General features: G+C 41.1%; 1 protein-coding gene across 1 annotated transcript; it reads left to right on the top strand.

The window, feature by feature from the left end:
• The first annotated feature begins 21,450 nt into the window (after window positions 1–21,450).
• Window positions 21,451–52,071, top strand: BCHE (butyrylcholinesterase). Its single transcript, XM_009877580.1, has 4 exons — window positions 21,451–21,579; window positions 24,443–25,967; window positions 44,910–45,076; window positions 51,930–52,071. The coding sequence occupies exons 2-4, from the start codon at window positions 24,448–24,450 to the stop codon at window positions 52,055–52,057; spliced, it is 1,815 nt and encodes a 604-aa protein (XP_009875882.1). The 5' UTR covers window positions 21,451–21,579; window positions 24,443–24,447; the 3' UTR covers window positions 52,058–52,071.
• The last annotated feature ends 19,553 nt before the right edge of the window (window positions 52,072–71,624 follow it).

Raw genomic sequence — 71,624 nt, 5'->3', positions numbered from 1 at the left:
GGAATGTGTTGTTTTGCCTTCCCTTGTTTGTTAAGTGTAGTTATTTCAGTACCTTATTTACAAATAAAAAGTGAGGTACCTTTTGAGTCATGTGATGTTCCTGGCTCCTTAACCTGAGGCTTATCTGACAGCAGGTAAACCAGCAATTGCAGCTATAAGTAGTTCGGCTACTTGGTAATCGGCTCTTGGCTCTTTTATTCCAGGAGAGAAGCAGGAAGACGAGAAGAAATCAGATTTCAAGGTTGGTCTTTTCCCCTTCCTTTTCAGGTATGAGGACGTTAAAAGTGGGAGAGCTGGAAGTGCTGATTTGATCAGATGGGGAGGCTCAAGTAAATATACAAACACCTCCTGTGTCTTCCTGTATATCTGAGTTAATTTTTTGCCAATGTCACAGGTCTGACTTTACAGTGGGCAAAGGACACGAGCAGCAGCCCCAGCTGGACCCACCAGCTCCAAGGCAAAGGATGCTTTGGTGTCCTTTTTATCCCAGACTTGGGACTGTCTCCTCGGTGGCTGCTGATCCTGCAGGGATTGCCACTGGCACCAGCTTGAAACAGCTGCAGAGTGTTCCAAAGTGTGGTCAGCCCTGCAAATCCCCAAAACGAACTGAACTGCACCCAAAGCCTGGGACAGGCTGCCAGACCTGTCTCGCTTTGAGCCACGCACAGAGCGTGGACAAAACCTGTCAAGCAGGAAAACTGGGAATCTGCCTCTGGGGGATCACCAAAAGGGAATTAACTGATTAACTAATTGCTAAAACCGGCATGGTGATGGCCCTTTCTATAGTTTATTGTTGAAAATGAGAAATGTGCTCTAGGAGAATGAATAGGCAGATAAATGTATTGCAATACTATGTTTTGTTACCAAATAATCTCATCTTAGACAACCACAAAAAGGTGGTATAGACACCTCCACATCACGCTCCGAGTGACTCTAAAATATGTACAGACACATGGAAGGGCCAACACAAGGAAGTTTGTATCGAGCTTATGTGGGATCACCTCTGCACAAAGGGGCCTGGTGTAGGAGTTGGTGTTGCAGAGGAGGAAAAAGCATCATCTAAATCTATCATGGTCAAAGAAATCAATGTCAGCCTTAAATAACATGGGAGAGGGAATTAGCATTAGGTTGAGTAAACTGAACGAGATGAAATTATGCATCAGCGCGGAATAAAACTGCATGCACTCTTTTTTTCCTTTAGAGTGTTAGTGGGACATCAAGGTGGAATTAAAATGTTTTAAATGTCAGTGCCTTGCATCTCCTAGATCCCACTGGGAGTTTTCCAATCATCAAATACCCAGCCATAATGAATGCACTTAAATTTCCACTGCAGTTTGCAGCTATTTCTCTCTGGTTGATAACGCTGTCGGATATCTTTTCCGCAAAGTGTGTCATAAACACAAGAAACGGAGCAAACGCTTCTGAGACGATTTCCTGCCACTCCACCGGCACATAGCTGTTGGCAATAAGGTTGATGTTTCTAATGCATTTTGCTTTGCGCTGCAGTTGTGCCATAAGATTAGCAAAACTCTTGATGCTGAGTTTTGCTTGACGGTGCCTTTCGGCAGCGCCGCTCGCTTCTGTCGGGGAGGCCGTGTGCTTTCCAGGTGGAGGAAGCCCCTCCTGGGCGATGGAGCCTGTTGGCAGTTAACCCTTGGTCACAGCTCATCAAGGCAAGCGCTTTTGCACTTAGAGTTATTAATCTAACGTGCCTGACATATCGCTGCTTGAAGCCGAGCACTGAGGAGTGGCTATTCCTTCTTCTTCTTCGGCTTCCTCAAAACACACAAGTTGTGCTCAGCTTCCTCCCTTCTTCCCACACTTTTCTCTCTCCCAAGTGCCAACTGAATCCCCAAGAGATGGGCTTTGGAACCAATGAAGTTAATCATTAGCTGCTGTACCAGTGGGGCTGATGCTGTAGGTGACTAAGCTTGTTGATGTGTGTGAACCCACAGTAGTGGTTGGTTAAATCTTTGCATTCTTCTCATTTCAGAGATTTGTTTCTGGTCAGCATTTGTGCTCAGGTCTTTGGCTCCCAGAGAAGTCAGACTGCTCGTCTTAGACTGCTCCAGGCTCCTTGACCTCCTCAACTTTTCAATCTTTGCATAAGCATCTCTGCACTTCCACTATCACTAGCATACCTGGTTTAGTGGGAAATGGCAGGAAAACATTGCATTTCTAAGAATTCTGAAATACAAAGTTCCCAGACTTTCCCATTTGTAAAACACTTAAAAGGCTTTTCTTCCCTTTCCACACCTGTTTTTCTCTGGCAGAAACATGCTTGTTAGGCAGCAATTTTCCTTCCATGCTTTTAAAGTGACTAATGTTATTTTGGATGTATTTTCCTCTGAAAATCCTTTCGGTCACTATGGAATTACACAAAGCAGCTTTCTGAAGAAAAAAAATTACCTGAAGAATTTTCCATGGAGAGGTGTGTGTGTATTCGCAGGCAAGGGTGCGTGCTGTGGGCAGGGAATGCGGGGGCCTCCCTCCTTGAACCAAAGCAATTTTACTTTGTACCTAGCAGAGGGGAACACTGGTGCAAAGCTGCAGCGAGAAGGAAATCAGGCAGAAGTGTGGAAAAAAAAAGAGCCTGGGTACCCAATTCCTCCTTTCACGGTGCCATGCAGAGAAGCTGCATCAATTGATCGTCTAGTGATGGCGCTGAATTACCACCTCACTGACAAATAATGGACAAATCAGGTCTTGATACTCCCTCCAGGTCATCTTAGACCTACTTTGCACCACTTGCCCTGCTCTTGTTTCCTCTGCTTTTTTAGCCCTGTTCCCAGAGTTTCTCTGATACAAGAAATGGTTTTCCCTCACTTCTCTCACCCAAGGTAGATGAGGTCAAGGAGCCCAGAGGGAGGGAGGGATGGGTCTTGTAGACCAAGAGAGAAAGGCAGAAGGAATGACTCTGGATAGTCCAGTGGCCCTTCATTTCTGTGTAGAATAAATATTAACGTCAATAATTAACAATTTATTTATTTACTTACTTTTATATCTCGACCCTATGGCTTTTCATTGCCTGCTCTCTACTAGCCTTGATGAACTTTTAGAACTTGGGCTGGGGAAGAAAAAGTCTAGATTCTGTTTTCAAATAAGTACATCGTTCTGCAATGCTGAAAATACCGTGGATTCAGTTTCTTTTTCAAATTAGACTACAATGACAGAGTTTCCAGCACACAGCTTCCCGCTGTTGTTGATGACTTCTAGACTCATGATAGCGACCTGTGCCAGTCCGCAGCGGAATTTACATCTCGGATGTATTCCTGCATTTGTGTTCATCTCGAACCATCGTTGGGTTTTGTACTGTCAAATCAAACCAGGGCATGCACTCAGGGACAAACAGTGGAATTTGACTAATCTAGGATCGTTTCATTGGAACAGCTGTATAGAAATGAGACATGAAGTGTAAGGGATTGATGTGCTTGCCAATACTGATGCATGTATTTCTGATTCCTCCCTGTCAAGAGCGATTCTTTCAAACGGGGCAGGGTGGACAAGGATGATGAGGGGAAAGTAAATTCTTTCCTACCTCCCAAAAGCCTGATAGACCAAACCAAGTTGGCTTAGCTTAGAAAGAATGATGCAGCAAATGCAGGTGTTTCCTTCTTACAAATTTAACCATAAAGAAATTTCCAAGAGAATAAAAAACATAGGAGGAAATTATAATATTTGTAATAAAAATAATTTTGTATATGCTTATTCAGGAAAGGGGAGTATGGTTTCTAATCACAGGTGGTGGAAATTGTCAAATGCTCTTCCATTAGGAGTAGTGTGGAAGAAACTACAAGATTATGCTTAATCAAGCCATGAGTGAAACATTATATAATGATTTCCTATAAAAGTAGAGGTCTGGATATGATGAGCAAGAAGTCTTAAGAAATTTTGCTCTGAAAAAAAATCTAGTTCTGTTAAACAACATGTTCAGAAGGAAAAAAGTGGGCAGAATCCATCAGCCTGCTCCACCAACAGATGCCTTTGGAATTAGTACAGTTAGTAGGTCTTCTAGGTTAATTAAACTGTGTTTTTGTCAGCTAAGCAATACTGAAGAATCTCAGGAAACTGAGATGCTACATTTCTAATAAAATAAACCAATATCCTCAGCTTTATGTTAATCCATATATTTGAGAACAAACAGAAAGGGAGACACTAAAAAATACATAATTTAAAAGTACCATGAAAATGATATTTTAAAGTTTTGTAGGTATCCTTACCAATAAAGATTGAGGATACTTTCTGAATTCCTTTCCAGTGTGATATCAACTTCCCCTACTGGGACCATCAAAAGCTTCACGACTGTTAATCTCACAGTGTGAATAGAGGGTGAAGGCTTTGCATGCACTACACACAACCTGAAATAAAACAGTTATTGCCTTCACTTATACACTATTCTTAAAAAGGCAAATGTACTGCGTAAGCTGGGAAGGCTTCCAACCACATTTTTAGAAAAATGAGATATTTTAGGTGGTCTCCACTAGGTAGCATTATTCATAATGCAAATGACAGTATTCCATAGTCCCATATATCAATATGCATTGGCATAAGGCAACTGTTTCTGAGATCACTGCTTCATCAAACGACAATGGAAATTAAATGTTGAACTTAGTTTTCTGCCAGTTCCTCCTGCCATGATGCCTAACTGTGAAATATACCCTGCACACAACTTTTTGGCTGAACCAACTGCTAATCAATTTATGTTCTCGATCACGAGTATTCCTTGTACTTGGCATCTTTACCTTGATATATGTGCATGGGATAATTGAGTCAGATTTCTCTCATCAGGGTGAACCAGGGCAGCTTTTTATCTTTTGAGACGCTGCACAGCTGAAAAGCTTTTACTGGTTTTGCTGGTCAAAAAAAGAGCAGAACCACGTGTAAAACTGCTTTTATAGTTTTTGAAAGCTCTTGTTGCCTAGAAGACAAGTTCTGTTTGATTACTCTGAATGTTTTCCATGTTTCTGCGATGTGATTGAAGAGGAATTCAAAATCAAGAGGATGTGAAATAACAACAAACTTTTTAATTGGACTTATCTTTCTGCAGCCACTTGCAACACATTAACCATTTTTGGCTGCTTTTGAAGAAAAACGGACATTTTTACTGAGTTGTTTAAGTTTTTGTTTTGTTTTTGAGAGTTAAACAACCACCTCTGAATCCATTAGTGTCTGTATTGCTAGATTCAGGAATCTTCATCTGTGTGAAACTTGCTTGACAATTTTTTTGAGTTGGCTACGTTTACTGGAAAATGAGTCGTGTACCATTTATTTGAACATCTGCATGCATGCATGGTATGACTTAAATCTTTAAGACAGAGTTCACCTGGGATTTAAAGAATCTTTCTGATGCTGCATGCCATTCATTCAGACATAAGAACAGTTTTCAATTTACAAGGGAAAACCATGCTCTACCTGCCTTGCAGAGTTTCAGACTCACTGAATGGTTTAAAAGAAAAATTGTCTTTGATTTACGAGCAATCATAAGTAGCACAGATTCTTTCCTTGAGACTTTTCTACGGGGTGTAGCCACACCGAGATTAAGCTTCCCTGAGAGTCTCGTGGGTGCTACTGCAAGTTAAGGCACATGGGTTCAGGAGCCTGACTTAAAGCGAGCAAGAGCAAATATTTATTGCAATAGAGAACTGTAGAATTTTTACTGAGTAAGCTAGTGCTTTTTACATTATGCCGGCGATTTTAAGTGACAAAAATCAGTCCCAGCAGCAAGTCTTGGGACACTCTGTATTGACCTCACTGTATGTTGAGAATTAGACCATTTTTATTCCCCTTTGCTTTGTCTGCTGGAAAGAGTCCAGCGCAGCCATAGAGATGATGCAGGGAGTGGAACATCTCCCTGGTGAGGAAAGGCTGAAGGAGCTGGGGCTCTTCAGTTTGGAGAAGAGGAGCCTGAGGGGTGACCTCGTTAATGTTCATAAATACGTCAAGGGGGAGCATCAGGAGGACGGAGCCAGGCTCTTCTCAGAGATGTCCAATGACAGGACAAGGGGCAATGGGTAGAAGCTGGAACATAGGAGGTTCCACAAAAATATTAGGAAAAACATTTTCCCTGTGAGGCTGACAGAGCCCTGGCACAGGCTGCCCAGAGAGGTCGTGGGGTCTCCTTCTCTGGAGACATTCAAAACCCATCTGGATGTTTTCCTGTGTGACCTACTGTAGGTGATCCTGCTCTGGCAGGGGGGATGGACTGGATGATCTTTTGAGGTCCCTTCCAACCCCTGACATTCTGTGATTCTATCTAACAAAGTTTTAATCCAGGGTAGAAGTTTACCTTTTATCCTGCAGTTTTCAAATTTCCATAATAGGCTTTGGTGATGGATTGTGCCATAAGATTTCTAAACTCACATCTGAACCACCTCCTTAGGTTTGCTTTTGTCCTCTGTTAACATTTTGCTATCACTGAACAGATCTACGGGGCAGGATTTTTAGAGTTTCCAAACAAGGGAGGATTTTTCTCTATTTCACGACTTTGTAAATGTTCTGCAGTTTTATATTCACATTTATCACCTCAATGGACATCCTGGACCTGGCATAGTAGTAGTTGCTCCTCAGCTGGTTTAGTTTTGTGTTGTCTTGTCTCTTAAGTCACAAAACTCTAAAACTGTTATTATATCATTACCTAGTTTAAGTTTCAGGATCCAGCTTTGAATCTTAGCCCAGTTTTCTTTACGTTATCTCATGTACATCTAGCAGGTGGTGGGTTCAAAAGCAAACTGAAAGGAGCAGTTTTTCACAGCTCATGTGCTTATGGAATGGATCTTGTCGCCAGATGCTCTGGATGCCAAATCTTTACAAGGTCGCAAGAAGTGACTGGACAAATTCAAGAAAGAACAACCTCTGTGTGGCAATAAGACACAAACTCATCACCTATTATTGAGACTCGTTTTTTTGCTGGTTGGGAAGCTTTACCTGTATCAGTATCTGTTGAGCCTGCTCTTCTACTTTGCTTTTGCAAACTTCGCTGAAATATACTGATTTAGCTTTAGTAAGACTCTGCGTGGCCATTCTTACACATTCTTATGTAAAATTTCTGTTATTTAATGGAAGATGTTATTATTTCTCTGCAATTAACATACCTCTTTTGTCATGCATAGTGAGAAACTAATTTCAGTCATACCACTGTGTGCGGTGATCAGTAGAAAAAAAATAAGGCTGCTTAGTTTAGCGTTGATTTACTTAGAAAATGTGCAATGGGGAACCTAGAAAAAAAAAAGTCTATTTAGAAATTAGCATGAAAAACAAATAGCTCAGGTATAAACTATCAAGAAGAGTTACTGCAAGATTTTGGGTTAGTCCAGCAGGCCAGAGGCACTTGTAAGACTCACAGGGTTAGTCTAGAGCAAGTAGTATTGAGGTTCCAACTGCAGATGGACACGGTGTCCAATATCTTCACCAATCTCTACTCACTCAAGGCATCCTTCGAGCTCTCTCCTTCGTACACTCCTGATTTTTGAAGTATTATCTAGTTTTGAAAAACTGAAATGTTCTATGCCAGGGTAGGAGCGAGATGAAGTAGTGCAAGTGAGCTGCAGTGATGAACATGTCCGGATGGTTTGCTGGGAATTGCACCAAGCACACCACCAGTTGTCGGGTCAGTTTTGCAGCGTTCGCGTCCTGAGCCTGTGCAGATAGATTATTTATTTTCGTGCCTGAATTTCACAGCTGGCAAATGCTGCCAGTGGTTTACAAAGTGAGACAAAGTCCTGGGAGCTGTGCAATCAAAAGGAAAATGAGTCTGAGGGACTTGATTTCTTTCTGGTTTTCGAGGATTTTAGGGTCTTCCCAGACGAATAACAGCCGTCAGAGGAGCGCAGTAGCGTAGCTCTGTGGTGATGCACATTGCTTAAGGGCAACAGCACAACCTGGTGGTTTATGGTTATTCTAATGCATCACATCAGGTATCTGCACAAGAAAACTCAGGACTTTCCCTTCCCCAGAAATTAGCTGCACGGAAGTGAAACTGTTTTTCATTAATTCATCTGTAAAATACCATTTTACCTGAGGTTTTCAGAATAAAGCAAGTTGACTGCAAGGGCATATGCAAAATATAAATTAATAGGTCCTTTCCAACATCTATGATTCCGAAACCTCAAGGTGTCGTTGTGATGAGCCATTTCATGTGGTTTGGTGCTGGATGTGTCTGAATTTTTGTGCCAAGATAATAGGTAGCAGCATATACTAAAAAGAAAAGCCTGTAATATGCACTATGCAAAATTTGGAAAAGAAAACAAAAGTGTGTGAAGAGGAAAACACAAGTTTATCTTGCTTGCTTTTCCTATTACGTTGAAGCCAAGTAAAGTATATATATTTGCATAGACTGAATATTCAAACACCAATTATAATATTTATTCTCTTTTTTCTGTGTCTTCAGGGTATGTGACATTGGTCAGAGTGCATCTTCTGACGCAGCAGTGAAATGAATTGGGTGCCAAATTTGCTCAGACAGATTTTTCAAATAAAATTAACTACATTTTTCTATTTTCCTTGACTCTGAAGACAGGGCTATGTTATTACTAGTACTGCAGCTGGCACTGGTGCGGCTGCTGAACAAAACTCGTGCAAACTCTACGTTCAGTTCATTTATTGATTATAGAGAATGGGACAAAAAGCCACTGGCTGTAACGAGAAATGCAGTGCCAGCCCAGTGCTGGGGCTGGTCCTTTCTGCAGGCTGAGCCTTTTCCATCTTCAGGCTGTGTCTGAAACACAGATTCTTCAGTCCTGCTTAACTTGATAGAAAGAACTTTTGATTTCAGCCTGTGTGGGTTTGCACCTGAGGGAAAAGATATGTTAAGAGACACTGAGACACTGGAAGTCTGAAGTGCTTTGAGCCAAAGTGTAGCATTGTCTTCATGCAGTGTAGATTTCTGTAGGACTGTCACCACAAACAAATGCTACGGCGTCTCATTGCTTCATATTTACTTTAGCAGTGGCTTAAGTATGGTTTACAGTCTTGGTCCAAGAAAGCACTTTAGTCCACATGGAAGTATGATTAATGCATTTAAGCTTAGACTTAAGCTCACACTTAAGTTTCATTTATTTTATTGCTATCAAATATAAATGAAATGCCAAGTGTGCTGAAATCTATGAAAATGCTTATTATTATGCTTCAGTTTATCATAGAGGAAATATGTCATTACATAAATAGGACAAAATACTCAGAAGACCAGTGAAGACATTTTTGAGAAACTGTACAAAGAGCTTTTGGAAAGGGAAGAAAGAAAGAGAGAGAGGAAGAGAGGGAGGAAGAGAGGGAGGAAGAGAGGGAGGAAGAGAGAGAGGAAGAGAAGGAAGAGAAGGGAGAGAAGGAAGAGAAGGAAGAGAAGGAAGGAAGGAAGGAAGGAAGGAAGGAAGGAAGGAAAAAAAATATTTTGTTATTTCTTTCTCTGAATTGGAGGACAAAATGGTCAAAGACCAAATCCTGTTGCTCACAACCTTTCCCTAAAATCCACTGAAACACAGGGACGTTCCTGCATCCTTGCATCTCGCTGGAGAGCACCATAGATTCACAGAATCATAGAATGGTTTAAGGTTGGAAGGGACCTTGAAGATGATCTCGATCCTGCTGCGGGCAGGGACACCTCTCTCCCACTGGCCCAGGTTGCTCCAAGCCCCATCCAGCCTGGCCATGAACACTTCCAGGGATGGGGCATCTACAACCTCTTTGGGCAACCTGTTCCACTGCCTCACCACTCTCATGGTGAAGAATTTTTTCCTTTTATCTAACCTAAATCTACCCTCTTGCAGTTTCAGGCCGTTGCCCATTGTCCTATCACTACAGATACGAGAAGTCTATTCCGCTGGTAACTGAGAACATAAACATGTCCAAGATAAAATGCTTTTGTGCCAGCTTCCCACACTGCTCGTGGGATCCTCCACTCTGCTCTCCCTTAGTGTTTGCCAGCATTATTCTGTATTTTCATGGCAGCACAAAGAATTTGTCAGCAGTGCCTTAATACTCTATTTAGGGACATCTGCCAATCTTGACAGTCGAGCATCAAACACCTTCTCAGAGAATAAGCACGTACCCCTTTACCCACATTAAGTGAACGGAACATAGAGACGGTCTGTATTGTTTCACAGTGCGCTCTGTGCCGCCAAAGTGGACATTGTATCAGCATTTACAGTAAATTGAGAGGGTAAATCATCTCTCACTCAGAGGAGTAACAGTTCTGTAGTACAAACTCCATGTGTTCCCATACGTGTCCACCAAAATGTGTTCTCTTTGCTGCAAACTTTGAATTAAATTATTTAGGTCAGCTTAAATTTGGAAAGCAACAAAGTGAACACCACTTTTGGCTCGTTTACATGTCTGTGATTATTGCACAATGGTTTGCTTCCTAAATGAAAGTGATGTGAGCAGTCTGCCAGCAAAATGAGCAACAACATTTTTTGTTATGGTTTTGAAAAGCTGGTTGTAACACTCGGTCATTATCCCCAGAACAGGTGGACACCAGGAAAATGAAAATTCAGGTTACTTTTAGTGTACGCTGGATCTGTGGGTGCTCAAGCTTGGAATTTCACAGTTTTCCTTCAAACTAAATGGCATTTTGAGTCGTTGCCTAATGGTTTTCCTATAGACTGCCGCAGACGTGAGTGGCACACTTTGGCACCGCACAGCTTCAGAGCTGTGAGGGCTGCTCTATCAATATCCATGATCCGGTGATTAAGGACAGCCTAATAGTATGCCTTGTCAGGATATGGAGTATCGCATTCAGAGTCATTAATAGCTCTCTCCTGCGCACTGACACAATGTAATACAGCAGCTGTCCCATGGAGAAACTCTTATGGCGTCCTGTCAAAAGTGGATGTGCTGATAACTGTGGCAGGCACCCGCGTATCACATCGGGATGGCACCAGTGTCTTTCCTGCCACCGGCACTATGGTGATGCCAGACAGCTTGTACATTGTGCTAAACCCCCGTGCGTTAACAGCTCCATTTTTACTGGCATTCTCTCGCCTGCCATGCCAAAGATTTATAGTAAATGAGTTAATGCGAGCCAAGATCAGGCTTATTTCATGTGACTTTGAGGCACCATGGGGACAACGGGAGCTAGAGGCAGATGCTCGCACTCCGAGGCTGGACGGCTTGTTTTCGCTGCCTGCCCTCATCCCACCTCTTTTTTCCACTGCTGTTGAGATACCAGCTCCTGCCAAAAACTCCAGACTTCCATTTCTGGCTGAGCCCATCTCAGACAAACACCTCTCTGTTCTTCAGTGCATGGGAAGAAGCTTCCCATAAACATTTCTCCACAACTTTGTCACCTCCTATTGCCTTACGGTCATGTGGATATAGGCTGTATGTGCTGCCAAATGTTGCTTTGTGTTTTTCAGAGTGTGTGTCCCATCTTTCTGCTTCTACCAGATGCCACTTATCTTAAATTGAAAGCCCTTTTTTTCACTAAGACTGCTCATAGCTGATCTCCTTGCACAACCCATTACGTGGAAAATCCTGATCATAACTGAAATGTGAGGACCCAGCACAGCTTTTGGAGAGAAAGGTTTGCTTGATATAAATGTACAATAAAATTTCCCTATAATCAATTCAAAGATATCTTAGCAAAGATACTTAACCCAGTATTGGGGCAGAGGAAACACTTTCTAAGTGCCACAAGTTAGTAAATGAAAGTTGTTCTTTAGGTGTTTGCTACATCAAATGCTGGTTAGTATCACTAGACTGGACATCCCTGGAAACATCCAAGACCAGGAACACTTTCTAAGTGCCACAAGTTAGTAAATGAAAGTTGTTCTTTAGGTGTTTGCTACATCAAATGCTGGGACATCCCTGGAAACATTCAAGACCAGGTTGGATGGGGCTCTGAGCAACCTGATCTAGTTGAAGATGTGCCTGATCCCTGCAAGGGGGTGGACTAGATGACCTTAAAGGTCCCTTCCAACCCAAAACATTCTATGGTTCTATCACATTCCATGATTCTATCACATTCCCTGTGCTGGCACTACCGTTCCCGGTGGGTATTTGAGGTTTTATGATGCTTGGAGAATCTCACACCCATTGCTCAAGTGAGGTTGTTGGCCTTAGCTGACTGTGTTTTCCTCACTCAGAATCTTTGTGTAAGGAGGAGGAGGTAGTAAGTCTTTCAGCCACTTTATTTAATAAATATCATCTGATGCACAGGAAGCGCTTCTGTAGCCTCTGCTGTGGAATCTGTGTGTGTAATGGAAATGGCTGAGCTGGAAAATCTTTTAATACCGCTAAACTCTTGGGCTCCTGGCTGATATTTTGGCTCAGGTGTAGCATACCGGACAGCCCTTCGATAGCTCATCCCATAGTAATCCCATATCCTGAATGTCAGATGTACTGGAGGAAGAGCTTGAAAATCCCTCCGACCGCTTAAGGCAGGGGCAGTCTTCACCCCACATTGCTCAGGGGGGAAAAGCTCTTAGTCCACGGAACAGATGCCAAAGCCACGTAACCAGAGCTTGGAGCTCCTTACCTATATTGATCTTATTGGCTTTTTATTCAATCATACAAAATAGAAGCTTATTTATATTTACCCTGACACGGTTGTGAAGGCTGTTAGGTACTGGCCGTGCACGTTCCCATTTTCTGCTTGCTAACCGGATGGTCTCTGGGTTTATTTGCGGAGACATGTCTGAATGCACACATTGGGTCAGGGAGGCACCTGCAGACACCTCGTGGCTGCAATAGCAGCTTGAGTAGCTTGGTGAGAGCAATTAAAGACCCACTTGAGAGGATCGGATGGTGTGCACAATGCAGGACTTCTTCTTATTTTTATTCTATTTTTTTCTTTTCTTTTTTTCCCTGCCTAGTTTGGAGAAGCTCTAGACTGATCCCATAGACTGAATCGTACTTCCCATGCATCAGGTGCTTTGCACAAACCAAATTCCTACTGTCCAGCCACATATCACTGAAACTTCTGTCTCAGCATTAGCTTAAAAATCATTTGCATGGTGACACACTGGGATCACTTAAAGCCCAAAAGGACAATAATTTTCGAAGCATAGAAAAGAGCTGGATCTGCTCACTTACATTCCCTTTGGTCAAACATCTTGTTTTCGGTCTGTTCTGGTATAATTATCTCAGCAACATCTGATAAATTTTACTCCTTGCCCATCTTCTCTTGAAATAGCTTCCAGGTTTCTCTGAAAAGCCCGTTTTCCTATTTCACGCACCAATACTTAATTCTTGCACAGATTTTTATTGATTGTTTTTCTTCCTGTTATTTTATTTTAGTGTTTTATGGTTGTGGTTAACATTTATTAGAAAAACCAGTTTTCATGCTCTGCGTGTAAGAGCATAGCTGCACAATTTTTGGCAACACGGTGAATACCTGACCAAAACTTGGGGGGGGCTGGAGGAATAAAAGGAGGAGGAGAGAAAAGGCAGCATAAGAGAGTTAGTAAATTGCTTTTCACTTTTCACATTGTTAAGTCCTAAATGCCGTTTCAGTGGGGAGGACAGTTCATATTTGATATAAGTACGAGTGTGCTCAGGGAGGCAACACCACAAGCACTTGCATTTCTTTGTGCGACATTCAAAATCTTCACTGTTTGCATCAGCTGGAGACAAGATTTTTTTTTGCATGAACACGAAAATTAAAATCACTTGAGTGTTTTCACCGAGCAAGTCTTAAGCCAGTGCACTTTATTCCTCCAGCAGCACTGGGAAACAGACTGACATTTTATTAAAGCCGTGTTCCTGCAGGATAGGTGCTGAAGGGCAAACTACGTAAAACCCATTTACCAGTGCCTACCTACCCGTGGGTTTTCTTCAGTGCTGTGGCAAAAATGAAGGCAATTGGTTTTGTGCCATGATAGTCTATCTGAATCCACCTCCTTCTGAATCCCCCTCCAGGTCAAATCCTCACTCCATCCTTTATTATGATTACTCTGCACAGAAGATTTGCAGCTGGGGTGGTGGCTCCAGCAAGGGGCACTGGCAGCTCCTGGGCAAGCTGCTCTGAAGTGGTTTTTCCTCCCCGTGGTACGTTGTCCAACTCAGGAGTGTTCTGCAGTACCTTCTTCTGGTTAGTGCCTGTGGTGACTTTTAGAAAATGCAGCCTCTGAATCCCAAGGGGCTGACTTCTGTTTGCTCTGGAAGATGGATGGAAATGTTGCTCTTATTTAAGAGTACCATCAAAACCGTCTTCTGTTTTTGGTAATGTGTTGAGAGGAACGCTACCACACCGCAGCTATAAAACCAGTCGGCTTAAAACAAACCAAGAAGGATGGTGTTTGAAAGTTCTGGGTGTCTGAATGCAATTCAGTCTTATTTATGAACTTGGGCACATTTTTCAACTTCCCAGTATCCTTCGTCTGACAACTTAAACAGAAAGTCTTTCAGGTTATGGACTGCCTTTGTACATTTTGTACCGAACCTCCCTTCAGGCAAAAGTGAGAGAATGAGTAGAGAATCCTAACATTCCTGCAGCCGCTAAAAATGCCTCCTCTCCCCAGACGAGGTCCGCAAGGTCTGCCCGTGGTGTCATGTTCTCTATCAGTGCGCTCAAGTTTCAACCTGCTACAACTCCTGCTAAGGGAAAACACGCTTACGGACTGTTTTCGGTGTTAAAATGCTGCTGCTTGTTAGGAGGAAAGGGACTGGGAAAAGTCAAGCTTGCTGCAGGCTTGTGTGATTTCCTTCGTGCAAACAAAAGCGAGAGGAAGAAAAGTTAAGTTTATGGGATGGGTTAATCCATCAGGAATCTGCACAGGGCAGAACAGTTATGAGCAGAATGTACTGTTAATAAACTAATTAAGGTTACCAATGAAGAATTCTAATTCTTTCATAAAATAATGTTTCCTAAGAGTAATACATGATTAATGTTTTAAGGACACCGCTGGACATTAGCATTTTGACTTGTATCGTTGAACTTCACATCAAGCATCATATTTTGAACCTCCTATTACCTTCAAGTGAATGTTATGTACTTAACACATAGACACACAGCAAGACCTGTGGGAGTCTCCTGTGCTTTACCCCTTAGCCATCTGCTCTGACATCTGTTTTTCAAGCAGACAACATGGTGATGAACTACCCAATATTCACCAATCATGGCATCTTCCCGAAAAAGTTGCTTATAATAAGATTTCCATAATAACACTTGCACATCCACAGAAAGAAGGGGCCTTCTGTTAAAAAGTCCCTCAGCCTGACAAGTCTCCTTCTCCGATGGGACAACAGTGCTCGGAAGTGCCGGAGCTTCCCAAAGTGTCATGGTCCCCGGGGATGACCCTGCGGCAGAGGATGCCATGTGCCTACAGGCAGCCGTAACAAAACAAGCACAAACTCTTCCAGGGCCGTCTGCTTATCCCAAAGTTTATATTTTCTTTCATGAAACACAGAGGCAAAGAGATCAAAAAAGCTGTGAATTGTAGAAAACAAAGGCAAAATGGCTCCAGAATATTTTTATTTTTGTCCTGATGTATTCATAGCAAAGAAAATAAAAGATGTGACTTGATGTTGACCAACATCAATGCTGCCTTCCTCCTACTTGAGCAAAGCTGTTGGAAAGGTGCAGCCCAGGTGCCCTTGTTGCCCGTGGGCTGTAGTAACCTCTCAAATCTCCTCTCCCACAGGCTCCAGACTCACAAAGAGTAACTACAGGGCACCAGTGGGCCTGAAGCTTTATCTCATCACAAACACCTAATTATTTCCACCAAAATCCGTAGCTGCGACCCACGCAGGTGCTGTGACCCGTTTATTGGAGAGTGGACTGAGGAATAGTAAACTTTTTCCCTCTAGAATTTCCCAACTGCAGGTCCCAGCAGGTCCTGCTGTAAGGCTCCATTCTTTCACTCCTATTTTCAGCTCACTGGATGAAATTGAAACCTGAAAATTGCAGAGGCTTAAGCTAAACCTTTGAACGTCTCTATGGCATTTTTCCTGAGAGATGTGTATCACTTGTGGATGAAGACACTGAAATATGGAGAATTATATTAGTGCTAATGCCTAAAATAAAAGGGTGAGAACTGGGGATTGGGAAGAGTTCCCACCTTTCAGATACAAATTCTACTTAACAGATTCAGACAAGCTCATTTATCCATCAATCTTCTTATTCACAGAGTTTGTGTGTGAGGGGACATATCATCCCTGTGAACTTCACACTGCTGTCAACAGGTGGTCACCAGCAACTGAGCTGGGTTATTCTAATTTTAAACAATTAGAGCTTTACTATCTATAGGGAAGCAAAAAAAAACAGGAATGGAAAGCAGTTATATTGTCAAGTAATTATTCTTCTGCAGAAATCTGTAAAATTTAACTTATAATTTAATTAGCTTTCTTTCACATGCTCACACAATATTTCAGCTCTTTGCTGACGCTCCAGTTTTGCCTATTCTTACAAGCTAAACACCAGGTTATAATAACGTCATGCAAGGCATACCAGGTATACATCAATCATTTTTTATTTTCTTTATTGAATCAGATCCTTGTATGAGACAAAATACTGAGTTATGTAAGAGTACCATAGGGAATTAAGACTAAGTGAATATTCAAAAGGAATAATAATAATAATAATGCCTTTATCTTTTAACTGGCTATATTTTCTCTTTGGCTTTCATTTCTCCAAGAATTTTATAAAAGTACCGACCATAATTGCGCTAATAAAGAGCAAATTATACCAACCTATAATTAGAGTAATAAGGAAAAAGGTACAGGAGATCATAACTGAACCAATAAGAGGAAAATATAATCATGTTTAATGGCTTATATGACTGTTAGCATCTTCTGTATACTTAATGAATTGGTATCCATTTTCAAGGTACGTATCGAGGACGCCTTTCCTAATATCATCAGCTCTACTGTTGGGAACTGCTGCTAGTCTTGGAGCTCCTCCAGAGTGAGGCTTCTTTGAATAACCAGAATAACCACGGAATTTCAGACAGGTCTGACTACCAGCTAAAATCACCTCTAGCAACATTTAAGTTCTCTCCAGGTTGATTTAGGGTGTCCCTGGGTGACATTCTTGGGTATACACGGGTGTTGTGTGCAGTACCAGGTAGGAGATTTGCAAAAGAAACAGAGAAAGGTGTAAAAATTCAGGGTCACTGTGCTTGGGCATGGAAAGGTGCTCTGCGAGCAGGGTATACTCAACTTAAAAATAAAGGCAATGATTTATTTCCTAATAGGCACAGCAGAACAACATGAGCGCAACCCCCAAAGCTGAGCATCGGTAGTTCCTTGTGGCTGCTGAGCTCCCGTTTTCTGGGGTTTTTACCTGAAGATTTCACAGCTTGCAGCTTTGGTGTTTTTCCCTCTGAGTCCTTGAGCTGCTAATTGTCTCCATCGTGGCAATCTTAACCCTGTCTGCAGTTTCACCTTTTGTATCTTGTACAGCTTGAGTTTACTTGTTTTCCTCACAGCTTTTTCTCACAACGTAGCAGTTTTCTCAGAGGTTCAAGCCAAGGTCACGCAGATACTCAGCGTGACAATTCAGCTGGGTATCAGAGATAGCCAAGCCCCGCTGAGGGAGCTTTCCAAGGCTCAAGTTTAAACAAAACCTCTCCACATTCTCATACAAATGACCTTTCATGTAGTTTACCTATAATTTGCTTTTTGATTTTCCTCTTGGCACTTAAAAAACATAAGAATGTTTCTTATTTTTACACCCTCATGCAGGCACACACTTCCTGTGTGATATCCTTTACTTTGAAGTGACATTTGTAAAGCTTTTCAGCCCAGTTATCCTTACAGGGGCCCAGGTGCTCTTTCTGAGGCTTGGAAGGGCAGGATCAAATCCGGTGAATGGGACTCCTCATGTGCAAGTAGACCTTGAAAGCTCAGGGGACACCTTGGCAGAGAGCCGTGTGTTTTCCACTGGAAATTTCTGAGATATATATTCTCCCAAGCAGTTTTGTAGACTAAGTAAAATCATATATATGGATTAGTGCTAAAGTTATAGTGACACTGTTTCACCTAGTCTTAACTATGCCTCGCAGGTCTTCCAACAAGGACCATTGCTCAATAGTTTTATTACGTAAGTACATTATTTCGATAAGGTTTATTGTTTAAGTATGTTACTTCGTACTTTGTACTTTTTGTACTTTGTACTTACTGCCTTGTTGGCAACTATGCCCTGGAAGAAGAACCAAAATGAATTGATAAGAAGGAAATATCCTACCTCAGAAAGTGCTGAGAGAGCTGAGGAACTGCCAAAGGACTCAAAGTCGGCCAAAGGGAAAGACGACAGGAGGAGATCACAACCACCCACCCAATCCAAACCAAAGAAAACTTGATCCCTCCTCACCTGTAGGGAGCCTGTGTGCCAATTTACATGGAAAGCGAAGCTAATTTAAATATACCTAACCAATAACAGAAGGTAGAGTTGTCACTGACCAGTAAAATTAAATTTAGGCGGGTTTATACTAATCAAGTAACATAATAAATACGTTGCAATTCCTCGATGTGGTGTTCTGGCTTTGTGGCGTCATCACCTAGCGCCCATCTCTGCACAGAAATGAGAAAAATGGCAAAACCTCATCTCAGTGTGTGAGATTGGCTTGTTGAACTCAGGTTTGAGATAACATTTTTCTCTCTCCTAGATTTCTCAGCTCTATTAGGTAAATGCTGAAGATAACCCAGAATATGCATAGTTTAGGATATTCTAAGCGTACATCTCTGCACATGGTTAGGCAATATCCTGAAGGGCAACTTAATATTGAACTAAATCATTGTTTGATATTTCTATAATGCATATTGTTTAATTCTCTAAGCTTCTTAGCTTACTAAATGTCAATCTTTCCTAGAGCTGCCCTTTGCTTTCATTTCTTAAGAGACTTGGACATCTCTCATATCAAAATTCCTGCGTTGAGTGTGACATCTATTTCCTATGTACACATTAAATAATGAAAAGACACTTTTATCTGCGGTGGTGGTTTTTAAGAAATTTGCCTTAAACAAACAAAAAAAAAACAAACAAAAAGACCCCAACACCCTGTAGCATTATAGGCAGGTAGATAGATGGATAGACATATTTTAAAGTACCAGTATATGTATATATATATGTATGTATGTATGTATGTATGTATGTATGTATAACAGCTCTTATGTTATACACACACACATATATGGTGCTCTACCTGCTGTTTTGTATCTCCTTTCCTTTCAAACTCCCAAAGGAAAACTGAAAAAATGACCACCCTACGCAGAATTACTAAAAGCATTAAACGTATTTCATCTCTAATTTTCAAGCAGGTATTTTCACTAAGCTAAGTAATAACTAAAATAAGTGTTTCCTCTCACAGCACACAGTTGTGAAACTTCAATTTATATGTTAATTTTTTAATTAAAGGGAAAAAAAATTATAGAAGAGGGCTTAGCTTTCTTTAAAAGTACAGCATAATAGTCTAACATTAGACTAAAGTATAATAGTCAGGAAGTGTAATGGTTTAAACAGTCTGTCCTAATGCCACCCTCCCCTGAGGACACCAGGTAACCCCAAGGCTGAACTCAGTGTTTCCCACTGCCCGAGAGACAGCCCGAGACAGTCGGTTCACTTATCCCAGGGTCACCTTGTCAGAGACCATAGAAATGCTCCACATTTTGCATTTATTAACCGTGTCTGCCTGAGAGCACGAGGCTGTTTCGGGTGCCTTGGGCACTGCCAAGGGGGGTGGAAAGAGGTGAGGAGCGAGGGAGCGGTGGTGACAGCAGATGCAGGACAACATGGTCAATGCTGGAAAACAGATGAAGCCAGAAACAGCATTTTTTGTGTCTGAGCCTCCCGCTGTGTCTCTACCGCTCAAGGCAGTGATGATGAGGGTTGGGAATATAATAGTTTGTCAGAAGCATCAGAAATACCTTATTTAAAAGATTTGGGGCTTATGATTCATTCCTCTGGTGTCACAGCAAATGTGTGTCACCTGGCCATGTTTCCAAAGGGGTTGAAGAGGCACTAGAGAAAGTCAGTGAATGTGTACATCAGAGAACATTGAAAGCAGCCGTAATTTAAAGAGAACAACTCGGCGTTTCCTGCAGGAGAAAAAGTTCTGGTCAGTAAGGGATGGCACTGGAGTTGATCCCAAATTAGTCCTATTTCATGATAAATATTTCTATTTCCATTACTGAGACAATAATCTCAGCTAAGAATTCTGAATTCCCAATTAGAAACTATATTGGACCCTTCCATGCTGAAAGCTGAGGGGTTTATAACCTCATTTAGGTTTACACTGGGACATATTTTTTCCAACGGACACGTCCCTGCAATATACCTACTGCATGTCTGATCCTAAAAGTGGCCTATAAAATTCCTGGGAGAAACTAAATGACTGTGCTTTCTTGAGCTTTTCTCTATTAAAACACTATTTCACACGTTAGCTTTTAAAAATCACGTTTTTAAAGACGTTAAGGTCTATAAACTTCATACTTAACTTTTTATTTCCGCTTTATTCCTGCGCTATGCATTGCCAAATATTGCTTTTGTGTAATTGAAACAGAGCTCTAGTTTGATTATTAAACAGAGGGAAAGTAATTGTCTTCAGCTTTAACAGGGGAAGCAAAGGCTCTCGGTAGAAGAAAACCTAAAATTGTGAAAAAGTTGCTTTTTTCAGAGCAGAGCTAGAGAGTAGATGCTTCTGGGGGGTGACCTGGTTTCACGTAGTGGCTTCAGGGGTGTTGCTTTGACAAGACATTTTGTAAGCGGGGTTGTATGCAACTTATCTTCTCCACCCCTCTTTTCTATTCCACCTACATTTGTACCTCAAAACAGTTGCAATTTCAATATCCCCCCTGCCTTGTGGGCCGTGTTCCCAGCTGTGCTGCAACCCTGACAACTCTGACCTGCGGTCGAGACTGGCTTTGTACCTGCAGTGCTGAATTCTGAAGGAATCAACGCTTAAGAGGTTCAGACAAACAGAAGGTACCAGGTGTACCAAGCAGTACAGGTGATTTCCTATCTGAAGCCTAAGAAGAGAGAAAAAACAGCCTGTTACACCATATGGGTACCATTTTTAAGCCTAACATCAGAAGAGGACAAGACAGATTTCTGCCGTAGCCTACAGATGCTCAGGAGTCAAGTAATACAACTGGCACTTGCCAGTTGTTGACAGCTCTGTGCAGAGGACACTCCTTTTTTGTCTGCCACAGTTGCTGAAAACCAAACATAACTATTTACCTTACAGTGAAAAGAAACGTTCGAGGCACTCAGAAATTACGTTAATCTTGTGCTGTGAAATAGCGCAGAAAGTACAGGAGAGACTGGTGCTCTAAGCAAGACGAAGGAAAGAGAGGCAGGATTTAATTATATTTATAATGCTGTTTATCTTCCTAGATTCTAAAATCTAGAACAAAGGACTGCATCTCCTCTTTCCCATACAAGCTCATGCCTGAATCTCTCCAAAAGGAGTTTATTGCTGTAGCCTTTCTACAGCTCTGCCATGAGCCTCCGAGCAGATGTCAGAGCAAGGAAGGGCTGCCGGCAGATCGAGTTGCCGCTGCCAGCTCTCGCGAGCTTTGTGTCAGAAAAACAGTTGATTATAATGTCAGTACTGTCCAAAGTACGCGCTTAAAGCAGCAGCTGCATACTGCCTTTTCCCTGAAGTATCCAAAGATCCTGACTCTCAAAAACTTTGTAATAGAAGTGGGGTAAGTGATTCTCTGTTTACACCTCTCTGCCTGCCAGGATAATTCACAGTTCAGCTTGATTTGCACGGGGATTGTGATCTTTTAAAATGTTACGCTCTGCCCATTTGTTGCTCTCTTGGGAAAACTCACTCTGCTCTGCAAATGGAACGAGTAAGCAGGCGTGTGTATCCGAGCTTGGTATTATTCAAGGGATCCTGGGCTAAGTAAATTAAGCTGAGCTAGAAATCACTTATTAATTCAACCATCTTTTCTATTTAAATAGTGATTATATGGTCTTGTGTATAGAATTTTGGGCTGGGTAAAGATTTGCAGGGAGAGGAAATAGTCATTGAAATAAATTGTGTTCCCTTGCTGAATAAGAATACGAAAGTACAGTCTGTTTAACTTTTGCTGGAGGAAACTACTACAGAAGCAGCTTTTTAAAGTATGCAAATACATTATATGATATATCTCTGCTAGGTTAAGGTTGATGAGCTAAAGCAATCTTCTGACCTTTTTGCTCTCATAGTAATAATCAAGTAATGTTTGTTTCGCTCAACGTGCTTTACGTTGTTGAGTTTGTTTAAATGCAGCATAAAAAACCTCATTAAATGTATTTGCCATACATTCAAGGTGTAATAATAATCCTCCGTCACTTGCTACTTCTGTTAATATTAGCAGAGTCATGAGACTAGACAAGCCCTCTCATTGAGTAGTACAGAACTTCTGTGTTTTTCAGGCTTGATCTACTCAAAATTTTTCCCTCAAAACGCCACCTGCTCTTTCGCAGAGCTAATTAAAAAGGTACAGAACTGAATTTTTTGTTAGTCTGTTTCCTCCTAGAATTCTTGTCTAAAAATTTCTTAGGGTCAAAAGCAATGCTTCTGTGTTTTGCGAGGCTCCAGTGTTTTCCTCCCACCCCATTCCTTCTTCATTAACAGGAAAAAGCAAAGCGGAATTCATTTTAATTGCTATTTAGATATTAAAAGCTTTAGGAATTTTAATGTCTCTTGCTTTTTGTAGTGTCATTTTCTCCTTTTCATAATGAGGATGTTTGAAATCTCTTTATCATTTCCAGCTTTTTGTTGTGGCTGGATCCTGCGTGATATGTTAGAAGTGACTATGTGAAAAAACAGAGTGTCAGCAAAACAAAAGATTTACAGAAATTACTTCTCCCACCTGGCAGTGCCGCGTGTTGGGTGCGCACACGCCCAACGAGATCCCTGCTATTCACATCTCCCACAGCCACCCCTGTTGCCTTGGTTGACCCTGAGCTAGGGTGAAGGAATTGAGCCCCAAGCTAAGCTTTACAGACCTTTTCTCACCCGGCTATTAAAAGATCTTATTACAGGAGTGAATGGAACAAAAAACAAATGACGGGCACATATAAATGCCACTAAGTGATGTGAGCCTGCTGTGCGGGTCGTGAGGGCTGCTGGAGAGAGCCTCTGCTTACCCAAACTTCTTTGGACCACGCGAGTCATGCGTTTTGCCTGCTCACACCACTGGGCTCAGCAAACATGGGGCACCTGCAGGTTTCTACAAGTTAAGCTGAAGGTTAGGTGGGCTGTTAGACCTTCTCTGAAGTCTCTTGTTCCCATTCAGCACCTTAAATTTTCCTTTTCTTTTTTTAACAAAAAGACAAGAGCATAGATGTTTTCATTGCCTAGCGTTTAGATGAATGCTAAAATATTATCTCTGAAGATTCTTCCCTGCTCCTTCGATGTCATCTCAAAATTCAGAACCTCTTTGTGCAAAAAATTCCTTTCTTTTCCCCTGCGTTTCTGTAGCTGATTTTCAGGAATACTCGCAGGAGGAGCTCTGGTTAGGCCACAGCTGTCCTGTCCACAAAAATTAGCCTCATTCCTTTTAAGGCCACAAGTGCTTCTCATTAACAAAGAAGGGCCTGTTTAAAGGGGCAGCCCAGAGTACACTTGTGCTTTGTTGAGCATTTCCAAAAACGTAAGCCATAGAAACGGGTTTACGCAAATCGCCTTTTTCTGACCCACCACTTTCAAGGGGAAGATATGGGGGAGTTTTACAGCATTTGAAAGGTTGGAGTAAATAACATAACCAGTATGCTTAAACATAGTACTTAATCGGCACCTGTACCCTTAGCTTTAACCTAACATTAATTATCACTTTGAGAAGAGCTCAGGAAGCAAAGACCAGCCCATACGATAATTATTAGGTACTACCTACATAGAGTAAAAAATCCTGGGGTTTTTTTTAGCCTTTTAATGTTCATTCTAAGTAGTAGAACATGACTATGATGGTTACAAACTTGGTTAGGTTGCCTTAGAGAAAGAAGACCTTGAAAGAAACGTTTCATTTAAGTGTCAGTGTACCTCTGTACGCAGCCACACAGAGGAACTGATCTCATGAACTGACAGTCAGCTCAGAGGTCCTTCACCTCCTTTTCTTGTTAGAATATCTTCAGTTTTTAAGACATATGAGCAGGACAGTGAAATGCCCCAGTGCTTCGAGTTCCTTTATTCAACGGAATAAAGGCTGGTGGGGTGTGGCATTTTCACCACAGACCATAAAATGTCCTGTTCATCGTGCCAGTGGAAACACAAGTGGTTAAATCACCTGCTAACTAAAGTAATCAGAGTTTGCTTATACGAGTTCACCTTCACCTGTCTGGCTTCTTCAGTTCCATGTTGTTTTAGTGACAGAGTTTTTCTGAAGCACTGTACCAAATATTAAACACAGTCTTTGCAACACAGCAAACCAAAAAGAACCTATGGTTAAAGTCTTCCAAACTTTGTGCAGCAGCACCATCTTATTTTCTATGTCCTTGGGATGACCTCCACTTTTCTGGAATAAATAGTTCTGTCTCTGGTGCCAATACTAATCCGATTATCTTTTTCCTGTGTTTCAGGCATCATGATTTGGACAACTGGTACAAGTCCCTTTACCAGATTCCTTATGTGTCTTCTTCTCCTGTATATGTTCCCCAGGAAGGCAATGCCTGAAGATAATAACATCATTACAACCAAGAAAGGCAGAGTCAGAGGGACAAACCTGCAGGTGCTGGGGGGAACTGTGACAGCCTTCCTTGGAATACCTTATGCACAGCCACCCCTTGGTAGACTGAGATTTCAGAAACCAGAGCCCCGTGAGAAGTGGACAGATGTTTGGGATGCCACAAAACATGCAAACTCCTGTTACCAACTAATAGACACAACCTACCCAGATTTTCCTGGAGTAGAGATGTGGAATCCAAAAACTAACCTGAGTGAAGACTGCTTATATCTTAACGTATGGATTCCTTCTCCCAAACCCAAGAATGCAACTGTCATGGTGTGGATATATGGTGGTGGCTTTGAGTCTGGGTCGACTTCCCTACCGGTCTATGATGGCAAGTTTCTGGCCAGGGTAGAAAGAGTCATTGTAGTTTCCATGAACTACAGGACTGGGGCATTAGGATTTTTGGCTTTGCCAGGAAACCAGGAAGCTCCTGGAAACGCAGGTCTGTTTGACCAAAGATTGGCACTTCAGTGGGTCCAGGAGAACATAGCAGCGTTTGGAGGCAATCCAAAGAGTGTGACTATATTTGGAGAGAGTGCTGGCTCGGCTTCTGTCAGCTACCATATCCTTTCTCCTAAAAGCCATCCTTTATTCACAAGAGCCATCATGCAAAGTGGATCTGCAAATGCCCCTTGGGCTGCAATAACAGCATCTGAAGCCAGAAACAGAACAGTGGCTTTAGCTAAACAACTCCAGTGTCCCACCAGCAATGAGACCGGGCTAATTCACTGCCTCCAAGCCAAGGACCCAAAGGATATACTGGACAATGAAATTTTTGTTGTAAAGCACGAAAGTCCTTTACACATACATTTTTGTCCAACTGTGGATGGTGATTTTCTCTCAGACATGCCAGAAACGCTGATTGAGAAAGGACTTTTCAAACAAACACAGATCTTAGTGGGTGTTAATAAAGATGAAGGATCAGTAGTTCTAGTATACGGAATCCCTGGCTTCAGCAAGGATAACGATAGCTTGATCAATAAAAAAGAATTTGAAACAGCTTTAACTGTGTCCTTCCCAGAAGCAAGCCAACTTGCAATAGAATCGATCATTTTTCAGTACACAGACGGGGAAAATGAGCAAAAGCCAGAACACTACCGTGATGCCATGAATGACGTTATCGGTGACTACAATATAATATGTCCTGCAATAGAATTCACCAAAAAATTTGCACAACTAGGACACAACGCGTTCTTTTATTTCTTTGAACACCGATCCTCAAAGCTCCCTTGGCCAGAGTGGATGGGAGTAATGCATGGTTATGAGATCGAGTTTGTGTTCGGATTGCCCCTAGAGAGGAGAGTGAATTACACCAAGGCTGAAGAAATCTTAAGCCGGTCCATGATGAGATACTGGGCAACTTTTGCGAAAACTGGGTAAGTTTACTGCAGAAGTTTGTTTGTCTGGTCAGACGCTTGTTGTTTCACAGGTGGAAAAACCCTGAGGGTTTTGATGGTGATTTGAAGCCAGGTGAAAATCATGAGGAAGGATTAACTGTTCAGCTATCCAGAATTTCTATTTCGGTTCTGATACAGACACTGCCTTAGTAAAATAAGCTACTGATGTGTAGCTCATTGTTTAGATAATCTTAAGAAAACAATGTGTATCCTCCCATAAGAGCAAATACAAAAGTGGGGGTTTTTTTTGCCATGGCAGGAGTTGTTAGAAAGGAAGGTAATGCTTTCAAGTTTAGAAAGAAAATATTTCTATATTTCAATATTTCCAGCAGTAGAAGTAGGAGCAGAAAGCCCAGTTTCCTTTAAGGTGTAATTTGCTCAGAACACGCAGGTGTATAATATGGAAGTATATTATGTTCATATGATGAAGTGATTGAAATTGCAGGATGTTCTTTCAAGAAAGCCGATCTTCCCAGGTGTACTGTAAGTATAATCCTGGGTTTCACCGAAGCTGATGAAAAATCACCTGCTATTTCCATTAGACTCATCTTTAAGTGAAATATGTCCCAGCCTATATAAGAAGCACATAAGCATATTTCATCTGGATGTTTGAAATGGATTAAAAACAACCCCTCATTCAGTCTACTTAGCTGGTGGCCAAGAGAAGTGAGACAGCCCCGGCTCCACTCAGCAGGGTTGTGGGACTCTCAATGCAATATTCAGTTTGAAATGAAAACATTTCCTTGCGGTAAGAAAAACAGCCACTACTAGTCGTGTACAATTAGTCTCAAGGCTGCAGGCCTGATGGGATGTGGAAGTATCTTGTCTTCTCAGAAGCTTGGTTTATGCTCTCTCCTGAGAAAATCATATATATAAAAATCTGTACCAGTGAGAACATACAACATATTTTAAAAACATTTAATTAACTTAAAGTTTAAAATCCTCCATTAATTTTACTTCCATGGTGGATTTTTCCTTAGATTTGTGAAGGATATGGAGATTTGTGAAGGCTAAAATCAACAAAGTCCAATTAATTTTCTTAATAGATTAGAAATCAGAGGAGACCACTGTGCTCTTTTAGTCCATAAAACCTTGTATGTAACACAAAAGATGTGGTGGACAAAACATAACACAAAATACCGTGATGAAAAATCCAGAACAAATTTTGTTAGGTTGTTCTAAAACTTAATCACACTTAAAATTGTTATAGTTATAAAAAGAAGTTTTGTGTTTTCCTTATTCTATGTCTCTATTTTCCAGACACCGTATTTTGTTTGACTATTTCCAAGCTTTGCACTACGATTTGTGTTGCACATAGAAATAGTTCTAGGCTCTACTCAAATAACCTTTAATCTCTTTTTTTTTTGTCATTACACAAACCAGGATGCACTCTCAAGGCTTTCACTATAAGGCTTTTTTTTTTTCAAGTCCTTAAATAATAAATACGTATCGTCTCCAAAGCTGTGATTCATCAACACCTTGTTGGAACTTCCCATGTTGGAATTAAATACCTTCATCACCAAAGAGTCCTAATCACAGCTGTCATCCATCCCCTCTAGTTCAACCTGATATTCCCCCGTTGACTGAGCCAAGGCGAGCACCGGTTGCTTTGGCCGTGCCGCTGTGCACGCCCGCCATGGAGCGGTGGCGCTGGGATCTGTCCCATCTCCTTCTGCAGTGGCTCTGCTTTAGCTCTGGAAGACGTGACACTTGGTGGCTGGCACCAAACCCAAGCCCTGCATGGTCCCTTCACCTTATCTAGAATCACAGAAAGGTTTGGGTTGGAAGGGACCTTAGAGATCATCTTGTTCCACCTCCCTGCCATGAGCAGGGACACCTCCCACCAGACCAGCTTGCTCCAAGCCCTGTCCAACCTGGCCTTGGACACTTCCAGGGACGGGGCACTTGATTCGAGTGAATTAACAGCTAATTTTCACTTGCATCATTTTTCTAACAGATTTCCATATCAATAGGTGTGATTGTTTGCCTCGATATGTAGGAATATTATTTATATTAACACGTTCCATCCCCTTTATAGGTTGGAGCCTGTACTACTTGTATTACTGTAAGTGAAGAGCATATTAAAACTCAGAAAATGACCATATAGGTAGCTACACTCACCAAACGCATAATGTTTTAATCATACAGGTTTTATTCTTATAAAATTTAATCTAAAATTTAATCTATAGGCTCTTCCTGCTTCCCTTTTTACTTGGAGCCTGGTGACACCACTCCAGATGAATCTGGTGTGAAAGACGCGTTGCGCAGAGATAGAAATTCAGCAGGGGTGTATGGTCTGGAATTGAGCTGTGCGGTTGATTTATCAATGCCAAAACCACATCTGATAGATTCCCAAGATGAAGTCTGCACAATGAGGTCAGGTAATGCTTCAGGAAGACATGCAATGCCAACATTGCTTTGAAGCTGGTGTCATTAGGCCCTCAGCAGAGAGCAAACTCAGTGAAGGCCCCTTATTGCGCTACAGGAGCTGCAGCCAGGATCTTATACCAGAGAGAGCAGATCTAAACAGAATGACTTTTTTGTTAGAAAAGAGCAAGTCAGGTCGATATTAGATTTTGCAGAACAATATTTACATTACTGTGAACTACTGGTTTCTCCCAGATTATATATACGTACATTTATCTTTTTAATGTATATATGCATCTAATTTATATATATGTACACAGATCTCGATAACCTGCTGTGCAAAATAGAGTACACTGTCACTGTAGCCAGCTAAAATTAGACAACATAAGGTACACCCAGGTTTAAATTTATAGAAGACTCCCATCATCTAGTCTGATTATCATTTGCATTATGATTAGGTTAGCCTACAGATTGAATTTCAAACGGTTTCCACAGCAAACAGCAAATAACCCCTCCTTCTGCTTCCACTGCAAGTACCAAAACATCACTATTAGGGTAAACAATACAACTATGCAATTTATGAAACTGCAAAAGATCCAATCAGTATTAACCTATTATGTGACACTTTCCACATCGTCCAGAGCACAGACTCCTTAGGCTCTGTAACACGTTATTGATAGTGTACAATGAGTGGGGAAATAAAAAAAAATCCTTAATAATTCCAAAAGTAATAGCTGATCCTTGTTTTCCTGGCACTGTTGAGCACACAGTAAACATTTACAAAGAACTGGGGAAGCCCCATTTGAGACAATGTTTACAGTAAACTCCATCATGATCAAAAGGCAAACATCTGAGGGGAAAATAACCATTGATGTCTCCAGCAGATGAGGAGAAAATCAAGCAAGAAGATGAAAATCAGAAATATTTTTGTAAGCACAAATTTTTAGTGAGGGCGTTTGACCTAATATTCTAATGTGCAGAAGTACAAAAGCCCAAGGGAGGGAAGGGCAGCCTGCAGAGGAAAGGAAATAAGGTAGAGTCAACAGAAGCTGAAAGAAAACAGTTTTCTCCTTCTACTTTCTGGCTGGGAGGGACCAAGGTGACTCCACTCATGACACACTGAGCTTCGTGCTCCGTGTCACTACTGGCACCACGGCCTGTGGCTCCACGGTTATCACGAGGGGTCCTCAAGCCCAGACTTTCACCTTACTCATCTCTAGTTTTCACTCTCACATGAGCACTAGGAATAAAAAATGGTCATAAGAAAAGCCAAAGGTTCAAAAGCCTGTTAGGAGTGTCTTCGGTTTCTTAGAAATACCTGATGTCATGTAAGAACAAAAGAGAAGATGCTGGGGAGAAAACGAGCCGTGACTCCTTCAAAGGAGTTCACACACAACACTGTATGCCAAATTCTTGATTTCTACATTTCTCAGTAAACAGAGAGAGACCATCAGCCAGCCCAAGAGTTTTCACTCGACCACCACTCCCATCAACAGCTGCTGCAATTTTCCTGCTCTCTAGGCACTTCCTATTTCACATCCTTGTTAAAAATAAGTATCAGTGATAGCTGTCCAGTTTTGCTGGAAAAATAACGGGGAGAAAGTTTTTTGATTTTTGCCTATGAATGGGGAATGGGGAATGCAGATGATTCAGCAGTAGAAGGGAACAGACATTTCACCCGGGGGGCTCGATGTTGGATGCTGGCGTTACACACCAATATCTCTCCTCAGCACCCAAGGGAGTCAGTGTCATTTTTAGGAATCTGCCATATATTTACACGGTCTATAACAGCTGTGAAGAACTTGCTGAAATAGTCATCTTTGACAATAAGCCATTGCTTTTCAGTCACAAGATTCCCTGCAGATTCATTATATAGAGCAGGATTCTGCAGCTTGGGAACCCCTGGGAACTACGGATACCGTAACTACCTCTGTTATTGCACGTAGGGACAGGCTGCTCATCACTGTCTGCAGCATCTGCCCATAAAAATAATGCTACTTCATAACACAGAGTCTGAGAAGAATGGAAAAGAAAAGCAAATCACCTCATGGGTCTGACTGATCGAGCAGTAAACATGGAGTAGCTTGAAGAAAGGATTTTTTCACTTTAAAATTGGATTCCATGTACTGAGGGAGAAAGCACATAAGGAGGAATGTCCTGGCTGAATAGTGTGAAGTCAGTCCTGAGGTGGATGCTGATGTCCATGAAGGTGCAGGGAAAAGTAACTATTACTAAACTGCCAATAAATTCCTGGGACTTGAAGACAAAAGCTTCCAGGTGTGGCAATTCCTTTTCCCTCACTCAAATACGTCTGTTATTTCATTATCACAACAATTTTTAGTAACTGAACTTTTGGTATTAAGTAAGGTTCACCAAGTATCCCAGCCATTCCTAGTGCTATCAGCACATTTTCATAAAACATTTTCTTGCATGTATTTGAGCCTTGAAAGAACAACATTTTCATCACATCCTCAAAAAAATCTCTGTTCTACCAGTGAGGGAAGAAAGACAGTTATTATTGGTGCTGTCTGAACAAATGGAATTTAATAAAATATCTGGGCTATAGGCAAGAATAGATTCTGAAATCAATGTTCTTGATTTACATTTTGATTTAAAATTCCTCCATTTACCCTGACCTAGAGTCTCCTCAGCTAATCCTTGTATTTAAGAACACTGGCAGTCGATTATCAATCGTTTACCTTCAAATCATTTGATAAAATGCTAGACACCATCAAAATTAGGCAGGCAAAGAGATGTGGCCGAATTGCATTCAGCAAGAAGTGTGATATTGTAGGGAAGGAGGTGGATCAGGCCCAGTATGATGATGTTTGTGAATATGTAAAGTTCATTTTAGCAACGATACGTTAGTCTGCAGTGGCCTTCTCCTGAACGCTTCCTGGCACGCTTTATTTTAAGTGACATCTATGGTGGAAGAATGGAAATTTCTCTTGTTAAACATTTTTAAAATTCATTTCTCTGTTGCATTTTTGCTAGTCTCTTCAGAAAGCTTCTGAGAGCAAGCAAGCGACACTAACGGGTACTATCAATCATAAGCAGCAGAACGCTCCACTAACTCTAGTAAGGGAAGTTTTATTTATCATGAAAAAAATATATGGCATCCCAAATCAGCGGTTGCTAGGTTATGCCTTTTGCGTTACTTTATTCATTAGATTTGGTAACTGTGTTCTTTAGACATGAGTGACGTAAAGTGACAAGGAGACAGACAAATCAGATGAGATGAAAACTCAAACAAGAATGTAGTGGAGCACACAAAGATAATATTTTTAAGGCTTTGTGAGAAATGTTTCAGATAAAAGGAAACTGGCAAAACTTGTCTTGCTGCCAGTTTTACAACTGCTGAAACAAATCTTTGCAGCTTTTTCTATAAAGTGAAGTCTTTGAAATATTTCCTCCTATGTTTTAGGGGAATTTGTGAGGCTTTGATTGTCCCACTAAAGCTCTGAAGCACTTTGCCTGGTTATTATTGCCTTTCCCTGATGTTCCACTGGTAGACATATAATAAATTTCAGTGCTTTTGTTACCAACTTATCACAACATGTTTATAGAAAGTCGTTTCAGATCAGTGAGAATAAAACCAACAGCCTCATATAGAGTCCAGATAGCAGACTGAACTGGGGACCTATATACACTATGCATGGAAGGGAGTGAATATACTGGGTGGAAAAAAGAAAATTAAAAAATCTAACCGCTTTTAATTTACTAATACTTCAGAAACTGGGAAGTTTTACGCACCACTCAGCCAAAAAATACAAAAAGATACATGGAAAGTTTTCCCACGTTAGGGAAAAGCAAAGTTAAAAACTTGGCCCAAAAGGGCCCATGCAGCCTCGCATGGAATTCCCTGGAATCTTCTCTGAGCCATGAAAAAAAATGTGGAAATCATAGTTACGAACAAAAAAAAACCCTCTAATTTTAGGAAACTTAACTCTTATTTTTTCACCTTCACTTTCTGGTTCTGAAAAGTGACTCATCATCCTTCCAGGGTCCATACATATTGTTATATTCAGAAGCAGTAACGGAAACATCTTTTTAGCAATCTATTTGGAAATAGTGCATCATGGAAAAAAAAAAATCCAACAACAGTAACTAGAGAAGCACATTTGGCAGTCATCTCTCTTTCTGGCTTGCAAGCTGACAAGCTGTCACTGAATTTCAGCATTGAAATCAGGAGTGTTTGATTCAGTCATCTTTTGAAAATAGGTTTGGGATACAAATCATTTAGATTGGCTTAATATTATTACAAATATTGCAAAATTACAAGACATATTGTTACTTCCCATATGTGCAGCAAATGTAATTCTGTCCAAAGAGATTTTGCTCTCTATAACAGATGAGTCAAATTATTATTTTCAAACATGAAATGAGAACATCTCTTAAGGAAATGTCCAAAAGTTGTAGGGGTAATTCAGTGAGACATAAAAGTTAGAACTATAATGCAAAAGGCTTGCCTTGAATTTAACACCTGCAAGGCTTTATAGAAAAGGGTGAGCTCTGATTTTATTGCCAAATGCTGTGGGATCAAAACCACCTGTTATTATGCCCAGAAAAATATCAACAAAGAAGAAATACAATTGAAAGATAAGAGAATCAGACATCTGAGAAGCTTGCTAATCGTTCTGAGGGCTGAAAGGGTTTGTGAGTAGTGAAATGAAGGAAATGCATGCATGAACTTATTATGAGTGATGGGGAACAGGTTCACATATAAGAGCAACACACTTCAGAGATAATCTAGGATTAGGGATTACTGTCCCTACATCATAACTTTTGCAGGCATGCAAACATATGGTTGAAGAAGTCACCGTGAAATTCTAGTAATTAGTGTTCGCACACAGTTAATCCTCTTTTTAGGGGCAGTCTTCTGGCGTGCTGCTTTTCTGCAGCTTAGTCCTTGTTTCATCATCGAGAGACAGAAATTGAAGTCTAAAAGGTCTGCAAACCCCATTTTTCCAGGTGGTTCTGGAACACTGATCTGAAGTCCTACTGAGAAATTTCACATGAAGAATGGAAACCTTTCAGCACACATTTTAATTTACTTCCCAACGCAAGAGATTGGCTTGTTTCAGGGAAGTGCCAAAGGGGAGAAAAGAGGAAATGAGGAGCAGCAGAGGTTACCTAACACCAAATTTTTGAAGGTAGCTCAATATGGTGTTTAATTTTTTTTCAATCAGCTGCAAGAGAAGGCCGTTGTGGGTAAATGCAGTTAGCAATTTAGTCACAGGATTTGTGAGATTCTGTCCCCAGAACCCTAGAAGCTACCCAAGCAGAAATTAGGCATTTCATGCTCACAGTTAGCGATGTTACACAATTATATGCTAGCGCAGACGTAAAATGAAAAGCTGCTGTCATGTGCTTTCCCAGACATCTCTGGCTGCCATCTGTGTTCTCTACCTTACCTTGAGGGAACATAAGACAACATCCTCATTTCATACAATACAAACCCTAAAGAGTGTTGTCTCAAATTCACACCAGAGAGATCCTTTTTCTACTGGAGCTGCTGTTCAAATATTTTAACTAATGAAGTCTTAAGTACCTGCCTTTCATGAATGTTGTTCACCACAGCGTTCTCAAAGAGTAGTTTCCAAGTGAATTTTCTGTACAACTCCATATGCTTAGAGGTTTAACAGTTGGTTTTTTCCTAGTGATGAAGTAGTCTGCATGTAACCTCCACTTGTAAATCAAACCAACGATGAATTTGTAACGGAGATAAGAAAATAACTTTTCTTTTTTAAAAAAAATTTTTAAATGTATTTTGGGGGGAGTTACGAAGACTATAGGTTCTTATTTACATTTTCCATCATGAAGTATCACTGGTTCTGTTGCAGATGAAGCACAATCACATACACAATGCTACTGAAAGCTACCTAATGGTTTAATTTATAGGAGTGCTCAATCTGGCCTAGATTACACGGTAGCTGAAGTTTGTGACTCATGCTTTTCCTACCATTCACAGAAATAAAACAATGGCAGTAGTGGAAAATATCAAAAATGCTACCATGATGAAGCCCATCAGGACACAATGAATCTCGATGATTTTATTTGGTACAGGGCTATGTGGAGCATCCATCTTGAAAAGAAATCATGAGGTCAATTACAACTGAAAACAAATCTCAGATATTATATTATAGTACTGTCTCTAGTACACAAGTCTGTATTGAAAATTTGGTCTCTAGAGATAAGGAAAGCATCAGACCCATTTATATAACAATTTCTGAGTGTCTGAGATGAACTCTGTTAATGGGAGGGAAAGCAAGAGATGGAAACAGCCAACACATACATATGAGCCCAGTATTCGCTCTTTTTCACAAGCAGTTGGGCTGACAAAAGTAACCAAAGCCACTGGGAATTTAGTATTAATAGTTTCATGGCAATAAAAAACATTTTTCTCTCCCTTTACACATTCTCTTTAGGTTTATCCCTATGTCACTTTATGCTTTTCCAGGTCATGAGAAGTAGAAGTGAGGTTGTAGAAGAGATAAGACAGTTTCAGAGGACGAGTAAAAGGGCAAGTGCCTTCTGCTTTCCTCTCTAGTTATTCTTTTACTTAACTTCTGTGGAAGTTATTTCCTTCTTCAAGGTCTTGGTAGGGTTCAGCACCTTCTTCCATTTCCAAATAGCCCTCTTCAACCTCTACAAGTAAGACTAAAAACTATAGTTTCATTTGATTTCTTGCTGCAGCCAAGAGCGGAAAAAAAATAACAACTTTGAAAAGTGGTCCTTGAAAGCTAAAATTGATACCATATGAAAGGGCATAAGGATCTTACAAAATACTGTATAGGAACATTAAAAAAAAAAAAGACACAAATGTTCCCTTGGAATAAAGAGGGCCTAAGCGATAGTGTTGCCTGTCTCATGTCTATTCAAAAGTGACACAAATATGAACTGTGACTATTCACATCAGAACCTAGAGTCCTAGAGAAGGTATAAAATCATCATTGTGAACTCCATCCAGGAGGAGAGAAGCTTCTTTTGTAAAAACAGCTACAGGTATTTCTCCAGCTGGGACCTGATCCAAAGCTTTTTGAAGTCAATCAATCGGTTCCATTTGTTTGGATTTGGATCAGCTCTTAACTAGCAAGTTGATTCACCTCAGAAAGAGCTGGACTGGTCTTCAAACAGCACACAAAATAACGCATCAGATGCAAGGCATGTTAAGCAGAAAGAATAAAGTACTTCTGATAATTCTTTATTGCTCTATCATAACACAGTCTAAATGTGCAAATGACTACAACTATATGTTCTACGTATGTTATGACAGTCACTAAGTATTCTTAAAAGAAGACAGGATAAAACATATTTTTGGTGATTTAGTATTGTCTCCCACATTACTGTCAAAATTTCATCCATTCCCTGAACTGAATTTAACATCAAATCTGTTCATCTTCTTGAAATCATACCATTAGGTTGAAGATTATTTCCTAATTTTGGGTTGTTGCTTTTGTTTTTTTCCTCTTGACAATCTTCTCACTATGGCACCCTCCAGCATTGCAGGCTCTTTCCAGTTTCAGAGTTTGCTTTCTTTTTGTTGGCCAGAAATAACGCCCTGTGATGAGAAAGCTGCAAGATTCAGCACGGTCTCAATCTCTTCTTTACACCCTCTTCAAAATTGTGCAGAACATGCACGTGTTTGGGATGTACCGTCTGAGATACCGAGGGATCTCTGACTGTCAGGGCTTTAGGACTGTAGTAGAGACTTGCTGGAAAGACAGGAGACACAGGTCTGACGACTCTTACTCAGAGGGACCCAGGCAATGTTGGTGCAATATTGTCTTCGTTTAAATCAATATGGATCCTCGTTATCAGTTGGAGCTAAATCTGGAGAAAGGTCTGTTCGTGTTTGACTTTACCAGTTGCTCGGGAAAGGACAATCTAACTCACCTCCAGGTTAGTAGTGCTAGTGACTCTCGGACCAGTGGCACTGCTCCTCCAGACGTCGCATGATACACCCATCACACGGTATAGAGGCAGGAGAGTTCGGGGCAGGCAGTCCTGAAACAGCACCGAGCTTTGCTGGAACGTTTTCCCAGGGGAGACCCACACGCAGGAGCGCCAGGGTGGGCCCAGGAGGTTAGAAATACACAGCCAGGAGCTGCAGGGCTTGTGGGCTCTGGCTTGGCTCACCCAGCTTGTTATTACTCCTAATAGCAGAGCAGGCTCCAATCCAGGAGCTGGGATTTGAGGCGGTGACCTCCTGAACACATTGCAAGCACGGCCAGAATGCTCAGGCAGAACATCCTGGATCTAAGTTTCTCAAATACTGTATTATTTATAGCCAATACCTTAAGATCCAGCTTGTTAATCCCTTATACGTAGCAGGAATTCACAAATGAGCACCAAGACACGCACAAGGAAGAATCGTTTCAACTTGATGGGTGCTTTATGAGGCTGTTTTGAGCAACATGCAGTAGGACCAAAAAAGAAGCAGCAGCTTGTTGCTTCATTTCCTGAAACGAGTATCAGTTGCGATAGTACATACCGTGATACTTTAAGACATTTAAACAACCAACTGCTGTCACCAAGTGGGAATCTGGAAGGAATATCCTGAGCTTTATTTAGCCTGTGAAGGTGTAAGAAAGCCTGGCTGCAAAGGTTCTTCTCCAATTTCTGTCAGTTAAAGTAAGCCAGCTGGATCCTACAGGTTTCTTCAAGGATCAGCAGAAGAAATAATATTTACCTACAATATAACTTGCAAAGCAGTTTCCTTTCGCTTGTGGCTCAGGGGCACTTTATAGTCGCTAGATTATGAACTCATGTGTTATCCATGAGAACTGAGCACAACAGAATAGAATGAACTTCCCATAAACAGCTGCTTAAGAGAAGTAATTTGAAGGCTTCAAAGCTGCAACCTACCTCAAAATCGTAGTACCTAATCGCATGAATTCTTTCGTTCATTACAGGGGGAATCTGAGCACAGCTCAAACCTTGCAAAAACAGGACCAATGATTTTTGCATCACAGTGAACAAGAAAAGTTTAATTGCTACAGACCAGTTGCTATTTTCTTGCATGACCTAAATTCTAACAAATGCAACAGTGTTAAACACAACCAATTTTTTCCTACATTCCCCAGTTCTTTATTGTGCCACGGGAGCACAGGCTTGATACCTTGAGAATGCTGATGCCACGGGGCTGGAAGGAAGCTTAGTGCAGGTACCAGATGGTCGTGGATGTTTTCCAGTCCCCCAATACCTCACAGGCTGCCAATCCCCCTGTCTGAGTTGTCACCTTTCAGTACGGTAGTTTTTAAAGCCTGGTTATTAGAAATGGCACCGCTCCCCCTTTTCAGCTGATAGATTAGATAGCCTAAGAGGACAAAGACCCTAAGAGAATATTTGAAAATAAAATATTACGTGTGGCAGTGCATTTGTGCAGAGGGTTTATTGGTTCAAAAGATAGGGTGGTTGGTGGCTAGCTGATACTAAGGAACACGCTGAAGAGCTGTCTCAAATAAAAAGCAGTAAAATAACTTGTTATACGGTATCATGTATAAAGAGCACCAACTGGTAGTAGTAGTGACATCAAAAATATATGTATTTGTGAAGTGATAGCACGTCAGCTTTCCAATTCGCTTATTTACGGGTGACACTTGCCCTTGCTCTGTTATTCTACCCGGGTCAATTCATAAACTTTGAATAACGGACAGAAAAGCACTTCCGTCATCTTTGCTTTTGCACTTTCTAATAATAAAAGCCTCCAACCATACAATTTAAAGGGAAATATTTTGGCACAATGTAAAGATTTTGTCCAGAGAGCCCATCGAATCATTTTAGCGGGTGGTAGATAATTACCTGACTTGTGAAAATGTTCTGGTTAACTCTGAATTTCAGAAATCTAAGACTGCATTCATTACACTGAATCATACATATGTGATCCCAATTAATGGTGATATTGCATGACAGACAATCCACATACTTACGCAGTGAGAGCCTTTCAGATGTATACAACTCCAAACACAAATCTTACACAATAATTAGAGCTTCTGGGGATGGTTTTTTTACAGTTAATGATTTTTTTCCAGGTTTTAATTCATCTTTTCCCTTGCTAACCTTTGTAAGGGAAGTTTCCAGAGCAGGTCCATTTCCTTTGTTCCAATATCTAGGACTGTTCCTCAGGTTAAGGACTTTGAGACTTCAACCTCACAGCCCTCTCTGGTGTCTACTTAACAGTGAGTCATCTGAAACTAATAGCCTGGTATGAAGAAACTGACATTAAGCCAAATTGTTTGAGGGTTTGAGAAGATTCAACCAGTACTTAACCATAAAATGTGCCCTTCTTTTTAATAAGACAGGGCTGGAAACTATCTGTTAAGTTCCCAGTTGAACCATCCGAGCAAAAACCTTAGACAAACAGGCACTGTCACTACTCCATCATCCCCCTGGGGACCACGCCACCGCCTAAAATTGCTCTTAACCTGGCAGTTGTGTTGCAACGAGAAAATGGATGTAGGTATAAATATCCTGCATTGTGGCCTTTAGAAATTATGCAGGACATCTGGGGATGTTTGCCTGACTGAGGCTGCAAATGTTTCCTGCCCCTCTGCTGCGAGCGGTGCTCCAACAGCTGAGACCCCACTGGCTGCCTGGTGCTCCTCGTCAGCTCTCCTGCTAATTAGGAGTGATCTTCTGTCCAAAGTAAAAAAAGGGAAAATAAAAACGTTTTCTTCCAGGCTGGAGGGGAAACCCCCCCACATCTCCTGCATTTGGATTACACAAGGTATTTTGATTGGGTATCTTGATTAGTGGAGATGTTCTGTGCAACACAATCGCTAATAAAGCAGTTGTAAAACTGATAAATTTTTAAGATACAAATCTTGTGGCATTTCCCCAAAACATACGATATCCCCATTGTGACTCCTCTGAAGCCAACGGGATCATTTCTTGACCGAGGCATCAGCAGGAGGGACTCAGGCTTTGGCCACGCTGCAGAAAGAAGCACAAAAGGCTGGCACAACTCGTTCCTCGAAGGAGCAAAGAGTTGGACGTCAGAACTTTGATGGGGACCCATCACACGCCAAGAGCCTTTACCATCCTATCATTTTTTAATCTACCTGTAGCTTCATTAAACCAAGTAGGCGTGTTCACTGTGGCACAGTGGCACCTTAACGTGTGATTCCAGTTGTCAATTTGGCACCTATGCCGCTGTTTTAAACCACATAACTCTGCTTTTAACCCATAACCCACTGAGATCAACCACTGATACTATAGCCCAGCTGACATCTTCTCATGCTTCTGTTCATTTTTCCTGAACTTTGAATTTCTCCACCCTGCACTATCTTACTCCTTTTCACTTGGCAGAAAACATATCAGGAGGCAACACAACCAAAATGCTACAGAAAAAGCAATTAGTTACGTATTTTGACAAGCACAAAGACATTATTAATTATGTTCAGTCCTATCAGGTTTTATACCTGTGCCGGGCTGCTGCACAAGTGTTTGCAGGTTTGGAAGCCACAGAGTGCCGTTGGTAGCCAGACCGTGCCTGCTCTGAAGCCACCTCAGATAAAACTGTCTGACCTCTGGCAGCTCCTCTTGAATCACAGAATGTTTTGGGATAGAAGGGACCTCTGAAGGCCATCTAGTTCAAACTCCTGCAGTGAGCAGGGACATCTTTAACCATAACAGGTTGCTCAGAACCAAGTCCAACCTGACCTGAAATGTTTCCAGGGATGGGGCTTCCACCACCTGTCCCACTGTTTCACCACCCACATTGTAAAAAATTCCTTCCTTATATCTAGTCTAAAACTACCATCTTTTAGTTTAAAACCATTGCTCCTTGGTCTATTGCAACAGGCCCTGCTAAAAAGATTGTCCCCATTTTTCTTCAAGGTCCTTTTTAAGTACTGAAAGGCCGCAATTTTGTTTAGCCAAAGCCTTCTCTTCTCCAGACTGGAGAACCCCAACTCTCTCAGCCTTTCCTTATAGGAGAGGCACTCCAGCCCTCTGACCATTTTTGAGTTCTCCTCTGGACCAGCTCCCACAGGTGCACGTCTTGATCACAGCACAGATGTGTCCAGAACCATCCCTCATTCCCAGAGCTACCCCCAAGGTGGGACACTTGCACTGTGCTTCTTATTTGTTGCCAAGTTGACTATTTCCATAATTCTTAAAGGCTTTATAATGCAACTGTAGAAAACATGCAAGAGATAGAGTTATTGTTGCTGTTGTGTTCGCTCTAAGGCTGTTTCCCCTCCCTGTTTCTTGGTAAAATGCCAGCCCATGCAAAACAGCTAATTGCCACGCTGCCCAACAGCTACAAGGAATCATAAAAGCTAATAAAAATGATTCACACTCTCTCTCCTCTTTTTAAACCAGCTGTTTAGAAGAAAAGGAGGAGGCAGATTGAAAATGAGCATCAGCTGTTAGAGCCAGGGTGAAGTCAATGAAGTCACACCGAGGAGGATCAGGTTGTCCATTTGACTTCAGTTCTTACTGCACGGGGGGAAGCAGAGGGTGCAGCCGCCTTAGCCTAGAACTTTTCATTAATCTCAGTGGGCAGCCCGTCCAGCTAACGAGGTGCCCACTGGCAGAAGGCTGGCCTGCTGAGCACAGAGCAAGAAATCACCTCACAGAACGCGGGTGGCCGGTGAGGGTGAGGGGGGAGGCAGAGCCCCCTGCGACGGGGACAGCCGGGAGGTCCTCAGGAGGGTGAACCGAAGGCAAAGGAGCTTGCTGAGCTCTCCTGTGAGCAGGTCGGAGGGAAGCCAGCAGCAACAGAAGAGACAATTAAGAGCAATAACCCAGCGCTGAGGTGAAATTAGTGTGGGCTTCCTCTCAGGGAAGCAGCATCTCTATGAACAGCTTCAGCCAGGCAGAACAAATATTTGTCTGTCTAGAGGAAGGGGCTACCAGGGACTGGAGGTAAAATTGCATTCCAGCCTGTGGATCTCTTGGTGAGCTTGGGCTGGTATAATTTATCTGTGTTAGACAGCTAAAATGACGTGGAGTTCGGTTTTCTTTTCCTCCAGAGAAACACACAACATGTTAACCTGATCCATTTGCAAACAGAGCAGCTGAATAGGAATGCAGTGAGAGCTTGGGACAACCTAAGTGGGCATGTGGTACGGTTTAGTTCACAACACTCATTGAGAAAGTAAATGATGCCTAAAGCTGTTCTCAGGAGATTTATCAGAAAAAAATTTTCTTTGTGGACTATATCAAAATATAACTTAAACAGTACAAAAGAACCTGCCTGTTAAATTGTGATATCACAGCAAAGTGGTATGTGTTCAGAGCTCACCCACAGAAATAAAGTGCATATTTTACAGGTACTTTATATCATGAATGCTTACCAGAAAAAAAAAAAAAAGTTGGAAGATGAATTGCGTTTGTTGTGTATGTGTCTGATAAACCAGCTGTAGAAGTAATGCTATGTGAAAATTGACAAATATCCATGAACTAGTATTGTATTCCAGGCTATAGGGATCATATCAATGAGAACGGTAACGTATGTATGGTTACTATGACTAACAGAGCTGTGTTCAGGTTGTTGCATTTTCCATCTGTACTAAACTCTTTCTACACTTGTTGAACATTAAACATCCAGAAGCGGTCAGTGAATAAGCTCCTCTAAACCCGTCTTCATTCCTATGTCAAATCTAGTGCACTTGTTATGAGTGAGTCTCAAGAATTCAATGTTATTGACAGTTAGGAAATACAATACCCAAAGGGGGAAGAACCTGATCTTGCTAACAGTGAGTAACACCAAGCAACTTCTGCTGAGCAGTAGATTAAATAAGGCTCAATGAGAGCACGTACACGTAAAAAGGTAAAGCATGATAGCAGCTTTACTGGAGATTGAGCCCACAGATACTCTTCTGTTTTTCAAGTTAATGAGGAAATAAGTTTGGCTGCCTTAAAGACATATCTTAACAAAATAATTAACTGTAAATGAGCTGCTGCACTACTAGCAGAGTAGACACAGTCCAACCTATAGCTTCAGGGCATATGCAAAGAAAAAAAAAATAGCTGAAATAATGAAATAAGTTCTGTTTACACCAAAGTTTAAACACAGGTAGTTTGGCTTGGGTTTTTTTAGTGTTGTTTTTTTTTTTTTCTTGCATTTCTCCTCTGGGAGCAATTCAAATAATTGTATTTCTTAATTGCCCTAAGACTTGCTCCTGCAAACGTTAAAAAGTGCGTAGAAAAGGAGCTAGCTTCTTTTAAAAATACTCAGGGAAGCAGCTCACATTTTCTCCAAGCAAAATGAATACCTTCCCTGCCTAGAGCTTATAGATACAGACAGAGGTCTAAGAAAGGTGACGAGGGTTTGACAAGGTCGATGCACAAGACCGAGGTCTGTCCTGAAGCTGCGTGGCCTCAGCCCTTTCAGGACACAGCTTCAGGCCTCACTGACAGCACTGAGGTGGGCAAAACTGAATCTACTGAAGAAGAAATGATCGAGTAGTACCAGAAGATGAAAGTGCAGGAGTGTGAGGAATTGACAAAGCTGATAGGATGGAAGTTTCCATGGAAATTCTGAGCTTTATTTCACTAGAAGCAAGTTCCTATAATCTAGCAGCAAAGATCGTCCATCCAAACATAGGTGGAAAGAGATAAGGTTGTGCAGAGTATCGGATTCTTTTCTGTTCAGTAAACATTCTCACAATGCTTTTAACTTTCTACAGCTTTGAGTTTGGTGCAAAGAACAGGGAATTTTACAGCTTATTCTGGGGGCTGCAATTGTCATCATGAAGTTATTAGCAAATTAGCAGAGAGGAATAAACAGTAATTGTGATAGAACAACAAGGTTGTGTTCATAACCTGTTCTTATCATTTAAAAATTATACTCCCGTGATCTCTCCGTTTTGCTGTAACCAGGAGCTACTTTTTAACTTGGGAAATTTTCAATAACGGAGCTAAGAAAGAAATTACTGGACATTTCTCTGAACAATAAGCTTCCTAGAAACGCAGAGAGAGTGTTTTCAACGGCAGGATCATGTATTTCAAAATGCTGTGTTCATCTGACAGTTCTTTCAATCATTTTGAGTAAAATACATCTGTAGCCATTGTGTAATCCCCCCCACCTGTAAATTATGTGGAATGTCATGATTTATTTCATAGCATAAAAGCTGGTAAATGAATACTGACAGCACCATTAGCGTTCTGATCTTGAGCTGAAGTGCAAGTCAGCTCCGCTTAAGTCATCATTCTCATGAGCCACAAGTAAATGTGCAGTTAAAAAGAGTGCCATAGGTTAATCAGAGCTGAATTAGCGAAGAAAAATTAGTAAAGAAGTGAGCAATTCAGGAAATGACATGCTGAATCTCTTACTCCAACATCCTTTCTGTAAGTAGCGAGTACTAAAACATAGGCTGAAAACTTGTTTCATTCTGAAGGAGTGAAGAGACACCGGTGTTACTTCAGCAGCTGAATCTTGCGCTCTGTCTGCTCCCACCCATGTGGGTACCCTGTTTCCATGCTTGGGAAGAACAACTTGAGTGGGCTCCACACACCACAGGCTCCTCTCTGACCACTGCCTTCTGGGAAGAACCCTGCTGAAAAGCAAAGTAGAGAGAACCAAATTAGTTAATAGCGTTCGTAATTTATCCCACCAACAATCACCAAACACAGTTGTTCTGCATTAAACCCCGGATTCCTTAGTATCAGCTTCTAGAAAAGCAAACGAGTCCTTCTGCTTGCACTGCAATAGGAGATTCAACTTGTATTAACCTCGTCTGAGGTGATGGTGATTTGTGACTATTTAAAGCCTTAATCTACTTCTTTTTCTGAAAATCATATTCTATCTCATTTGCTCCCTGTTTTGTTGTTCTTCTACACATTTGAACCAATTAGTTTTTATTCGAGTCAAATAGGTACTGCATATTGTCTTTTTTGGAGGTGAAAAACCACATGCCCATTCCTAGAGCCTTATGAATTCTGTTGCCTTATAAATATTTATCACAACTGTTTTTAATGCTAACAGCCATGATCCTTTAACATGCAGAGCTTGTTTTCCAAAGAGCCGAGCGCTCTGCTTCCTCATTTCCCAAAGATTTGAGGTGGCTGCTGTTGGGCAATCTGCTGGTGGAGCTCAGCACACTTCAGGGAGGAAAAGTTCCTTCTTAAGAAGGAATAATTGGTTTGTCTGTCGTTCAAGGTTTAGACATTGTTTGCACCTTTACTTGCGTTTTGATCTGAGCTATTTAGTCCAATCTGTCTGTCTGAAGGGATCAACACCATTAAACAAAACCACAAACCACTTGACCTGCCAAACTGGTTGCTTTGTTCTTAAGTCACCCATAAAAATTTACAGCTTCTCTTAGAATCTCCAAATTCAACAAGTGCAGTTTGTGTATGGCTATTAACTTTTTTCCCTTAGATGAATCCAGAAGACCCCAAAAGGGGAATATGATTTTCTTCAGACAAAGTTAAATCAAATCTATCGTTCTTTTTTCCCCTATTAAACACAAAAGCATACTTCAGCAATTCCAAACTAACATACTTAAACTGAAATAACTGTTAAATAAAAAACAAATAATGCTTTATTGATGTGCTGAGGTAATCTCTCATTCTAAATGCAATATTTCTTTTCTCATTTAGAACCCCAAATGGTACTTTGACTAATGGAACAAGATGGCCAGTCTTCACTAGTACTGGACAAAAATATTTGACATTAAATACCGAGACTTCGGAGATACTGACAAAATTACGTGCTCAGCAGTGTCGCTTCTGGAATACTTTTTTCCCCAAAGTCCTGGAAATGACAGGTAAAAATGCTTCTACAGATACTTTTATATAAGGACCGCTCGGTGCTGCTTGTGTTTAAATTTTTACATTCCTATTTGTAACTGAATTTCCATGAGATGTTCTGATGCTGGACAAAACTGTCCGTGCTGAGGTGAGGGTTTATCTTGCGATGGGCTGCAAGATTCTGGCCATGGGCTCCCCACCCTGTAGCACCCTGGTGTGTACTAGGAGAAAACCTGGAGACCAGCCAAGGCCCAGGAGCAGATGCAACCACAACATGAGCCATTCAAGGTGCTCCAAATCTCTGCTCTTGACTACCCTGGGTGAGGGTCTTGGCTCTGGGTTCCTGGGAAGAGTGAGGAAGCCGCTGTGAAAGGGGGAGCTTGTACTGGGATTTCTGGGGGTTTGAGATGTTCTGTATAAACTTTATGCATCTAAGGGACATTGTGGGGTGTTATATTGGGATTATATGATCTATTATTTATGGGATTATATTATTATGCAACTAATCCACAGAGGGATATTAAGTGGGTTGCTGCTGCCAGGAGGGGATTCTGTTCCACGTCTCACATGAGGAGCCTTGTGTTTTATTTCTAGAGTGTTAAGCATTGATGACAACCCAGAGACTTCAGGATTTGCCTCTGAAAAATAGAACTGGTTTGTGCCTGACCGTGTATACAGTAAATTCACAAGATTTCACTACCTAGAAAAGTATAATGGACTGTCTGAAACTTTAAGATCAGTTAAGCACAAAGAACTCAGATTGCCTTTAGAAGCCCGACACCACTGGTTTTGCAAAGCCCACCACAAAGACCAAGCCTCTATTCTTCTGGACTATGAAAGGAATTGGTTTTATGGAGTGATTTTGCAGCTCTGGAACTGCATTCTGCAGTTTGACTGGGGAGGGGAGGTCTTACTTGAGAAATAAGATACATTTTTTAAATGTTAATTAGTCATTTACAAGCTTTCTGCAAGACTCAGTTTGAATGTTAGTCTTAAAAATATGTAAACTTCCGCAGTGCACAGATGATTCTTCCTGAAATAATTTATTCCTTCTTTATCCAAGCCTATAACTGTATTATGGCTCAACTTTTATCCCTTCTTGATTCAATAGATGTTTTTCAATTACACCAAGACAAGTAAAATCAGTAGGTAAAATGAATAATTTATAAAGCATACTCTGCTATTTTATTTTTTTTTTAAATCACGCAGTATACCAAATTATCGATGGATTATAGGGAGGTTTCTCAAATTCAGACAAGCCTTTTATGCTGAGCCAGGAGAACTGAACTATTTTACATATTTCCTTCACCTGGCTGTGAACCCTTATTGAGTAATGTGCATTTTACAGACGGGCTGTGCATAACCAGACGCTCTGTGACAGAGCAGAAGGGATCACGTCACCAGCCAGAGCTCAACCCATCCTGGCAGGACAAGAGAGTTGCTTTGCATGGCCCCGTGGTGTGAGCAATGACGAAGCAATGCTCTGGATCTGCCAGGAGGCACAAATACATCACTTTGCCAGGTTCAGTGATTTACAACTTAAATTTACACAGTGTAATTAAAAGACATTCCTGAGCATGTTCTTAGCAAAAAAACAAAAACAAAAACAAAAACAAAACCAGCCAAAAACCAAGAAAGAATCATCGTGCCTGGATCCTAATATACAAAAGAGACAAGAACATTGCTAAGAAGTAGCACTGCTTTGTCATGGATCTACATCTAAGGGTCCTCGAAATACTGTAACAGAAACGCTACGTGTTTATATTTATGCTCCCTATACAATCTCATACAATTCCAACACAGAAACCTTTAAGATTCTGCTTACAGACACGATATAATAATTTCAATTGTAATAATTCTCTTCACTGAAATATTATTCTCCCTTCCTATCTCTTTTTATGCCCAAAGGATGGTGCATGCCATAAATACAAGTATTTCCTCCTTTTCTGAGGGTCTATCTTGTGTATTACTTCTTCCATTGAGGTACTTTTCGAAAATGAAGGTTGCTCTAACATGATGTAAGATGACAGAGATCAAGACACAAGGAAATTTTGTGTCATCATTATTGCAAGTTACAGTTCAAGTAGAGTTCAGAGAGACAAAGTGGAATTACGTCAGTGCAAACCCAAAGAGGACAATCAAACCGACGTATTTCTACGAAATTTCCAGGGGATTTCTCCTTGTGCCAAGTGGTCAGAATTTGACATGGATGGGCTTGGTGACAAATCACTTGTTTAGTTACTGACCACTCCAGCACGAGCCTTGCTGCCCTCCTGAGCTCTTCTCGCCATGTAACAGTCGGCTCCAAATGTGCTCAGCATCTGAGCAAGCCTGTTCCCATGACAGGCTGGGTAAGACAGATTCTTTGAAGCAGTTAAATACATAGGAGAGATGAAAATATTTAGGCCCTGCCATATTTCTGGTTAGGTATTTTCTGTTTTCCAAGATCTGTTACATTCCCAAAGAAAAAGAAAAAAAAAGAAAAAAGTCATGGTCAGAGATGGAGAAAACTAATACCAAAAAAATATTAAGCAGAAGTCTGTATGGTTGCGGGAAGATTTCTCCTATTTTCTTTCCTCCTATTTCTCATATTGTCTCCTTCACTATCAATATATAAAAGTAAAATTCAAGCTATGAATCCAAACGTAGTTTTGTGTCCTGATAATAATCAACAGCCAGGTAAGCTGGACCTAGCCGGGCCTCGTGTGGGCTCTCGATTCCAGCTAGACCCCACTTGTAGGCAGACTGGAACCCGAGAACACCCCCAGTTCCCACCCAGCCTGGGGCCAGCTGGGAGCGGTCAGTGGTCAATATTTCAATATTCGAGGGCGTGAGCACGGGGACAATCACCAGAACTTTTTCTGATGGCTGCTGCTAAAAGAAACACACCAGAGGGCCAGTAAAGAGTAAGTGACTCTGAAGTAGCTTTTAGAGCAATCATGTTAATTATAAAAGCATCTATGTTAGACTTTACCTCCTTAACACAATCTTTAATGCATCTAGAGTCCGAACTATTTAGATATGCCCATTTCCTCTTGATTAGAGAAAGCTGCAGGCAGCCAAGCTTTCCATTTCTTGTTCCATTATTATTTTAGTTTGCCTAATACATATAATACATATTTTTCTGTTTTATTTTATATTACTGCATTGAATATCATCTCTCTATTAAACATAAAAGTAGGTAATCAAGAGAAATCAAACATCAAAGTAGGTAATCAAGAGAAATCAAATATCAAAGTAGGTAATATAAATATATCATATTTTAAAACAACGCAAAAAAAGATTTTTGAATGTGGATGCAGAGAAATATTCAATGTCTCGACCAGTGAATAACAGAATTAATTGTATTTGCTACAATCCTCCAAACAGTATCTGGATTCTATAGCGCTAAATACTCACAGTAGTAAGAATATTAAAATTGTGACTGATGAGAACATTCACCATCAGAATTAGTTTTTCATTTCCACGGAGCTAGAAGGTTCACTCATGCATGCAGAAAAGTGAACTCGTCAAAAGTCACCTCACCAAGACCGCACCTCCAGACAAAGTAAGATGACTCTCAGTGCACCGACGGGCAATAAGCTACATAGCAATCTGATTTCCTTCTCATTCCAGTAACCTGCACCTCAGGTCACAGCAGAGATAACAGCCCTGACAACATTTCATCTCCTGGAGCACTTGCTCTATTGACTTCCGGAAGAAGAAAATTAAAAAATTAAATTTAAAAAACTCTGAAGTCCTTAAAAACACATGTGAAAACAAGCATAGTGTTGTGGTTAAAAAGCATCGGTATTCAGAGTCGGGGATTAAAGAACACTGAATAGAGATGCTGAAGTGTAAATACTATTTGTTTTCTGCTTTCTGGACACTTGTGTAGAAACTATTACCACGAGAATCTACAACATAGATAAACTTGTAGCATTTATCGTACTCATGAATCAAGAAGCTTGCAAGTACCTACATTTATGAGCTGGTGAGGACAGGAAAATTAATTCTAACTTGTCATCCCTTTGTAATTACATTACATCATAACAGCTACATGGTCTTTGTCCCGATCTTAATGGTAATACACAGGAATACATTTAAGATTAGCACTTTACTGGCACATCTAGCAGTTCAGCAACCGCTGGTGCGGAGACCAATTTAACTTTGCTGTAACGCCACTGAAATAAGGGCTGTATGCCTGTGTGGAAAGAAAAGAAAAGCCAGCTGTCTGCATCCACTCTGCCAAAAATCCAAGCCACACCACCTTTCATTTTTTTGGCCTGTTAAACCGGGACCTTTCTGAGCACTGAGGTGTGAATTATTGCCCACTGAAATCTCTCCTTTTCTCCTTGTAAACTTCGCTGGGCTTCGCATTAGGCTGACTGGGATTACTATGAAGTTTGGGATTGCCTAAATGACTGCTGACAGCAAAATAACCTCCCGGTGTTATTAGCCGGCTGCAGCGCCTTGTAGGAACCTGGTGCTCTGAGCTGTAATTATTGGTCAAGCTGAATCCTCTATTTTTAATTATTTTTTTTTTGCCTTCTAGCTGTCAGCTCATCTAAGTCATGGGTGGTTGCTTCCAAGAGATTGATGATGTTGGTGATAATGGGATGCAATGACTTGTGACTTCAATTTGGATCTTATCACTGAAAAAAAAAGCAAACAAAGGGGAATCCAAGTTCTTATTTCAGTGTTTTCCTTCCCCCTTTTGTCTTTTAGATTCAGAATGGTGGCTACTCTGATTTTTTTGTTGTCTGCTTTCTCTAGCTGACTCAACTTCTTCACCGTGATCCTTAAGAACCCTCACAATTTATACTAGAGAACAGCGACTTTTAACTGAAGATGTGTGTGTGGTAGAAGTATTCCAGTTTCTAAAGTTCTGAGGCAGACTTCAAACACCTCTAAACCTGAGTAACAGTTGGGTTTTTTTTTCTAATTCTTAACTGGAGGCTCTCAAACACCTCTAAACCTGAGTAACAGTTGGGGTTTTTTTTCTAATTCCTAACTGGAGGCTTTGCCTAGATAAATACAACTGGATACACATAATCAAGAATAAGACAAGAAGTACAACTGAGGCATTTTTCTCCAAATAATACTAGTACTAGTTTACATACTAAATTACTAATCTATTTGACATAGGTGAAAAAATTAGCTTTACCAGAGGCTCTGAATACATCTATAAATTAAGAGATGTGTAAAGGCAAGTTCTTAAAGTCAGGAAAGCAAAATGTTGTGCGGGTCTTCTCCCCATAGTTTCGTGAGACGTATCTGCATAGCTTAGTAATCAAAGTGTGGTTTTATTGTTGTCAGCATCTACAAATCCTCTTTGAGTTAAAGACAATTGTAGGCTGTAGAAAAAAAATTAAAATTAACTTTTCTTTGATCTCTGATGCAGCCAAGCTCATTTATATCTTTGAACTGAGATTAGTGTGGTTAATTTCTTTTTTTTTTTCTTCCTGTATTTGTTCTTCACAATTTCCCTTTTGACTACAAGCAGAAGCACAGAACCTCCCTAAGAAAAAGCATCTTGGTTTTATTTCTGGTCTCCCTGAAACCAAGAAGTAATGTAAATCTCATTTCAAAGTCTCATTAAATTGCCATCTGGATTTCCAGACCAAAAAGGTTTGGAGCTGTTGAGCTCAACTGCAGATAAGCAACCAAATTACTGGATGCTTCTCCAAACTAAATCTCTGAATCTATTAACTCTCTTCCCAGAGTATTTTCTCTACTGATGTGTAAAACACAAAAGTATTTCATTTTCACATAACCAGTTAAACTTGCAGTGCTGGCAGATCATAAAAAAGGGGGAAAGGGTGTATTTATGGAGGAAAAAAGGCCTATGCTCTACTGCAGCAGAGGAACATAAAGTCAAAAGAGCATAAAGAAACCCCCGAACCATTATCTCACAAACACAACTACCGAATTTTTTCTGGAAGCAAAGCTACGGCAATATGGGACACCGAGATAATGAGGTCCGGAATGAATAAAGGCATTCAGAGATCATAAATGGCTTCTAAACTTTTTCTTAAACTGATCCAAACTAATCAGCCGCGGTACGCTATAGAGCCTCCGTCTGTTATCTTCCCTTTCTCTGCTGTCTGGGCTGTTCCCGCAAGGTCATCGCGTTTCTCCCCAGCGTTAATGACCTTTTGGGACCCGAGGAAGAGATCCCTGTCCATAAAATACCCTGCAACCTTGTAAAATGATGGATTTTTATTACTCTTCTCATCTTCACCCTTTGCCTACAACAAATTTGGCAATAAATATTGCCTTGGGACACAGGACCAGTTGGTAAAGGCTTTTTAGGCTGGGATGAAAAGGAAAAGGGAAGCTGGTTTCAGGTTAACATAGCAAACATCTTAGTATTCTCCAAATCTGTGCCCCTTATGCTTTAAATTTGCAGATTTTTTGCACAGTAGGGTAAAACCCTGACCACCCTTTGAAACCCATTAAAAGGAACAGCTCTGCCATTGTTGCCTTGAACAAAGCTGTGACTTCACTGTATCTGTTTGCATATCGTAGCCTTTGGGGCACGTAGGTTTCACTGTAGAGCATAGTGAACCAAAGGAATATTTTTCAGATTTTTTTTTTTTAAATGACAAATTTGATGGACAGAAGAATTATCCAAAAGCAACAAGTCCATTTGTAAATATATTTATAACTGTGCAGTGTGCAAGAATGATATCTTTGCAATCTTCCTTCCCGATGTAAAGATAAAATGCTAATCGCTTAATTTTCGGTCATTCCAGGTTTAAGAAAAGAGGCAACAGACCATCCTATAATGTATCTGGAGCAAATGACATTGATAATCAAAATTATTTTTCAGTTGGCATATAAAGAGATTTAAATTTAGATTAATGTTACCCATTTCTTGTTTTACAGGAAATATTGATGAAGCAGAACGAGAGTGGAAAGCAGGATTCCATCGCTGGAACAATTACATGTCAGACTGGAAAAATCAATTTAATGATTACACTAGCAAGAAGGAGAGATGTGCTGGCCCTAATTAATATGTTTACCCTTTCCAGTATGTCCGTTTTACTGTTAATCAGGCAAATATACAGGTAACTTTCTAACACGTCTATCATTAAATATGTTATGCAGATTGAAAAAAATGTTATGGATGTAATGTTGATTCCCCAGATCTTTCATTTACATTTCACCTCGTATCTCAATAAACAATACAAGGCGTCTGTACCCTTTGAAGCTTCACTGTGTTAAATAGGACTGTAGAGATTAAAGTCTGAAGATTAATGATGTACATATTATTATAAACACTGGCTGCTTAAATTCACACTTCAAAGAAACAATGTAATCTGTTACAGAAAAATTGATTTTTTAAAATAGAAATAGCAGTGTTTCACAGTGTTGCCATGCAAAACACAATCCGTTTTGATCTTTTAACTGCAACGCCACTGCATTTAAACCTTGCTTCAGACATAATTTAAATGACACAAACATAGAGATAATAACTTTGCAGGGCACACGCCAAATGATACTTGCTTGTTAGACCAGAAAGTTTTAAGATTGCCATTAAAGCCCGAATCATTGCTTCTTTATGGCCAAATCTGTAGGACAAAGCCATAGGAGGAGAATATCCAAGCCATGTATCGAAGGCCTAAAATATTGGCACTCTGTGTGCAGATGTAACAGTAGAAAAAAGCCAGGAAAAAAGGATACTTCTGCTTCTGTTACTCTCATTTTTCAAGGAGTAAAGACCTACAGATTCAGAGAGTAATGAACTCTCAGCTTTCCCTGCTCAGGCACCCACTGTTGTCCCCTGGTGTCTCTGCTGTGGAGGTAAGCTCCAATCGTGATTTTTTTCTTCTGTCCACTGAGCTGCCTCTTAGCCAAGGGGCAGCCTCACTTTTGCTGGGACACGACGGAAAGATTTCTACACCAGGAGAAGAGCATCAACCTGCCTGTCAGCAGCTTCCTTGGAAATCAGCCCTGAAAGCCCTGCTCAGCCAGCCCTCAGCAGGACTGTGCGACCCGGCCACCAAACCTTGGTCCTCTTGGGGGAGGCTGGGAAGGACATCACTGAAGGGGGACATTGTGACCTTGGGGGAAAGGACTCAGCATTTTGACACAGTCAAGTGAGCTCTGGTTGTCATATGAGTAGGCATCTCCTGGATCCCTTTCTATCTGCTTGAGGGAAATCTATTAGAAGCTTTTAAAAAACACCCTTAGAAAATTACTCTTCCTACTTCTCTGCTTCTGCATGGGGTTGGAAGTTGTATGCCTGAATAACACCTTAATTGGCTGCTTTTCACTAGCCCAACTGGGAAGAATAAATGCCAAAAATTGATAAACATAAGGAGTATGTAAAAGCAAAAACCCATCTCATAAATAAATTATCCTGAAGAGTTCTGTAAATGTAATCGCATTCCAGTGCATCTATTTTCTGTTCTAGTGATTACAAGCTCTTGCAAAATTCCTTCTCGAGTTGAGTGGACTGAAGAGATCTAGATAATGAACAGAGAGTGTTCTCTTTCTGGCAATCAGTTTGGCCACACAGGATCCCTCCACTGACAGGACTTATTTCTGCAGAAAAGCCAAATCCTGCAAGAGCTGATGGCTTATCTTTTCAGCTGTTTCTAAGAGAATACAATTATTTCTTGACCAAATTATGGAAAACCACCTTTTAGCACAGTATTTCCAAAGACTACAATAAAACCTGCACAGCTAAAAAACCTGCTCACCTTTGAACACGCTGATTAAAACTCCAAATTATCTGGGATTCAAAAGCCCTCTTTACACAGCACTTCATGTTTATACCACAGGCAATTAGCTCATTATATACATTAGCATAGTAACTGCTATTAATATGAGCATGCGGAGCTGTGTCAGTCAACAGCGTGGTGGGCATTTATCAGAGATTCCTCATGCCAGTGATGAGCTACTGAAAAAAAAACAAAAAAAAACCAGAAGGATGAACTTGCTGTCTATCACTGAGCCAGTTCTGGCGCTCCCGGTTTTATTTCTATGGTGCTTCATGGACGCGTTGGGTGCCGATCCGCCACAGTGAGTGAGCCTTGACAGTGCCAGCAACACCTAAACACATTTAAAAGCAGCATTTGTCTCTTTTGAGATCTTCTTCACTGTTTTTCACTATCTGTCTTATCAGGCTAATCACTGGGAAAAAAATAAAATCCGAGCTAATTAAAACACATAAATAACTTCTGGGAAGGGCAGACTGAAAAGCAGTTTATACAATATTTTGCTGGGAAGGTGTCTCTTGTCTATATGTGCTGTGAGCTAGCCTGGATAAGGTCTATTTGAAGACGAATACCCTTTCCACATGAGTACCACAGCTGTGATGTTGTTACGGAGTAAGGATTGAGGGAAGAGCAAAGAAAAGCAGAAGAAAATAAAGGTTAAACCACTTTTTGAAGTGTGGTTTTACTGATTTTCTTGCTGCGAATAAATTGCTAGCTTTGTGTTTTTTCATATGCTGGGAAATAATATCTCCATTTATCATTGATATGAAGTCAATATATCATGTAGTCATATATTCATACCCGACATTTATGCAAAAACAGGAAAGCCTTAAGTACTTGGAGGTAAGTGGCTCAGGTAACGAAGTGTGGGAAAAAAAGACCAGTCCCCATTGTGGGTTGTTTCAAACTGAAGGTCAAAAAAAAGTTATATTGGAAATTTTTTGAGAATACTGTGTCATTGCTTAAAATGATGATTACATATTAGATGAATATCTTACCCAGACCTCACTGGAGATGTAAAGTTGTTAATTCATGTTTTCTTTAGCTCAAAAGAGGCAAGAAACCAAGGTTTCTCTGTGAAACCAGAGAAAAGGTGTTTATTCCTTCTTACCATTCTTGATGTTAAAAGCAAGTTTTCTGAATTTAGTCCCCGAGTTGCTGTAAGATTATAATAAAATGAACTGCAGTGCCAACAAAAAAGTTGGCATTAAACCAGTTGTCATTAGGTTTGTAAGCTAACAGCACGCTGATTAAGTTACAGACATTTCACACATATTTTAGAGACAGTCATAAGAAGGCTGAAGTCAGAAATTTCCCAGCAAAACTGTTTAATTAAAAACACCAGGTTTTGCATTTAAAATGTTTTGTTTAAAGGAACTTGCCTCAGATAATCTTTCAGTAAAGTTAAGCATTTTTCAAATGAAATCCTATCCTTGCTCCTGCTGAGTATCAAAACCTGAAGGAATTGGGATGTTCAGGGTACCTGGTTTAAGTCTGGGGCTTGTCTCACACAGCTGGGCCAACCAAGTTTGAGGGTTTCTGGCTTTGAACACGGGCCCTCAGACCACAGAAGTTGTTTCTAGCAGAACTAAGATGCCCCTGAGGTTTCCAGGCTTCCTCCCAATTGCAGATTTTACACTCACGGCTTGAATTTTTGGGACAGGTCCCCAGGACTTGTTGTCCTAAGCCCTGGCCATCACTCTAGGTTTATCATACTGATGAAGCCAAATTTGTCTCCGAGTGGAAGCCTGGCTTTTTGGCCTTCTTTGGTCACTAGATGTTCAGGCTATTTATAAAGCAGAGAATACTGCTGTATGAACATAGATATACGTGCCCAGTTTAGATCCTCGTGACTAGAAAACTCGTCTGCATCTCTCAATAACAAGGAGGCAAATCTCGATCAGCTTATAGTTGGCTGGGTATCTTTGCAACATAAGGCATGGAAGTCCTTCATTTTATTATTAAGTAGTGTTAGAGAGAAAATTATCTTATTATTTCAAATAATGTATATATATTTCATGGTGTCTAAGCTTAATATGATCTCCATAGGCCTCTCTGATGTTCCCATCACAACAGATCACCAGCAAGTGACTTTGCCCACTGTCACGTGCAGACGTCACATACATTAATCTGAATGAAACATTAAGAGGGAAGAGATATGTATTTGTCTCTGTCACCACCAAAACGCTGCCTTCTCAGGCTTGATCATGGTTCATGCATTTCTACTGGCTCAGCACCAGTTCTGCTACATCAGCAGCAGCTATTTAGAGGGACATAACAAACATCACTATCCTTCAGTTACACCTGCAGCCCGGCCAGCGAGCAAAGAGCAGCCGGTGCTGCCGCTGCCAAGGGCCAACAGAGGGCTCTTGCCCTTCCTTCTCCTCCAGTTGGGGGGGGAAAAGTAACACAAGGGGGAAATAAATAATAATAAAAAAAGAACAAAATACATACAACAAACTACCGAGCGAAAAATAAAAACCAACCAAACACACAACAAACCACCAAAGGAAAAAGAAAAACCCTACCAGGGAAAAAAATGAAAACAAAACCGTAAGTACCCCCTCGGCAAGCACTTTTGCCCCAGAATGATCAACAATCGAAGGGCTTAATACTGTACACAGAGGTACTAAGCACCCCAGTGTCTCTGTTCCAGTAACTCCAGCCAAAAAACCCTCCCACTGAATTGCAAAATAAGTTTAGGAATTTGACAGTGATTCAGAACACGGCGTGAGGAATGAGAGCGGCAGGTTTGGCGCAGGCTTGTAGGGGGCTACGGAAAGTGCGAGTGCCAGCTCGCGGCTTCCTCACTGCTTTTTCTCTTCCAACCCATGCAACAACGGGCACTTGCCAAAAACTCTGACTGCTCTTGGCAAGCCAGCGAGCCCGAAACCAAGCACCTGTGTTACAGATATGTGCAGCTGTATAGGTTTACCGCGGCTGATCCATCTGTAGTACACACCACATGCCTCTTGATTTACTCTGGGCGGATTAAGAACAAGAATCCATTAGGAAAAAAGAAAAAAAAAAAAGAAAAAAAGTTCCTGGCTGAATTACAAGTATTTCTTTCTTTCTCACTGCACTGGGTTTTTTTGTCCTCGGCTGTCTAATGTTCTGGGGCAGGTTTCCAAGGCGAGGTGATTGCTGCTGTATGAGGGTGAAGAAACTTTTTTTTTTTAAAATCTCTAGCAATATAAAAAAAAAAAATACTGTATGTGCATTCAAGGTCAGGTTGGACAGGGCTCTGAGCAACCTGATCTAGTTAAAGATGTCCCTGCTCACTGCAGGAGGGTTGGATTAGATGACCTTGAAAGGTCCTTTCCAGCCCAACAGAGTCTATGATTTTATAGTCTAGGAGAGGTATCTGACACCTGTGTGCACATGGTTAATATTTAACAACCTTGACTTGTTTCTGTGAGCCGGGAGGACCACTGCTTTAAACTCATGTATCTCCTAGAGAATACACATACACACATGGAAACACAGGCTCAGCAGCAACTGCCTCTCCCCGACGTGTTTGCAGCCTTTGCTTGGAACACGGAGATAGATGGAGGCTTCATGTGTTCTGGGGTTTGTATTTTCCAAATGTATCTTTTTGGTCTTTACTAAAGAATAAAATGATCACAGGACTTTGTGATATAAATCAACACCTCAGCCAAATTAGTCATTCACAGTTAAAAGTTCAAAAGCTTTTAATCTGATTTCAATTGTTTCAGGACCAAATTTTATGAACAAACATAATTAGCCATTTTGAAATGCTTCATAAGACAAGATAATTCCTTCCTGACCCCTGCCGAAGTCTTGAAGCATGAATACTGATTATCTTGTTTTAGCACGCAAAGCTTCCAGCATTTTGTTGATAAACTAGATTAGTTGCACTCATAAAAACGTTAACTCATAGACTTAATGACTACAAAGCAGTGATGTGAATCTACAATTAGCACAGGTGTGAATTTTTGAGAGGCTTTTAATTGGATTGCAGGTGAGATTAAATAAGGCTTCCAGGCACGTTGCAAGCAGAAGTGCTGGGCTGCGGGACGAGGTGGGAGTTGAGTCATGTGATGAGTTCAGATAGTCTGGGGACAATGAGGAGGAAAAATGACGCTTAATTCCAGCACGAGATCTGTTAGGCGAAAGCCAGTGATGAAAAAGTTTCGTTCCTGAGAGCATCACAGCAGCTCTGTGACCTGCACAGGGGCTGTGGGGGTCCCTCTTTTGGAATTTAATGAACATAGGATCATAGAATGGCTCAGGTTGCTCCAAGCTCCATCCAGACTGGCCATGAACACTTCCAGGGATGGAGCATCTACAACCTCTTGGGGCAACCTGTTCCACTGCCTCACCACTCTCACGGTGAAAAATTTTTTCCTCATATCTAATCTAAATCTACCATCTTGCAGTTTCAGGCCGTTGCCCCTTGTCCTGTCACTAGAGGCCCTTGTAAAAAGCCCTTCTCCAGCTTCCCTGTAGCCCCTTTCACGGATTGGCAGGCTGCTATCAGGTCACCCCGGAGCCTTCTCCTCTCCAAGCTGAATAACGCCAGCTCCCTCAGCCTGTCCTCATAGCAGAGGCGCTCCATCTTTCTTTAAATACTGTCATTCTGCTCAAGGACCTGGAGATAGCCAGGAAATCACTGGTGCTTTAAATCTGAGAAGTATCTCGTCCCTTCAAGTCCATGTATTTGCCTGAGAAAATCATCGGCTTCTGATCTTTTTAATTCTGCTCCATTTTAACATCTGCCACGGCTGCAGGAACTAATGTTTTAGCCACTATTAATAGAACAATGTCCAAATAGCGTAGGAGGTCCTTGCAGTTTGGGAGTGCTGTGGTTAATTTCTTTAATTTATAAAGTATTTATAAGTCCTCAGTTATACTGAGCAGTATAAGTGTGTAGGCAGAAAGCAGTTATCTCCACACCTCTCAATCTTCCAAAATTAAATTCAATCTTGCAGCATGTCTAATCACTTCAGGGTACCTCATCACCCTCTCCCCATTATAGGCTATGCAGCACCATTCCTTACAAAATAAATACGTTTCAACTGAGTTTTTAGGCTGACCTTATAACATCCTGTGAGATAACTAAAGTATTAACCCAGAAAAAGCAGCAAGAGATGCGACTGATCATTTAACAAGAATTGTTTGGAAAGTAATTCACATGGGCCTTATTTAGACTTGTAAGACCCAGCTGGAATTACACATCCAAAGTGATACTTCCAAAATATTATGCTTTTCCCACTCACTAATTCCAGAACTACAAGTTTTATAGATACTGCTAGCTGAAATTACATTGGTCATTAAAAAACTTCAACCATGCCTCATTTTTCCTGACTTAAAGCAAACCTATTTAACTTTTTTTTTCTTTAGCACTGCAGAAAAACATTACTTTGTTATCTTTCAGCATTTTTTAAAAATCTAAACATTTATCCCCTTTCATGTTTTGTTTTTGGCGTTACAGTAATTTGGACAGTCTTCCCCATCTCTGCTCTCTAAAAGAGCTTGATCTTGTAGCTCTCACTGCAGACATTACTCTGGTTCCAGGAATGATTATTACAAACCAAAACTGCAGGTATATACTTCTGTACTCACAGTTGCCTCCATTCAATAAGACTTTCATATTTCACCTCTCTCTGGGAATGACCTCAGCACTCCCAGTTTTAGACCACTGGGTGACTTTCAGTTCAGTTTTGTCATGACCTTCAGCAGAAGCACAAGAGCTCCTCTGACTGACATTTTCAATCTTCTCTATCACTTAGTAATCTGGGAGGTGTCTACTATTTAAGGAAAAAAAATCCATACCACTTTTTTCACCGATTTCTCTTAATGACAAGCTAAACAGGTGAGTAAATCTGTGGGCAAACTGTATTTATGTGCTCCTCTTTGCAGAGGAAAATCCATTAGACGCTGACTACAAAGGCTGCCAATTCATTTACTTTACGTTTCACATGTTTCTATTATTTTGCTAATGAACAAACTGAAAAAATGAAGCAGAAACTGAAGTAATCCTTTGCCAATCCCTGGCAAAACTGGCAGCGTACCTTCAGCTCACCTGAGAGCCCTCTGCTCCCCCACGGAGGCCCTCAACAGATTAGTTTAATTGTACCATAAATCGGATCGGCTGTAGCAGTTCCTATCCTTATCCACACTCAAGATAGCGTTTTATTAAAAATATCAGGATGAGTATATCCAAGAACTCCTTTCTAGAGATGGGCATCAACAACCAACCGCTACAGGAGCTCCCAAGCTCTGACTATCCCCTGTAGGTCCAGAACTGCAAAGAGGGATCTCAGTCAAAACTCAGCCTACAGGTCTCTCCTCTAAGTCTAAGAAACAGCTGGACTGGGTCTGAGCAACGCAATTTGACAACACTTTGGAGCAAAGAAAGCAATAAAGAAAATCTCATTGAATTTTCTTTCCTACCCCTGGGCACAAAACCGCCAGGTTAATGACTTCAGCTGCCTCAAGCACCAGTAAGGCAGCAATGGCAGGAGGTTCCTTACACTGCTTTGAGCTGAAGTCAGTACGTGTTCAGTACTAACAGGGTCTTACCTGCTCTTTCCACCTCGTTAACCTCCGGCTAACCACGTCCCATGGCGTTGGCCATAGCAGGACCAGGTGAAAATGGGACTGAAACCCCTGCTCAGGCCGAGGTCTTGCCTTTTTGGTGAGACAGGACTTGAGGGGACAATTGGAAATGCCTCGATCCCCATTAGCTTCTCATTTATTCAATGTAGCCTCGTTACCGGTGAGGCAGGTGTGCTGCAGCATGAAAACAGGCGGCCTTGGGGGAGTAAAACTCTCTCTGAGCAATGGAGAGGATTCACAGAGGCTTTAGCCTGGAACGTCACCCACTCCAGAGTAAACTTCCCAATTCGTGTTGATATAAGAACAAGCGTTACGCCAATCCCCTGAAAATCCCACTCTATGTTATTTCTATATTCAAAGGAATCTCCCTTGACTATGTAACCAGTCACTGCAGCCCGAATTCCTGCTATTTCCCATTGGCATTACTGGTAAAAACTCTTAAAATGTTATTGCTAGTGCACTCTGGCTCCACAGTGAATTCATGGCATTTGACATTCATAACTCCACATTTATAAAAATAGACTAGTCCATTAAAAACCTTGTTAATAATGGTTCTAGCAAAGCATGCATTGCCTAAAGCAACACAATTATTGGTCAATAATTCCTCTTTAGCTGTCTGTATTACTACCACTTTATTTCAACACTTGGCTTCTTACCCTTTGATCTGCTAATTATCTTTTTACCCTCTGATCCTCTTTGCAATTCCTTGGCAATTTGATCCCTTAATTACAGTGCCCGTATTCCCTGCTTTCTGTAGAATGTGCGTTTTTTCTGACCTTCTTCACCTTTCTTCATAAAAATACTTACCATCTTGCTGTAGGGTATATCTACATCTGTAAATATATATATTGATAGAAAAGGCTATAATTAAAAGTATTTTTATGCTTTCCTTGCAATCCCTTAGACTTCATGAAAAAGAAGTTCTTATTAGTTTGTCATTGACTTTAAATTTTAATGGATGTGGGCACTCATCTCTGGTAAGTTCTTTGGCACTCCATCTTCAATTACCATAAACTTGTAGATTTCTTTCAGATGTTAATAAACATTGGTTATACTTCTATCCTGCAGATGCTATTAAAAACACAGTTTCTGCAGGTTTTGGATATATATTATAAAAAAAGTATTTTCTGATATGAGGCTTTTCTCACTTTATGAGCACGACACATGAATTACTGAATTTTCTGCATTGCCAATTTCCTAGGGCCTTTTAAGGGGCCTTCTAAGACAGATGTAGACTTTCAGTGCAACCTAAAAACATTTTAGAGTAGTAGAATTTTAGGAAGATAAACCCAGGCTGTTAACTTGCTCCTCTTATCTGGCTCCCCTCTGTCGCTGACCCTGGGACTTCCATTGTGCCACCTTCTCTGCAGCATCAGTGGGGATTGCTATTGGGGAGGTGTTGGGTTCAATATTGTATAGATTTGCATTAATTTCATTATTTCCATTGTTTTCATTATTTTTTGTATTAATAGTATTATTGTTTCATTAAAGGTCTTTTAGTTTTCTCTTCCGATTTATAAGTCTGCCCCATTCTTTAGTGGGCATTGTACATCTGCCCCATTCTTTAGTGGGCAGCCCATCCCTGACCCTTGAGAGCATCTTACCTATCTTCTTGACTCTCAGGACCAATGTGCTTTTCTACTGATTCAGATATTCAACTGACTTTTAAAGGGACACATCTTATAAACACAAAGGTCTTTTGGTTGAAAGACTCCAGCTTGTTTACAAGCACAACAAACTGCTCCACCCAAGAAGATTCAGGAGAAATGCTGTGAAGACCGATTAAATGATCAGTCACTCCATTTTGGGCATGTATCATTTTGTACTATTGCAGCAAAATAGCAATTAAGAAAGTAAAAATAGGGCAGAAAAAGTGTGAAAATTTAATATGGAAAAGTGAAGAGACGAATTGTTAATTTTTCCAGGCCTGGGTTCAGATATGCTGAATGCTGAATGAGAACTTGTACAGTGCAGATGTGATGGTGCTGTGGGAGGGGGGCATATCTGAGACTGGAAACAAAAATCTGCCAGTTAACCCAGCCTCAGAATCTGAAAGCCAGATTTCCTTCATTTACTGTGATCAGTTTAAGAAATATAAAGCCAGTCACGTTCTACCGGGTGTTCTTGGAGGCTGCACTACAAGCAGCTACAGAGCTGTGTTACGGGCAGCGCTGCTTGCGAGGGAAAGCTGGGCAGCAGGAAAAAGGGGTTAACGCTCAAGGCACACCAGTTCAGGACACAAACTGGTGCCACTGGCTGCCCTCTGGGGATCAGTGGTGGGTGACTTCCCTCTAGGGAACTGGGGCAACCCAGGCTCTGGGAGCAAAAGGGAATGGGCTCATGTAAAAGTCCTTTCTTCCACTCCTGCCTGGCCCAGACCCACTTTCCCATCAGGATGTACCACGGGGCGGTTTGGAAGCGGCTCCCTCATGTACACCCTGTTAAATTATCCATTTTTTCAACCTTGCAGATGGAAGCATACAAGCTCAAAAGGAACAGCATCGTTCTTCTTGCCCTCTTCACGCTGGGCCTCTTCAAAATTTTTGCAAAAGAAGGACACGCTCCCGTGTCTCAGTCTGCCTGTTGGTGTTGTGGGACTTTTCCTGTTAATATTTACTCCCCTTTTTAACCTCAGAGCGAGCAGATTCAGTTCAGCGCTGAGGCCTTGGGAAATCTCAGTCAATAAAACACAGGCTCTATGATTCTAAGTTTTATTCAGCTTTTACAGGGCAATTAGTTGCAAACGCTCACTTAGTCCTTTGGCCAAAGTTACCAGCTGCTTAAAAGTAACAGTTTTGTGGTGTGTCCACTCCAATGAACACAACAACTTCTCATTCCTTGGAAACCTCTGCAGAGCTGCCAAGTAACTATCATTAACGCAACATTTTTCTTTTTGACCTTGTTTCTGCTTTAAAAATGATTGATCGAACATCTCTTTTCTTGTATAAATACTCTTTGCATTTTTTAATATAGAGGATTCATTTTAGGTTCCCCCCGTGTGAAAAAAAATTCTCATTTCAGTTATCCAATTCTTTTCCATCAGATTGCTCTTACAAACCATGGGGATTGCAAGGGCAAAATACATGCTATGGAGTAGAAGTATCTTCTTGTACAATCTGAAGGAAAATCTCCTAAGAAATAACATTCTTCTCCCACAATTTCAAAACAAAAGTGCTTATTGAATACAATCCTGTCTAATCATATTGACTTATTCTACCTTTTTTCCCTTTTAGACTTACCTGAGAGCGTATAAGTTGCCATTTTTCACATTAGCTCTTAAATAGCTCACACTTCCCTGCATCGCAAGGCACTTAACAGCTTTTCAGTAATCTGATTGTTCAATTGTCTGAATATTTCTTGACACAGGAAAGTGAAGTACAAGATCAGCTTGAAATATCTTGAAATACAGTAGGCCATTTCACTGTAACTGAAGCAAGTAATGGAGAATTTGTAAAAATAAAATGTAAAGAAATGAATTGTGGTTTGCAATAAATACGTTTATTGCTCCAAGGGTATTTCTGTTTGAATTATGGAGCTTCTGATTCATTGTTTGGGAATCAGGACTATCTGCTTGACTTCACTTTATAGTCCCCTCGCCAGGTATCTGAGCTCCTTCTGAGGCACGCTATAATTCAATACGATATGGAGAAGCTCAGTTCATTGATTGATTGTAGGTCTCAGATTTGCCAGACATAACCAGAAAGGTGGTCAGAACTACTGACAATGTAGTTTTTCTTCACAACCACCCACGCTATGAAGAAAAACTTTTTGCTGCTTCCTTTGGTGAAACTTCATCTCATCAAGTATTCCAACCAGAGGAGCAACAACGCCAGCAACTAGACAAAACAACTACTAACTGCAGAACCATACAATAGTAAAAGAAGAAACTCCTTAACCAAGAAAGTCTTCAAAGAGAAGTACCATTTCCTCTGGTCAAATGTCTTCTCTCTTTTTTTGTGTCTGTGTAATACTTATCCCAGTTAATATTTAGATTATTAAAATCTAGCAAGCTACATAATGCGGATACATACTTGTTTTTTTCTACAGGAGAATCCAGAGTTCACCTGATTGTGACACTCTTTAATCTCTATTTTCAATCCAAATTCATGTAACCAAAACTCTTAGGTCATTTTTCTTTGTCAGTAATTAATACCTCTCACTAATAGCTAAGTAATCTGTTGTCCTTTTGTATCCCTCCAGCAAATTGCATCAAGTAATTTTCAGTTACTCATGGGGGTTTTTTCCCTTTTCCTTTCTATTTCTTGCTTTTCCTCATCGTGTTGCCTGGACCGTTACTCAGTGTTATGGAATCTTAAGACATCTGCAGGATTCCCATGCCTTGTGTTGCTTTATCACATATTAAAGAAAAAAAAAAAGGGATTTTCCATAATGGTTGCCAACCAGGGGCATCCCCATACACAGAATCCAGCTGCAGCCCATTTATTAACAAATACCATTTTGCCTTTCCTACCACTCCGAGTTGTTTAGAACTATTAAAGCTTCAGGCTAGCAGAGTTTACCCCTTTTAGCTGTGAAACCCCAAGATTTCAAGAAAACTTTTATCATTCCATTTTCAATCATCTTTTGATTTCACTCTCTAAGATTCTTTGCTGTGCACAGGTTCAATATTTTGCAGCAGAAACCTCCTCTAAAGGGGACTGAAGCCAACAAAACCTTGCAGTTGAAGTTTGTAGGCTTTAAAGTGAACCCGAAGTCAGAGCTGAGCCAACCCTCACTCTTGCAGTAGAAGTCAACGTCCAGGTTATGCTCTGACACACACACAAACTCCAAAACAATTAAGCATGCATTTTTAACTAAGACGAATGTACGAGTAAGAGCGTATCACACACGCCCAAGAATCGCAATGCTTTGCTGACTGTAACCTTCACCACAGGAAAGATCTAGAAAAGAGCGAGATGCCACCTTCACTTTGGTGAAGACCTTGCTGGTAGAGGCACAAACTCTAAACAGTGTGATCACCAAAATGTTCAGATATCCTTCCTCTCTTCTTCCTGTGCTATTTAAGCCAGAAGCTCTATTTGGACAAGAGCTCTTTAACCTCATCACAGTGGTTTTTGGTTTTTTTCTCATTTCAACCTTTGTAATCATTAACAAAAAATCCACTGATCTTTCTGCTCCCGCCTTGAGATTAGCTGATATTTTGCCTTTTGATGAAGACATCTAAGAAGGAAACACCTGAAGGAGGGTACAGAAGACAGAGCCAGGCTCTTTCTATTGGTGCCCAGTGACAGGACAAGGGCAAAAACTGAAACACAGGAACAACAGGAAACACTTTTTATCGTGAGAGTGTAAGAGACTGGTCTTGTTCTTTTGCCTCGACATTGCTGAAATGAAACCACTGAAGGTATCTCTGCCATCACAACGGAGCAACTGCTAAACTAGAGGTTTCCTGTTGCTGTGCCGACCTGAGCATGAAGTGTACTCCAAGAAACTGAACCTAACGCGAATTCTGAGAAACTCAGGCATGCGCCCAGCCCCGGGGTCTGCTTCTCGAGACCCCCACAGTGACAGTATTGGGCATGTGTACCACCGCTGGTGGGAGGTGGAGTTAAGCAAATCAACTCTCGGAATATGCAAAAAGATTCTCAGAAGAAACGTAAATACGTAATAAGATGACACGATAAAAGTGGAAGAAAGGACTACTTTGGCACTTTTTTCCTCTGCTCTGCTTGTTTGTCTTTTCCTGGTTCTGCTCTGCTTCTCCCGTCCTGACTCTCCTCTGGCTCGACCGTGGTGCCCCCCACCCTCATTGCTCCGTGGACAGATTGAACTGTTGGAATCTCTCAGTTTCATGGTGGTAACTTCTCCTTTCACTTTCCTTCCTCTTTTCTCTCTCCTCCTTTTCTCCCTTCTCTGCACTCACACACCGGTTGTCAGACTACTAAAGCTCTTGGGTGCTTGACTCTATTTTGAGTCTTAATTCTGTTCCCGGGTACACGAGCAGAACCTTTCGCACCAGTCCCGGACCGGCTTGCAACAGAGGGTGACCAAGAGCTAGAACCAGTTGCCCAGTGAGGTTGGGCAGTCCCCATCCTTGGAGATATTCCAAAGCCATCTGGACACAGATCTCAGCAACTGGCTTTAGGTGGTCCTGCTTGAGCAAGAAGATTGGACCAGACAATCTCTGGAGGCTCCTTCCAACCTCAAATATTCTGTGATTCTGTGAAACACATGTACATGAGTTCAGTGCCTCAACATGAAGCACATCAAACCTGAAATGTGAGGATGTTGAGGGCCTTTGAGGCCACACTAGAATGAAAGTGTTGCCAGGAACTGTAAAAAAAAATTAAAAAAATGAAAGTGTAAATCTTATTTGATTAGGTTTCCCATATCCATTGGGGTTCCCAATCTGTGTAGTATCCCCCAAAAAATTTTGATCTATTTTTTAAACCTCTTTGCTCTCTTCTCAAGCCTTTTGTCTCATTCTTCTTTGCTCTCCTATTTCTATAATAAGAAATAAACATAACTTTGCCTGGCCAATTTCTTTGACCTGAAAAATAAACCTGTAACTTGGGGCATACTTGGAAATGTTTACAGATGCTCAGTAACCCCGTGAAGACTCTCATGTCCCTTTGAATTTAATGGAAGTTGACACTGAATTCAATGAAGTGCGAATTTCCCTCTCAATTTCGCTAGCACTTTCCCTGGCTTTATTATGCCTGTGATTTCACACAGTGTCTGTAAATAGTGTTAGAATACAGCCACCAGCTCAGCCCTAGTATTTCAGTTGAGAAGTTAAGAAACCAAAGCCTTTTGTCATTAGCTGCTTCCAGTTCACATCCACAGTGGATAATCTGGATTCAATGCTCTTGAGATCTGTCCTTTTTTACTAATTGTTTTCATTTATTTTCTAGCAGCTTCTTACAATTAGAAATGGCGAATCCCTCCTCCTTTAGGGAAATATCAGTAATATAGCATATAAGACAAGATTAACTGAGAGAGACCAGTTATAAACCAGGGAGATCTCAGCAGCTTCAGCTTGCTCCTGCAGAGCCTGGATTAGGAGCAGTGACATGGTAGCCAACATCATTGCGGGATGATACGCCCGCTCCTCCCTACTTCTTCATAGTTGAGTAACAGTAGGCTTAAGGACATGGATTTCTTTCTTCTTCTTCTTTATCCTTGTGTGTGTGTTAGTAAACTGCCACCAGCAGGATTACTGCAATCCTAGATGGTACGCAGCCCAGGCTTTTTGGAATTAAAGTCCCCCTCGCTCCTTCGTAACCAGCCTTGCAGATCTGGCAGGGCATGGTTTTAGCTTGTTATCCTTCTAATCCTGTCGCAGCGCTTGCTGCCCTCGACGGTTTCCAAGCAAGCAGGTGCCTGGAAGGAACTGGAGTCAGATATCTGGTATTACTGTCCCTGCCGTGCTCGGAGGAGCGATGAGAAGAGTTACGCTGAGGTAGATGCAAGCGGAAGGGGATAGCAGAAATGCCGCTGCCCTGAGTCACATAAACAGCATCTCCTCCCCAGCCTGGCACAGTGACAGACCTGTCCCCCAGCCAGCAAATGAGCTGAGGGTTCAGGGAAAGGCAAAGGGGCTGTGCTGGCAGGGAGTAAAATCTCATCTCTGCTTTGGGGTCTCGAGAGAGGGGAGCTAATGTAAGAGCTAATGTCTCCTGCCTCTGCCAGGAAAACTGGATGGCCCTTGCTAAAAAGTCTTTCTGGTTTTAGTTTCAACAAGCTGCACCTCTGCAGCAAAGCCCTGTTGATACCAACTGACTTCTGCTGGCACTTAAAGGTACCCACACAAATAAGTGCTTTGCTGAAATAGGATGGACTGAAGCACTTGGCTGCGTAAAGTTTGGAGTCAATATTTTAACTGGGCTGTGTAATTTCCTGTCGTTTAATATGAGGCACCTCCTCGTGCCTTCAGTTCAGAGTAGTCATACACATATCATTGGGGAGAGTGTGCTCATCCTATGCCTCGCTACATCTTATTATGAAATTATAATGCCACTCTATAACCTTGCTGGAGGCAGAATTTCAAGCTAATGCAAGAAAGCTGGCCTCCCATACTGATGAACAAATCCTTTAAAATAGATATCTCTGAATATCTATCGAGTACCTTGATGCAGCCAGCCTTGGTGGAGTGCTGTTGTTTATCTTGAGAGAGCTGGAGTTTATGTCTTTGACTATTAGAACCCACTCCCAATTTTAGAAACTTAAGTTCTTGGAGTTTTACCTTATATGGCAATTGTCACATTGCCTGATCATGTTGTTTACACATTTCATACCTGGAATTATACAAGATTACAGACTGAAGATCAATCTCAGGGAAATACTTTGCACGTTTCTTTGTTTCTCATGAAAATCTGCAGAAAACTTCAAACTCGCGCCTGATCAGGAAGCATAAAAATATAAAGCTGAAGCTTTTTAAAAGCTTAATCTGGTCCGAGCTCTTCAAAGCAAGAGAATTTCCCCAGCACAATAAACAGTCAGACATTCCCTCCGAGCCTGATAAAACCTACTGACGTCTGCAGGGAACTATGCTACTGGAAGATTATTGTAACTACTCCATCACTGCTAACATTGCATATACAGTCCTAGAGCCAGCAAGATATTACCAGTCTTCTTGACAATAAACACTTGTCTCATGTAAAATATCTGTGTACACTGCACTGTGTGCTCACAACAGATCCAGGCACAGCAGTTTCTTTTCCTACGCTGCGCTAATCAGGGTATCTTGTTGTCTGAGTGACGACCAAGTATGTGCTAGTATAGGGAGGAGGAAAATCTACTGCAAGTTGTAAAAACATTATGTGCAGTTGCTGAAGTAACTGAAATAATTCTGTGAAAATTAGTCTACCTTTCTTGATGCAGCCCCAACCTTTTGTATTTCAGTACCAAGAAAAGTAGATGGGGAAAGCTGACTGGCATAATTACAGCACAGGGAAACCTGTAAGAACAAGCAAAATGGTACTACAAAGATAGTCGCTGGGAATAACACAAGGCAAAAAAAAAATAAATTGAGAATTATGCTATTTGTACAAAGAAGAGTTTGTGTGTAACAAATGCAGAAAGGAGAACTCTGCTAATTAAATTCACCGCAGAATTGTTCTTCTGACCTGTGCTGTATATTACGCAGAGTTCAGCTAGGACACTCACAATGTGATCCGTATTATTTGCTCTGTAACTGCTTTCAGAGTATGTAGAATTTTTGAAAGAGTTTAGATTTTGCTTAGAAGTTTGCTAAAAAAAAAAATAAAAATCTGAGTTATTTTAAAGGATGAGCATGATGACAATGTTAGGGTTTGACTTTGCAGAGATCACTGGAAAGGTGCTCTCCAGAGCAAGCAAAGACAAGCAAACGGGGTCGTAAAATGCAGGAATATCCTTGGCGTTTGTGTAGCTCTGACTCCTTCCATGCTCCCTCTTAAGCAATAGGAAACACCAAAGAAGAGGTGAAGAAACATTTTCTGAGAAAAGACCGCTGGTGCTGGTAACGTACCCGGGTAACAGCCCAGCACAGTTCCCAGTGCTTGCCCAGTGCAGGTGTGGAGCTGAGGGCAGCTCTCCTGGGTCACCCACTGATCCCAGTAACTCCAGCAGCTCCGTGTTTTCTGAGAGCCTTTTCAAGTGGAGATCAGTTACCTCCACACCTCATCTCTGGAGTGGTTTCTGGTCCCTCCACGTGCCAGCGAGAAGCAGCTGCGGCGTTCCTGCCCCACTCCGTCATTCCCGGGAACTCCTTCGGTGTCCTCCCTCCATCCCAGTACGTCTTAAAAGGGACGATGAGACACTGGAATGGTATGTCTCAAAATGCAGGAGGAAATCTGGGTATCCTGTCTGAACTGTCACCCAGATCCCCACTGACATTATCCCTACTTTGGTCTGAGCCAGAAGAGAGGAGCTGCGGACATTTTAGCATGCCTGCAAGGAGGAGTACTGCGTACACAGCTTGAACAGAGCCTTCTGAACATTAAAATTACAGAGAACAGCAAGTTGAGCAAGTACTTTATTTAAAATGTTGTGAATTAGGCATCTCTGTTATTTCTTCCCTTTCTCTCACTCAAGCCCTGTGTCACACTGTGCACTTTCTGAGAGAAACGCTGCAGTGGCCTCGGTTATCTGGGTCCGTTGGGAACGGAAACGTGCTATCGGGACCTGACCGAACAGGTCAGTACACCAGCTTATGTCATGAGAAAAGGAGAAAATCTCGACAAGATTTCCTCGTTTGACTAAGCTAAAGCAGGAGAGATTAAAAGTTGTTTATCAAAGACAAATACAGAAATAAAATGTCACTAGGCACCAAGACGCATCACTGTGCGGAATAGATAGATCGTTCTCAGAATTTTTAGTTTAGTTGTTTGCTCCGTGGTTCCCACCAGCCCTGCAGCACTCCCGTAGCCTCCAACAGGACCACAGACGTTTTGGGACCAAGGCTCTTGCTATATGCAAGGTTGTTTTAAGAGGATAAATACTTACAGTGAGCTGCAGAGAGAGCGTAACAGAAGCAAGGAGGGCTTTGCCTCTCAGACAATGCAGCAAACTGACCTTCTCATGAAATTTCCCAAATGGGCAGAATCCTTGTCATTCACAAATTATCCATGTGCATCCTGGGCCCAATTCCCCTGATGAATTCCTGCTTCCATGCGTCCCAGCAGAATTGTTCCTGTCTACCCTTCAAACATTTCAATTTCTATAATATTTTTACATTATATGCAAGATATTCATAGTCTGCAAAGGGATAGCTAAACCAAGAAACCAACAAGATTATTCTCTTTGCTCATCAAAACCAAGAGAAACAGCATTTCTCCTTTTTTGCTTGTGCACTGACAATGTGATAGAAGCAGAAATGCAGCAAGTATATAAATTTTTCTGTCTCTTAAAGCTAGCTATGGTTCTTACAAAAAGTTCTCAGCATCTTCAAGCTGGTGGAACAGTTTGCTCTAAAATATATTAGAGACACTTTTAACCATTAAAGGGGGGGGGAAAAAAAAAAAGGCAATGGCAGCAATAAAAATGCTGACAATAATAGTGTCTTAGTCCACTGAGTTTTGGCAATAATCAGTACATGATGCCCTCTCTAAAAATACTTTGGCTTTTGGCAGCTTTAAAAATTTTGCTTCCCATGGGTGTAGATTGTCTAAGGATTGGATAAGTTGAAAAACTTGGACAAACTTTGAGAAATTACTGAAAGAACAATAAATATTTAAATCTCAGAAATGCACCGAACACTTCCAGCTGGGCTGGAACAGACAACATTCCAGATCTGCAACAGCACAGAAAAATCAATAGGATAGAGGCCCTG

The sequence above is a fragment of the Apaloderma vittatum genome, unplaced genomic scaffold, assembly GCF_000703405.1.
Source record: "Apaloderma vittatum isolate BGI_N311 unplaced genomic scaffold, ASM70340v1 scaffold5901, whole genome shotgun sequence".
Lineage (NCBI taxonomy): Eukaryota > Metazoa > Chordata > Aves > Trogoniformes > Trogonidae > Apaloderma > Apaloderma vittatum.
This window is presented reverse-complemented; position numbering and strand designations above follow the sequence as displayed.

Bases quoted from the DNA above. Each gene is read 5' to 3' on its own strand.
- BCHE (XM_009877580.1), top strand. From the start codon at position 24,448: ATGATTTGGACAACTGGTACAAGTCCCTTTACCAGATTCCTTATGTGT. The intron at 25,968-44,909 runs GTAAGTTTACTG...TTTCTCATTTAG, and splicing joins GCAACTTTTGCGAAAACTGG to AACCCCAAATGGTACTTTGA. The intron at 45,077-51,929 runs GTAAAAATGCTT...CTTGTTTTACAG, and splicing joins CAAAGTCCTGGAAATGACAG to GAAATATTGATGAAGCAGAA.